The sequence below is a fragment of the Anabrus simplex genome, chromosome 7, assembly GCF_040414725.1.
Source record: "Anabrus simplex isolate iqAnaSimp1 chromosome 7, ASM4041472v1, whole genome shotgun sequence".
Classification (NCBI taxonomy): domain Eukaryota; kingdom Metazoa; phylum Arthropoda; class Insecta; order Orthoptera; family Tettigoniidae; genus Anabrus; species Anabrus simplex.
The window spans coordinates 122,952,755-123,024,843 of NC_090271.1; the positions used below are offsets into that span (position 1 = coordinate 122,952,755).

Here is a 72,089-nt window from a genome sequence, read left to right on the forward strand (position 1 = left end):
GTGTAATTGTCCGAAGTTCAAGAAATTGCAACATTGTGTTCTGGGCTACAAACAATACCCATTTCTCACAAGAATTTGAGAACAACCCACCACAGTATAATCTGCACTGGCATGACTGCGAACTGTATTTTTGGACAATACTTTTTAACAGACCTTTTAATGGGCAGTCATATGAACAGAAATAACAGATACCATAATACTGCAACAAAACAGAGCTCCTATGCATGTTGTTATCAGTGTTAGAGAATGCTTTAATGAATGGTTTCCAGGCAGGTGGATTGGGCAAGGATCGGAGGCAGCACAGCCCACCTGACCTGGCCACGAAGGAGTGCTGACTTGTCCACTCCACATATCGCTTTGTGGTGTTTCATTACGGTAAAAGCCAGGCAACAGCACTACCAAACATTGGACATACTACAGGTTGCTGTGAGAGAAGAGTTTTGATCAATCATGGAAAATTTTCTCTACAAAACCTCCCATCGAATATGGCACCTTATTCAGCTAGGTTAGGATAATTGTACTGGGTTGTGCTCACACTGATATTTTGGACACAGAAAAACAGCTGGAGGCCTTTGAAACATGGCTTTATAGGCAGATCCTGAGAATATCTTGGACCCAGAGAATGACAAATGTGGAAGTAATGAGAAGGATGAACACAACACCTCAGTTGATCAAGATAGTGAAATGCCAAAAGCAGCAGTATCTGGGACATATAATGCGCAACACAGATAGATACAACCTACTCCAAAAAATACTCCAGGGGAAAATCAACAGCAAAAGAGGTCCTGGAAGACGACGAATATCTTGGCTTGGCAATCTTAGAGGCTGGTGCAATATGTCATCAGTTGAACTGTTCCACGCTGACACAAACAAGACGAAAATAGCCATCATGATCGCCAACATCCGAAACGGATAGGCACCGAGAGAAGATGATGTGAACATTGTGCGTCTATGTCTGCCATCTAGCGGATGAATGTTGTCGCAGCGTAGTCGCAAAAAGACTCGCATAGAGTAGGCAGTATAGGAGGATCGAGACGGCGGTGCCCGGAACCAGCCGATCTCTTTCGTTAGGCGCTAGGAGCGGCCATGCACTACAGTACTCTATTATGTACAGTGTGGCCTACGAACAGGAGAAAGTACGCCAAGTTGAGCTCTCCTTTTGGGGAAGCAATGATAATATAGTCAATTTTAAGTCGCAATTAATGGCGCATTGGAATAATTAAAACTATAGAGACATGTTCACTCAAAGCATAAGGCCATTGGGATCACTGACACGTCATTCCGAGGTCAGTAAATCTCCGGGATAGCAATAAACATGAGTGTATAATAACGGCCGACAAAAATTAACTTAGGTGCTGAATACATGCAATTTTGCATCCGGGAGATAGTAGGTTCGAATCCCACTGTCGGCAGCCCTGAAAATGGTTTTCCGTGGTTTCCCATTTTCACACCAGACAAATGCTGGGGCTGTACCTTAATTAAGGCCACGGCCGCTTCCTTCCAAATCCTAGGCCTTTCCTATCCCATCGTCGCCATAAGACCTATCTGTGTCGGTGCGACGTAAAGCCCCTACCAAAAAAAATACATGCAATTAGCGATCGGTAACAATATACGAGTGACAACCAGTTTCTGGAAACATTGCTGTAAATTGTATACATGTATGCCACGAAATTATGCATTCTTAAAATGATGTACCTATAAACGTAGCTCACTATACAGGCCTAGATTCGACATATCGTAATCGGTGCTTGATACTGAATGTCTGTTTTCTCTTTCCATGAAATAACGCGCATATTATCAAATTAAAATATAATTGAAACAAATGTACACTTTTATAAAACCAGCAAATATTCAAAACTTGTCAATATATCACATTACCTGCAGCTTAATTTACTATTACAGACCTCTTTAATTAAATTCAGCTAGCAAAGCGATATTGATAGTCATCATCAGAAATATGTAACACCAGTTAAAAGAGTCCAAAATACCACGAATAGTATAATGGGATAGCCCCAAACACCCACCTCACTTTCCCTTCTCCCACCATTCCAGTGTCTGAAACCCATAATTATTACTGATGTAAATAAGGTCTAGAATTCCTCCAGACTTCATTTTCTAAGATTGTTATAAGGTCACGTCAATTATTTCATCGAAACCGTCAGTTTAATTATGAGAAATTTAAAAAAATGTAAGTAAATCTTTACTTGCAGTTAATGTTCTGTAAAATTGAAAACAGTTGGCTGTACATCACTTCTAAGATGTACAGTTTGTCCATTTCTATCAAAACAGTCTTCTTCTAAGTGATCCGAGCAGGTAAGGTAAGGGTTATTCTGCCCGAAGGCAGGTCCGAACCTCCGCAGAAGTGTTCCTGAGCCGGAGTTTACGTGCGGTAGGGTGGCCAGTTCCTTTCCGCTCCTCCATTCCCTTACCCCCACCAACAGCGCGTGGCAACCCATCCAACTCCTGACCACGCCCAATGTTGCTTAACTTCGGAGATCTCACGAGATCCATCCGAGCAGAGAACAGCTGTTTTAGAAGGCTCCCAATTCTCCCGCCTGATAATCCATGATCTTAGAAGTTCGGATCTCGAGAAAGGAAACCTACAAAAATTAATTGCCATTTTGCTCCCGGAATATGCGAAAAAAGAAACAATTAATCTAAAACTCAAAACACTACCCTAGGAAGATTCTTATGTACAGTATAAAACTCCCCGATGAAATGATTTCTCCTTCTGCTGATCGGTTCTGTTTGTACATCCATAAGCTGAACACTGCGGTATGTTAATACCCCGTAGAATGTTTTTTCATTCATATTTCAGAAAAACACATACATATTTAAATTGAATATTGTAATCCACAAGTATACTACAAGGCAGCGAACCTAAATTCGTAAAACACACTACTATTTACTTTGCAATAACACAGCACAGAACACTCGTGGAACTACAATAATCAAGAGGCCTGGCGTCACTGAACTAAGCATAAACAAAGCAAGCGCGCTCCTCGTGGTCTATTGCACCATGCGCGCGCTGCCATCTTACTACGCCAGTCATCTTCTATTCGGCTTACTGCTACCCAAGCTACCAGCCATCCAGGTATAGAGATCAGTGCCTACGAGTGCTTCATTTTGATTGGCTCCACCATGTTTTAGTCAAAAGTCCCTCAGGTGATTTAAACATATGCATTCCGCACTCTATGCAATTTCAGCAAAGTACAGGCTACCTGTTTTAATTTTAATACTACCGAAAATATGCTTTTATTAAACACGGGGGATTATTTACTATTATTAGTTTCGAAATGTGTGTGAATTTACGTATTTCTGCGGTCTGAGTTTACGCCAAGCTGTTCTGCTTATAGATTTAAAAAAACAGGTCCGGAAAGGGTTTTAAAATGAAATTGGACAGTTGCTTGCTTTCAGATCTGAAAGTGCACGTCATAAGACGCTCCCAGCAACGAGTAGAGTTGTCTCATGCATTATAATGGTAATAATAATAATAATAATAATAATAATAATAATAATAATAATAATAATAATAATAATAATAATAATAATAATTCAAAATGGGTTAGTAATTTTATGGAGGCCAAGGCAGTAAAGGTCAGATTTCTCCGTTAATATTCGACGTATCGAAAACCTGTACATAACGAAAGTTGTTTAGATTATAATTTCCGATTTTTTACGTTTCGTGCGATTTTACCGTGTAAGGAAAAATAACAACAATTTTCACCATTATATTATTTTTCACAAATTTCCAAATATCCCTGTAAATATGTTTCCTCTAAAACCTGTACATAACAAAAATTACAGAAAAGTTCACTCCCGAACATGTATGTCTCATTTATTTTCACTGTATATCATAATTGATATATTCTCGAATTGAAGCCTTAATGGCTATTCATCTCTTAAAGGGCGTGCTTATAAGTACCGCCTAGCAACAAGTTGAGTTTTCCTATACATTACAATGATAATAATAGTCCGACTGCGTGGCTGAATGGTCAGCGTTCTGCCCTTAGGTTCAAATGGTCCCGGCTTCGATTCCCGGCCAGGTGGGATATTTTAATAACTCTGGATTGGGGACTGGGTGCTTGTGTTTGTCCCAACACTCTCCTCTTCACATTCAGACAACACAGCACACTACAAACCCCCACAGAAACACGCAATAGTGATTACATCCCTCCATATAGAATCGGCGTCACAAAGGGCATCCGACTGTTAAACAGGGCCAAACCCACATGTGTGAAGCAGTTCACTCTCAAAAAACCCACAGTTGTGGGAAGAGCTGTAGAAAGAGAAGGTAATGATAACAGTGAAAACAATGTATTAGGAAAACCGATAGTAGCGTCTGGCTCCATGGCTAAATGGTTAGCGTGCTGGCGTTTGGTCACAGGGGTTCCGGGTTCGATTCCCGGGAGAGTCTGGAATTTTAACCATAATTAGTTAATTCCGCTGGCACGGGGGCTGGTTGTATGTGTCGTCTTCATCATCATTTCATCCTCATCATGACGCGCAGGTCGCCTACGGAAGAGCCGAACTTGTCCTCGGACACTCCCGGCACTAACAGCCATACGCCATTTCATTACCTATAGTAGCAAATAGAATGTTTAAAATACACCGGATATCTACTAGTACTAACCGAACCAGGCCACAGAATTATTCGCACATCACGGGTATCGAATCGCGGGTGGTCGGTAACCGAATCCTAAATTCAAGTACTCCGGGACTAAGATAATTGCTTCTTTTCACTGAGCAATAAGTACCCGGTAGTATTTTCTCAAACTACATTGTATAGTAATTTAATTTAATTGTTATTTGCGGGGATCAAATCGTAGTCGCCATTAGCAGAGCACTATACAAAACTACTCCGGGACCATGGCAGTTACTTGTTTTCTCCAGTAAAGAGTAGTAGGTTATCGTTATTTATATTAGTACCACGAGTAGAATGGTGCAGTATATTATGTTAACTTATACACTGACTGACAGAGCAAATGCAACACCAAGAAGGAGTGGTCAGAACTTTATGCCAATTGCAGGGTAGACTGACGTCACTGAGGTATGCTCATGATGTGAAATGCGCCGCTGTGCTGCGCACGTAGCGAACGATAAATGGGACACGGCGTTGGCGAATGGACCACTTCGTACCGTGATTTCTCAGCCGACAGTCATTGTAGAACGTGTTGTCGTGTGCCACAGGACACGTGTATAGCTAAGAATGCCAGGCCGCCGTCAACGGAGGCATTTCCAGCAGACAGACGACTTTACGAGGGGTATGGTGATCGGGCTGAGAAGGGCAGGTTGGTCGCTTCGTCAAATCGCAGCCGATACCCATAGGGATGTGTCCACGGTGCAGCGCCTGTGGCGAAGATGGTTGGCGCAGGGACATGTGGCACGTGCGAGGGGTCCAGGCGCAGCCCGAGTGACGTCAGCACGCGAGGATCGGCGCATCCGCCGCCAAGCGGTGGCAGCCCCGCACGCCACGTCAACCGCCATTCTTCAGCATGTGCAAGACACCCTGGCTGTTCCAATATCGACCAGAACAATTTCCCGTCGATTGGTTGAAGGAGGCCTGCACTCCCGGCGTCCGCTCAGAAGACTACCATTGACTCCACAGCATAGACGTGCACGCCTGGCATGGTGCCGGGCTAGAGCGACTTGGATGAGGGAATGGCGGAACGTCGTGTTCTCCGATGAGTCACGCTTCTGTTCTGTCAGTGATAGTCACCGCAGACGAGTGTGGCGTCGGCGTGGAGAAAGGTCAAATCCGGCCGTAACTGTGGAGCGCTCTACCGCTAGACAACGCGGCATCATGGTTTGGGGCGCTATTGCGAATGATTCCACGTCACCTCTAGTGCATATTCAAGGCACGTTAAATGCCCACCGCTACGTGCAGCATGTGCTGCGGCCGGTGGCACTCCCGTACCTTCAGGGGCTGCCCAATGCTCTGTTTCAGCAGGATAATGCCCGCCCACACACTGCTCGCATCTCCCAACAGGCTCTACGAGGTGTACAGATGCTTCCGTGGCCAGCGTTCTCTCCGGATCTCTCACCAATCGAACACGTGTGGGATCTCATTGGACGCCGTTTGCAAACTCTGCCCCAGCCTCGTACGGACGACCAACTGTGGCAAATGGTTGACAGAGAATGGAGAACCATCCCTCAGGACACCATCCGCACTCTTATTGACTCTGTACCTCGACGTGTTTCTGCGTGCATCGCCGCTCGCGGTGGTCCTACATCCTACTAAGTCGATGCCGTGCGCATTGTGTAACCTGCATATCGGTTTGAAGTAAACATCAATTATTCCTCCGTGCCGTCTCTGTTTTTTCCCCAACTTTCATCCCTTTCGAACCACTCCTTCTTGGTGTTGCATTTGCTCTGTCAGTCAGTGTATTATATTAGCATAAATATGGAGGTAGTTAATGCAATTTTTTTTACCCATCGGTTAACTAATAATAATATTTTCTATCTTCTAGGCGTGTTAAGATTATATACGTACCGATAAGTCATACATAAAGAGTACACTTTTATATATAGTTTGGTGATACTGCGTTGTATATTCTGATATGTAAAACCATATAATCTGAAATGCGGTAATGTTATTTTTTAAATTTAAATGTAGGATAACTTTACAATCATTATATACATTATGCAAGACAATGACTATAATATTTTACGCCATATGCATTATAATATAATTTGTTATTATATGCCTAGCTACCAACACAGATTTTCTGAACTCTTAAATAATAGAGACTTGTATCACACATATGAATATAAATGTTGAAGTCTTACGTCAAGTATACAAACTATGCATATGACAAATACAGTATAATCAAAGTAAATGACATCTTAAAACATTGAACTAGTCTATTCTTTATTGAAACAATACTAATATCACACTCCTTCATCTATCAGCTGATTGAGTTTCTGGCTAAAACATGGCGACTCGACTGGACCTGTCCACACTGTACATATAGAGTCACTGCACCGTGCACGCTCCCTAGAGGAACGTATTTGACTTCAGTATATCCTACGTCGTGTTAATGGAATATTTGTTGAAACGTGTGTTTTACTCTATATGCTGTTTCAGATGACGAAACTGTGTAACAGCAGCTGTAAATAAAGCTATTCAACACTGACAGACTGAAAATAATATATTTGACCATATCAAATACAGTAGAGACCATATTCAATGCCCACGTAGGCAACTTTACAATATAAATTTCTCTTACAACAAATATAAAATAATACACTTTTGTCTGTGAGAGAAAATGTATTTTTAATATTAAGGCATACGTATCTGAAATGAAATTAAATGTAGTGTTTTCCTCCCTCTTAGTTTTCGTTTTGGATATAGCAAGGAGTAAATAATATCACGGAGAATGCAACAAATGACAAATGACACTCGTTTGGTGCATAGACTGAGTGAAATATTTTCTGAGCGCCCCCTCGAGCGCCCTCGAGATGGCTTAATGTCGGAAATGGATACTTAAGAAATCCAGTGGTGAAGTTTGAAATTGGTTACTGTTGTGATAATGGTTTCTAAAGCGGCTATAGGGCTTGCCGCTGGCATTTGCGGAACTTTGTTTATTGGTTATTGCATTTATTTCGACAGAAAACGAAGGAGTGATCCGAATTTTAGAAGAAAGTTAAAAGAGAGTGAGTTTCGTCTGGATTTGTGATCATTTATATTGAACTGTGTGACGATTGTGATTTTAAACCAAAGGTTTAAGGGCATATGTAGTCAAATTTTAATGTTCTTATTGTGTTGCTAGGAAGAAAAGCCCGTAAAGCAGCGAATAAAGCGCCAACAACCAAACTACCTGACCTGAAGGATCATGAGGCAGTTCAGAGGTTCTTTCTTCAAGAGGTGGGTATTTGTGACAAGTGTTTGTTACTAATAGTTACAGTTTTATAATTTCATCCAGATTTTTCTAATACCTAATAGGTTATAATTTAACCCACCATCAATTTTATCTTTTCTAACCTGTATCTTGTTATACAGTTGCATCTGGAGCTCTCTTATACTTTTTGACCATGTATCATTAGTTCGAATTACTATATACTAGACTTACCTGAAGTTGGCGTATGTCAGGTAAGGTTGGAGGGAGGAGCGTTGCATGTAGCATTTCACGATGTTGGCACATTCCAGCATTTCTTTCTACATTCTCTTACCCCTCGCTTCCGGCTCACTTGTTCCCTCCTTCATTCTGATCGCTGTGACTTTAACTGGTCTTTCTTCACATTTTTGTTTTCCGCTGTAATGGGAGTGATTGCAAATGGGACAAATTTTGCTGTGACACTTGGTCTCATGTTGCATTATTTTTAACAGGGACTGGCCTGGTAAGCTCAGACAGTAGAGCACTGGCCTTCTGATCCTAACTTAGCAGGTTCGATCCTGGCTCAGTCCGGTGGTATTTGAAGGTTCTATAGACCGTAAAATCAATAACATTATTATTCTTTTAACAGGGGTGGTACCTAAAGCCTGACAAATCTTTCACCATGCCCTTTGTCCTATAATTTGTCTCTGAACACCTTATTGACATAAGTATAGGATGTAAAACAAATAAGAAGTGAGTTCAAGGGGAAAAGGGTGCGCGGGGAGGACGGAGGGGTCATAAATCATGTGTACTCTTTTCCACACCACCCAGCGGTAGAGTACCTGGCGTGTTTCATCATACTCAAAATATAAATTAAAATACAATTATTGTACGTATGTATGTAAATAGTATTCAAAATACAATTAGAAACTTACTTTTTTTTTTTTTTTTTGCTAGGGGCTTTACGTCGCACCGACACAGATAGGTCTTATGGCGATGATGGGATAGGCCTAGGAGTTGGAAGGAAGCGGCCATGGCTTTAATTAAGATACAGCCCCAGGGCTGCCGATAGTGGGATTCGAACCTACTATCTCCCAGATGCAAGCTCACAGCCGCGCGCCTCTACGCGCACGGCCAACTCGCCCGGTTAGAAACTTACTAACGGCCACAAAACAGAAATAGAATGCCACTCACACTGAACTGCTTGTGACAAGATCTAACTCACAAGTGAAGTGAGAGGTTTGGCAACTCCCAGCAAGACGAGCTGCCCAGAAGGTTTATCTCCATGGCATCCGCAGTCGCCCCACCCTCGTTTCCATGGCAGCCATACCGCCACTCCCTTATCCCGTCCCGGCAGGCAATAAACGACCCTCCCTCTAAGAAATGTCATTCACCAACTTATTACTAATATAATTAATTGAGGTAGTGTCAGCTTAATTTTGGACCATTCGTCTGGGTCCGCAATGGGGTGTGTCATTGCTCATTACGTACTATTTTAAGGTAACCTGAAATGAGAGAAATTAACAAGTGCAAGATCTGGGCAGTATTTGAGTCATCATTGATAGGAAGCAGGGATTTCTAATTTGTAAATTAAAAGAACTGCTTTACCTTGAAATGAAATAAGTGGAGAAGAGAGTTATTTCAACCATAGTAGTAGATCTTGTAAAAATAAGGGAATTACCAGCCTACCCTATTCTAATACATATTTTGTAAATGGAAGGTTTTTCTCAGTATGTATGATGATAAGTAGTCAGTTGTCTCAGTAATCTTCAGAAGAGGAACTATTTCTGGAAAGAATTCTCAAGGAACAGCCTTCTCGGTTATGAAAAGTTTGTGGATTCAAGATATGCCAATAGGGGAACATGTATGGTGAGATGGTGCTGTTGTAATATTTCAAACTTTAATAACGGACAAGGCATAACTATAGAGTCTGCCCCGCAATGTTAGTAACACGAGGCACAATTATGTGGTGCTTGCGAAGTGACTGTCCTACGTTTACTTTGTTTAATACTTGGGTTGGTAAATGTTCCGTACCTGGTTCGTGAGCGAGCCAGCATGGCAGGGCTCCGCACGAACTTAGTGCGACTCGGAAGATATCACGGCTGTTACACAAACAATATGGCACGGCTCGCTTGACGTCAGAGTGAGCTATACAAGGCTACCAACCTATGAGTCGCCGCGTGGCAGGAGTGGTGGTGGTGATTTATTCTTTTTTTTTGCTAGTTGCTTTACGTCGCACCGACACAGATAGGTCTTATTTGCCTGGTGTGAAAATGGGAAACCACGGAAAACCATTTTCAGGGCTGCCGACAGTGGGGTTCGAACCTACTATTTCCAAAATACTGGCTGCACTTAAGCGACTGCAGCTATCAAGCTCAGTGATTATTGTTTTAAGAGCGCAATTGGTCTAGATATGTTAGGTAAAGGAGGAAACACAATTGGCCTGGACTGGTTCTTGCCGTGCGGACGGTTAGGATAGTATCCCGCGTGACAAGACCATTGGACTGGATAGGTTAGACCATTGGTCTGGACGGTTGGAAGCCGCGAAGCGCCCCTTAGGCCTCTAGTATACCGCGTGACTAGACCATTGGTCTGGACAGTTAGAATCCGGCTAGTGACAAGACCATTAGTCTGGATAGGTTAGACCATTGGTCTGGACGGTTAGAAGCCGCGAAGCGTCCCTTAGGTCTCTAGTATCTCGCGTGACAAGACCATTGGACTGGATGGTTTAGACCATTCATCTGGATGGTTAGAATCCGGGTAGTGACAAGACCCTGGAACAAAATACAAAATGACAAAAAGTAACGTTATGCAGCATCTCGCATACCTTCATTGGCGCGGAGGATACAACGTGCTGACAGCGAGTAGAAACTGGTGGATCCGTTCCTCCCTGGGGTAGCAGTACGTAAACAGATGTTCTGCCAAGTAGCCATTGAAATGTTGTTTCTTGTGACCTGATATGGATAGGGATTCGCGTATTGTGCGCCACTTCCTTTCAATTGTGTTAGTGTGCACTGCAATATCCTGTCCCGCGAGTCGTCGTTGATTCAGTGCATGGACCTGTTCACTCCTGGGAGTGTCCACGAATTGGATCGAATGGTTCACTTGCAAATGAAGAAAACCCTCATTCTGGAGGCAGTTATATGCTTTCCAGCAGTCCGACACTATCGTTCTGCCGGGAATAATATACTGTCACGGGAATCTACGGGCACGAGGAAGAACTTCTTATTGTTGGCTCTTTCTACGCCCCCAAAGACCAACTATCCTTCAACTCTACGGCCGCGGTTGTATTTTCTCTTGCCGAATTTGGCCTCATCTATTTCCACAATAGAACAGACTCCAGTCTGATATAGTCTCGGAACTAAGTTTCAGTTCGTGTTTTATGTAAGAGTACTGTGGCCTCTTACCTAATAACCAGTATGCCACAAAACGGATTATTTTTACAGCCGAAAGGTGAGCCTCTAAGAAAGTTCCCACCTTCACAGATCTCTTAAAATTACACGTGCTTTTGCGGCAAGTAAAAAGGAGCTTGGTGCCGGAAACTTTCACTTCTAGCTCCTTAGCACACGATCCACAAGGAATAGAAGCCTTAATTACTCCGTGGGTTATTAAATAATCCTTTAATTTAACCTGATCGGTACACAAAACACAAATGTCGTTTATACTGAAATCACATCCAGCACATGCCATTTCTACTTTCAAACAACCGCTGTTGCCTTCTTTTGCTGAATGTGGTAACCCTGTTGCTACAATTCATGCGAACCCTATCGGAGAGAATAATAACATTGTTTTTGTCAAAGCCCTTCACAACTGATTGATGCCAGCCAATAGGGACAAAGAAAATAGTGGCAATCTGCAGTTTTAGGCGGCCCCGGTTTTAATTCCACTGTTTAAGTAAAAGTAGCTTTTGGGATGGGTGGGATGGTCACAAGCAAGCGTCCAGGAAGGATCTCTTCTCTCTGCTACTTCAGGTACTCTAAAACATAATTTAAATATTTTTTACAGTCCTGAACCAGGTATGGAAGTACCACCCGTAGGTTTCCACTAGTAGCGCTTAGGTAAGTAGAATAGCACTGCTGCCAACTATTGGTTGTTGGTTTGATAAGGCTGTTTTTCTTTTCTTGCTGTGCGGACAGTATGCGCCGTGGCAATATTTAAAAAGGAAGACTCTCAGAGGGAGTGTACGGCCACTGTTATGACAGAGATCGGCCTGGATGTGCAAAAATACATTACAGGTACTAAATGACCTTTCTTTCTGGCGTAAGCCTCGCGATTAAAGGATTAGAGGAGGAATTAAGGCATCACACTTGCAAACTTCGCCAGCCTCTTTACTCTTCTTTCTGCAGTGGTTGGTAACAAGATTCTCTCTTCATTGGTGGGAATGCCATCTTAATCTTCAATATGCCGGTCAGTACCCAGAAGCAGTGGACCTTTACTTTGTGTTATAAAAGTAAATATACTTTTAGGGGAATGTGGGTTGGTCCCTGGCAAACGTAATGAATACATCTCTCGTCTGGAAACATTTCTAGGTAAGAATAGCGGCATTGAAACTAACATATGTTATAACTCTTGTGGAGCAAATTCTTTATTTCGACACCACATAAAGTCTTCCCACATTTGTTGCTAGAAAAAGTGCATGCACCGACTTTTATATTTAAATTATGATTTATTTAGTGTTGGCAAGGAAATGTAATACATACAGATTTAATTTATTAGAACATGAGAAATTGGTAACAGTACAAGAAATTAAGAAGTACGATCTTATACATTTTACCTCATATTACATGTAGGGAAGGGGGGGGGGGGGGGAGGGAGAGAGAGAGAAATGTTCAATGTGGGCTGAAGACCTAGAAGTTAGGCCCCTTAACACTACAGGATGGGCGAGAAGTCCCTGTGACTATTTAGTATCAAATGTTCTTTTATGTTAAGTCCCTATAAAGTGTCCAATAGATTTGTATGTTCTCCGCCATGCTGTAAACACATATCTATATGCCTCCATGTTCTCGTGGCATATTTCTGAGCATGTCCGCTGTTATAGTGCAAAGTGCCTCCTCAACAGCATTGCGCAGTTCTTCGTTTGTAGATAACGACATGCAGATACATGTGCCTTAATGACTCCCCATAACGAGTAGTCTTGCTGCAACCATATGCATTCTGTGAGGTCCCTTTCCTCAAGCTGGTATATTAACCATGTTTGTAATATGTGTAAATAATTTGCGCCATTCACCGTCCCTTCAAAAAAGTACGTTCCAAGCAGATGTTGTGATGTCATCGCTGCCCATATTATTATGTGAGGCGGGTTCCTTTCCACCTCAACTCTGTCATGAGGATTCTCTTTGGCCCACACAACATTTCTAGCACGCGAGCTGCAATAAGTAGTACATTCATCTAAAAATACAACCTTGGCACGGCTCACTGCATTTGGGAATTTAGTTAACAAAGCACGACATGCTAAACCATGCTCATTCCGGTCTCTATCCGATAACTCGTTTACGAACGTCGGTCGAAAAGGTCTGAATGTAAGGTCTTTTGTAATATAATCTCGCATTGTTATCCTCGGTATACCGAGTTCCGAAACACGTTTAAGCGTCGACTTAATAGAAGATTGTTCAATTGAAGCACAGGCTTCAGCACGTTTCTTCTCATATCTTCTTCCTTCCACTCCGCGAATGCTGCCCTAGACAAAAGCACGTCTGTTCCAATTGATAAGTGTCGCTTTTCACGGTGGAACCTTATTAAATCTTTCCTGGAATGTTCCCATAATTTGTCACATTATCTGCCCTGTGTTGTGTTGTCATTCGTGAACCCACACTCTTGCCTCTAACTGCTCAATAGTGTAAATCTTACCGCTCACATCTGCCATGGCTTCACACTAACACTTAACTGCGACAATATGTATTTCAGAACATGATTCCAACAATTAATAAGAAGTAATATAGCTACCAACCTGCATAAGTAACATTTGATACAAAACAGTTAGAGGGGTACGGGGATTTCTCGCCCATTCTCTCATGAGGTCTCTCTTTGGTCCACACAACATTTCTAGCACGTGAGCTGCGATAAGTAGCACATACGTCTGAAAACATAACCTTGGCACGGCTCACTGCATTTCGGAATTTAATTAACAAAGCACGACATGCTAAGCCACGCTCATTCCAGTCTCTATCCTATAACTCTGTGTTCATGGCCACTGCCGGGGACCAACCAATGCTCTCTGTATGATATCCTTACTTAATAAAACATTATGAAAACCGGGCAAGTTGGCCGTGCGGTTAGGGGCGCGCAGCTGTGAGCTTGCATCCGGGAGATAGTGGGTTCGAGCCCCACTGTCGGCAGCCTTGAAGATGGTTTTCCATGCTTTCCCATTTTCCCACCAGCTTAATTAAGGCCACGGTCGCTTCCTTCCCACTCCTAGGCCTTTCCTATTCCATCATCGCCATAAGGCCTATCTGTGTTGGTGCGACATAAAACAAAACTGTAAAATAAAATAAACATTATGAAATGGAGGACATTTTCCAAAGTTGCTGGGTGAAGGAAAGCTTCTATTGGTTGAAATTATTCAGTAAGCAATCACTCCTATAATTCAGTGCATATACTTGCCTAGGTAGATGTCTTAAACCAGTGGTGATTGGATGGCGCACACACACACACACACACTATGCTGAGAATAAACCTATGGTTTTAAGTTTCCTAACCTTGTTAGGTCTTTTTTCATTCAGTATATATTCTGTAGAGAATCCAATGGTGGTAAATACACTGACTGACAGAGCAAATGCAGCACCAAGAAGGAGTGGTTCGAAAGGGATGAAAGTTGGGGAAAAAACAGAGACGGCACGGACGAATAATTGATGTTTATTTCAAACCGATATGCAGGTTACACAATGCGCACGGCATCGACTCAGTAGGATGTAGGACCACCGCGAGCGGCGATGCACGCAGAAACACGTCGAGGTACAGAGTCAATAAGAGTGCGGATGGTGTCCTGAGGGATGGTTCTCCATTCTCTGTCAACCATTTGCCACAGATGGTTGTCCGTACGAGGCTGGGGCAGAGTTTGCAAACGGCGTCCAATGAGATCCCACACGTGTTCGATTGGTGAGAGATCCGGAGAGTACGCTAGCCACGGAAGCATCTGTACACCTCGTAGAGCCTGTTGGGAGATGCGAGCAGTGTGTGGGCGGGCATTATCCTGCTGAAACAGAGCATTGGGCAGCCCCTGAAGGTACGGGAGTGCCACCGGCCGCAGCACATGCTGCACGTAGTGGTGGGCATTTAACGTGCCTTGAATACGCACTAGAGGTGACGTGGAATCATACGCAATAGCGCCCCAAACCATGATGCCGCGTTGTCTAGCGGTAGGGCGCTCCACAGTTACTGCCGGATTTGACCTTTCTCCACGCCGACGCCACACTCGTCTGCGGTGACTATCACTGACAGAACAGAAGCGTGACTCATCGGAGAACACGACGTTCCGCCATTCCCTCATCCAAGTCGCTCTAGCCCGGCACCATGCCAGGCGTGCACGTCTATGCTGTGGAGTCAATGGTAGTCTTCTGAGCGGACGCCGGGAGTGCAGGCCTCCTTCAACCAATCGACGGGAAATTGTTCTGGTCGATATTGGAACAGCCAGGGTGTCTTGCACATGCTGAAGAATGGCGGTTGACGTGGCGTGCGGGGCTGCCACCGCTTGGCGGCGGATGCGCCGATCCTCGCGTGCTGACGTCACTCGGGCTGCGCCTGGACCCCTCGCACGTGCCACATGTCCCTGCGCCAACCATCTTCGCCACAGGCGCTGCACCGTGGACACATCCCTATGGGTATCGGCTGCGATTTGACGAAGCGACCAACCTGCCCTTCTCAGCCCGATCACCATACCCCTCGTAAAGTTGTCTGTCTGCTGGAAATGCCTCCGTTGACGGCGGCCTGGCATTCTTAGCTATACACGTGTCCTGTGGCACACGACAACACGTTCTACAATGACTGTCGGCTGAGAAATCACGGTACGAAGTGGTCCATTCGCCAACACCGTGTCCCATTTATCGTTCGCTACGTGCGCAGCACAGCGGCGCATTTCACATCATGAGCATACCTCAGTGACGTCAGTCTACCCTGCAATTGGCATAAAGTTCTGACCACTCCTTCTTGGTGTTGCATTTGCTCTGTCAGTCAGTGTACATAAAGTCTAACCCTCTTATGCCTCGCTTCACTCAGCATTATTATTATTATTTATTTAGTGTATGGCTAAAACATCACATTACATATAAATACAATACAGTTTAAAGTATTTACAGGTTCAAATTATTTACATAATCAACACACAAGGGTGAGAGCAGAAAAAAGTCTCTTGGGTTTCCCTGGTAGGCAGTTAGAGGACACTGCTCCACAATGTGCCGAACTGTTTGCTTCACAGCAACACAACTGCACCCTGCTAAATTAAGTATTCCCCATTTATGGAGGGAGTCGGCACAGCTGCCATAATTATATTCTAGCTATAAAGAAACCAACAGTGAAAAATTATTCTCACCTCTCAACCTGTGTTTACGTCAGCATTTGGTAGTATTGTCTGTGAACTCAGTCAGCCGCAAACAACAAAGCATCGTTCTTCGGTCCAAGTTAGCCCACTTTGTAACAGCTTTTAAAATATTTTCCAGCCGGTGCCAACCTATCCTCTCTCTGGCTGTTCTGTGCTTTGTAATCCTACTTATCTGGCAGTAGTCCTGACATGGTGGGCTACTCTTTCGCAGACTACAGCCTGCCACCAACATTTAGAATTGTTAGTAGTGGCGACTAGGTGAGGGGAGGTCAATCGCCCCACATTTTGTAGAGAAAAGAGTACATTTTTATTCCATTTTAGCTGCCTGAAACTATGAGTTAGAAAAGAATATACAAACCCTGCCATCTTATCACCTAATTCTTTCCTTCAATTTCAATTTCTGTCACCGGGCTGAGTGGCTTAGACGGTTAAGGCGCTGGCCTTCTAACCTCAACTTGGCAGGTTCGATCCTGGCTCAGTCCGGTGGTATTTGAAGGTGCTCAAATACGACAGCCCCGTGTCGGTAGATTTACTGGCACGTGAAAGAACTCCTGCAGGACTAAATTCCGGCACCTCGGCGTCTCCGAAGACCGTAAAAAGTAGTTAGTGGGACGTAAAACAAATAACATTATTATTATTACAATTTCTGTCATTATTTAAAAATTACTTAGCTTAAATATACACAAAATATCATTTGCCGTGGCTAACCAATCACAGCAAGCAGTAGAGACTCGCGCAGCAACGTGTATATCTTGCTATTAGGAAGGTTAACAATGGTATATTTTTTGTCAAGATCATGGACACTGAAATATGATTCACTCGCTTGCCGCACGGATTTGTCAGTCAGTGTATCTGCAGTTATATCTAATGTTTTATTACTTTGTTAGTGTTTCCAAAGTGCAAATAGATTTCCACATGGCAATTCGCATGACTTAGCATATATTTCTTCTGAAAGATGAGGGAGAGCTGGGGAAATATTTCTAAAAAATCTATCAGGAAATGGGCAGTAAGAATAAATCTGAAAGATGCAAAAAAAAATCAATATTCCATTTGCTGTTGCAATTTCCTTTCTTGGTTCCTACATCTTTTAGGTGAAAAATGAAACACTTCCATTCTTTTACTAGTACAGTAATAGCTTGCACTTGGCTCCCAACCCAGCAAACGGCATACAAACACTGAGGTTTGAGTAGTTCACATTCCAGGACATCAAGTACATTATATAGCCGTCTCATCCTCTTGGGAGACTTCCTGTAGAATTTTTACAAGAAAACTATGATACTGTCAATCTGATCTCAATTTTTTATATGCTTTACAGAATTCAGACGTGGCTCAGGCGGCAGCACGCCGGCCTCCCACTGGTGGGTTCTGTGGTTCAAATCTCTGTCACTCTATGTGAGATTTTTGCTGGCCAAAGTGGAGGCGGGACATGTTTTTGTCCAGGTACCCCAGTTTTCCCTGTCATCTTTCATTCCAGCAACACTCTGCAATACCATTTCATTTCATCTGTCATTCATTAATCATAATAATGTTATTTGCTTTACGTCTCACTAACTACTCTTACAGTTTTCGGAAATGCAGAGGTGCCGGAATTTAGTCCCGCAGGTGTTCTTTTACGTGCCAGTAAATCTACCGACACGAGGCTGACGTATTTGAGCACCTTCAAATACCACCGGGCTGAGCCAGGATCGAACCCGCCAAGTTGGGGTCAGAAGGCCAGCGTCTCAACCGTCTGAGTCACTCAGACTTACTTATGACTTATTTCCTGTTGCTCCTCCTGGAGCATAGGGCTTCCGTGAAACACTTCCATCTGTTCCTATTGTTGGCTAACCTCTTCACATCATTCCAAGTTTATCCCACTGTTAGACATTCCTCTTCGATCGTCCTTTTCCCGGTCGTCTTCGGATGTCCACGCTTTCTAGCACCTTGGGGGTTCAAGTCAAGCGCTGTCTTCAATGGCTCCAGCGGGCTTCCTTAAAGTATGTCCTATCCAATGTCATTTTCTCTCTCTTATCTGCATTTCAATTGGCTGCTGGTTAGTTTCTTCCCATAGATCTTCATTTGAAATAACATCCGGCCATCTTCTGTTGATGATACGTCTTAGACAGCGATTCATGAAGACTTGCAGCTGTTTAGTCGTCTTCTGGGTAACTTTCCACGTTTCACAAGCAGAACAAACTTAACATTTGTGTTAAAAACTCGTATTTGTGTTAAAAACTCGTAGCTTAGTTTTTCTAGAAATGCTCTTGTTTTTCTATATAGGATACAATTGAACAAAAGCACCATTTGCCTTCTTAATACGACTCTTAATGTCATCTTCTGCTCCTCCAGTCGTAGTAACCATACTCCCAAGGTATATGAAAGAGTCTACTTGTTTTACCTCTTTATCATCTATAGACAATTTATCATCAATCTTGGAATTGACCCTCATCTCCTCGGTCTTATTAATATTTATTTTAAGTCCAGCATCCTCTGCCTCCTCCTTCAACAGCTTAATCTTCTCTTCCATATCTCTGAACCGTTGAGCCAGTAGACAGATGTCATCTGCAAAAACAATGTCTTCTAACCTATCTTGTAAGCCCCACTGAATCCCCCTTTTCTGACCTCGATACACTCTCCTGAGCACACTATCCAACACAAGTAAGAAAAGCGTCGGAGAAAGAATTACAGCCCTGTCGAACTCCCGAGGTCATATCTATTGGTTCAGTAAGATCTCCCATATGGACAACCTGACATTTATAACCCTCGTACATATCCTTTATAATATTCAGAATCTTTTGTGGTATACCATATTCTTCAAGTATTTGCCACATAACTCTTCTATTTACAGAGTCGAAGCCCTTCTCAAAATCAATGGAAGTCAAGTAAAGGGTGTTCTGCCATTCTGTACTTTGTTCCAGGATGATTCTTAAAGTGTTTATGAGATCGAAACAGCTACAGTGTTTACGAAAACTAACCTGTTCCCTTCTAAGGCGCAATTCCACAACATCCTTCACCCGCTCTAAAATGATCCTTGAAAGCAGTTTACTTGGTTCCGACAACAATGTAATTCCTCTCCAGTTATCACAGTAATATCCCCTTTCTTTGGTATCTTAACAATCAGGCCTTTCTTCCATTCAGCTGGTAGCTTTTCTTCATTCCAGATCCTTTCCAACAGGGGGTGCAATAATTTTGCCGAGGTCTCAATATCTGCTTTAAGTATTTCTAGCACGATATTATCCATACCGGGTGCTTTTCCAGTTCTTATCTGTTTCAAGGCCTTCTCTATTTCTGAACAGGTTGGAGGATGTAAATTTATTCTTGGGTCACTATCTACTGGTTCCATTTGTTGGTTATCATTCTGTTCTGTATATCTCTTGAGCAACTCTGAGAAATGTTCCTTCCATCTCAGTAGGTGTTCTTCCCGGGTGGTCAGTAGTTCACCTCTCTTGTTTTTAATGGGTTTATTCCTGATAAATCCTCTCCTTGACAGCTTCTTTGTGATACTATACAATTCCTTAGCATCTCCCCTTGCTGATGCCTCTTCTGCCATTCGTGCTTGTTCATCTACCCGCTGTATATGATCTTTTCTTACACTTTTCTTCACACTCTTATCAGCTTCCACATATTCCTTTTGTGCTGCGGCTTTCTGTTGTCTTGTTTTACACATATTAATCTTTGCCTTAACTAGCTTTCTAGCCTCTATTTTTTTCTAAGTATCATCAGACATCCATTCCTTCTTGAGATAATTGTGAAATCCAAGCACCTTCTCACTAACATCTAAATATGTGTCCTTGACTTTCTTCCATGATAATTCAACATCCGTCATAAGTTCTGGTTCAACAGCAAGAGCTTCAAAGCGGTTTCTTAATTCTATCTGGAATTCTTTCCTTTTACTTTCATCTTGCAATTTACCTGAATCATATTTCTGGTTTCGCTTTACAAATTTCCTTCCACTTGCCACAATTTTCATTTTAAACTCTGCAACTACCAGGTGATGATCACTTCCAATATCTGCCCCTCTTTTATTTCTAACATCAGTCAATGATCTTCTAAACTTTCTTCTTACGGAGATGTGGCCTATCTGGTTTTCTGTAACCTGATCTGGCGACACCCATGTAATCTTATGGCATCATTTAAGAGGGAATAAAGTGCCACCCACTACCAAATCATGGCTAGCACAGAAATCAATGAACTTCCCATTTTCGTTACAGTCACCAACTCCATGCACTCCCGTAATTTGTTCCAGAGCCTCATTGTTAGAACCAACCTTTGCATTTAAATCCCCCATCACAATAATAATATCTCTCTTTCCAACTTTCTTAATAGTCTCATTTAGCTGGCAGTAGAATTCTTCCTTTTTTTCAATCTCTGACATTTCTGTGGGAGCATAACACTGGATCACAGTCACATTGCGAACCCAGGTCTTGAATCGAGCTGTCATCACTCTTTCTGAGATGGGTTTCCAATCAAGGAGGCTCCTCTTTGCAGTTTCATTCAATAGCAATCCTACACCTTCTCTATGTTCTGCATCCTCCCCCATTTGCCCAGAATACAGGAATGTGCACCTATTAAGAGTCGGTATTTCTCCAAAGTCTGGCCACCGTACTTCACTTAATCTGAAGATATCCAGCCTGTATTCCTCCATCGCTTTAGCCACTTGCTTCAATTTACTGTGCTCTCTCAGGGTTCTTACATTCCAAAAACCTATTCTCGTTTTCCGTTTCATGCCAAAAGTCGTCAACTTATTATCCATCCGGTTGTGTTTCACTTCGGTTTCTTTAATATTTTATATTTAAGGCTGTGCGAGTTATTAGCCCACAGCAACCCGAGCTTGGTGGTGGGACTGCCATCTAAGCCTCCAAGCCTGCCGTTTTCTGTAAGGGTTGTCTCCCTTAGCCTTTGAAGATCCCTCTTCACCACAAGGCAGTGGTTCCCCGTGTTTCTCTAAACCCCATGGGAAGAGGGTTGCCTCGGCTGCCAGATTTGCTATTCCAAAAGTATCTTTTTCCGCCGCATCTGCCATTGAGGACTTCCAGGAAGTGCCGAAAGGCGCTTACCTCAGGGCTGGCACATAACGATACCGATCAAGTGGCCTACTCTATTAAACTGTGTCGATTTTTCCACTAATCCATTTTGTTCTCCAATTATGGAACTTGCACCGTTGGTTCCTACACCAACCAGTTTTTATCTTCTGTCAACAATTCATACAGATTCAGAGCACTTAGATACCCCTGTGATGAGGCACTTTCCAATGAAAGCAAAGGTAAAAATGACTCCTGTACTTCACTTACTTTCAAATAAATCACATACACAATATCTTCTTCTTCTTATTCTTATTCTCCTTCTGATATATCAGTGCTTCCATCAAATAGTATACTCATAAAGGGTAATATCTTAATCTTCATTACAAGAGCTCTCTCAACAACACTTGCATTATGGTGCACAAAATCCCTGCATACCGGGTGAGTTGGCTGTGCGGTTAGGGACGCGCAGCTGTGAGCTCGCATCTGGGAGATAGTGGGTTTGAATCCCACTGTTGGCAGCCCTGAAAATGGTTTTCCATGGTTTCCCATTTTCATACCAGGCAAATGCTGGGGCTGCACCTTAATTAAGGCCTCGGCCGCTTCCTTCCCATTCCTAGGCGTTTCTTCTCCCATCGTCACCATAAGACCTATCTCTGTCGATGCGACGTAAATCAAATAGCCAAAAAAAAATCCCTGCCTGCTTTTGTATTTCTGTACTCTGGTAGCTGGTAGGACATGAACGCACTCATTAGTTAAAATTAGTTATTCAAGATCTGAAAATTACTTATATTTTTGCGATGTAATAAGCACAATTGAAAACTGTTTTCAGATGATTGATCATTGTTTCATCTGCCTTGATAATAGATCATTCTAACAAGATTGCAACAGGGTTTAACTTTACATCTCATCTTTAAATGGCCAAGAGAATCCTTTTAACAACTTTTGAAGTATTTTCACCCAACTCCAGAAAGTCGCCACAAACGGTACATTTTGCTGCATTCATTGTTTCACCATAATAAAGTCAAGGCATGAGGGACAGCCAGTTGCTTTGAAATTTTACTTCCCTTACAAAATTACTAATTTTTCTAGTGTTAAATTCCACTTCATTTGTTCAAGTTGATGGGACAAGTGCTTCTGCCATCGTCCTATCAGTTTCTGTGGATAATGTTGGTCCCTGCGGTCATTTGGTTTTAAAAAAACATGACAATTTCATTTTGACAAATGCGAAGCACCCCAGTAATTCTTAGGGGCAAAGGCAGACTGATGTAGAGCTACCCACTCTATTCCACCAAATGCTGAGGTTATGGATAGTGGAAGCCTTTACCTTCCACCCCCCAAGCGACTTCATAGACTGTACAAGATGTCTTTTCTTTGTTTTTATGTATGCGTGCATTACATGAAATGTAATAATAATTATTGAGAATGAATCAGAGTAAAAAGAACGTTAGCCTATATATGTTTCCACATATTGTTTTATAATATTGCTATTGCATTCAACCATTTAGTGGTCATGACTATGTCAGAATAAATTTAACTTCTGTAGAGATCTAAAATGCAGTGACCAAACGAGTTGGCCATGCAGTTAGGGCCACGCCGCTTTGAGCTTGCATTCGGGAGATAGTGGATTCAAACCCCACTGTTGGCAGCCCCAAAGATGGTTTGTCATTTTTTTCCCATTTTCACATCAGGCAAATGCTGCAGCTCTACCTTAATTAAGGCCACAGCCACTTCCTTCCCAATATTAGCCCTTTCCTATCCCTTTGTCATCATAAGACCTATCTCTGTCAGTGCACGTACAACAAAATGCAATGGTTCGAAGAAAGAAAATTAATATACTCTCAGAGCCAGTACAAGAATACGTATTATCAAGTGAGAAATTGATAATTAGTATTAATAACAAACTAGAAAAATTAATAATTATTTTATTTTACATCCCACAAACTACTCATAGTTTTCGGAGATGTCGAGGTGCCAGAATTTAGTACCGCAGGAGTTCTTTTACGTGCTAGTAAATCTACCGACACAAGGCTGACATATTTGAGCACCTTCAAATACCACCAGTCTGAGCCAGGATCGAACCTGCCAAGTTGGGGTCAGAAGGCTAGCACCTTAACCGTCTGAGCCACTCAGCCCAGCTGTAGAAGAATTACAAACACCTAATTACTTCAGTACTTGTAAATATCTTGGTGATTCTTGTTGTCTGGAATCTCATTCTATGAAAACATAAGTCAGAACCTCAGACAGAAGCATTAGCAGATGTTCAAGCTTTTGTCTGCTTATGACCTCTTGCATAAACACTTGCTACCAGTGAATTAGGAGCAAGATAGCAACTTCTCTTTATGAGAATTATGAAGTTTTTGTGGGAGCTCACTACATTGCTGACAGGGGGAGTACAAGTATAGTAGTAAACTTCATGCAATCGAAAAAATGAACAAGTCGGGTTTTGTAATGAATCCAACCATGTGATTTGAAATAGACCCTGAACAACCACAAGAAGTTGACCGTAGAATGAATCGGCAGCAGAATATTTCAGAAAGAGGTACACTTTGAAGAAAGTCTCTGTCTTTACCTTAATGATTGGCAGCCATGAAACTTTCCAAAGACATTCCAAAATTTTTGTGAGTCAGTTTCAATCCCTAAGCAATTAAGCCCTTCTCGATTGATGAGTTCCATACAGTTTCTGCGAAAGCATTTATATGTTTATAAAGAATAACTGGATATGGATACAGAAAACTTCAATTTATTGAACAGTTTAACATTTTCCTTATGTCAGTTACATTATAATTTCCTTTATATTGTAAGAAGCGTTCTTTTTCTTATGACAGAAAGAAATTTAAATAAATGAGTGAATGGCACAAATAATAATGCCCGATCTGGGGTGTGGGGGTACCATGCCTGCTTCTTACCTGGAGGCCCCGGCTTCAATTTCCGGCCAGGTCTGGGATTATCTGGATCTGAGGGCTGGTTCGAGGTCAACTTGGCCTACACGATTACAATTGAGGAACCATCTGACGGTGATATGGCGGTCCCGGTCTAGAAAGCCGAGATCACAACACCTAATGATCTGCAGACTTTCGGCTGCGTGGTAGGCCATGGCCCTTCAGGGCTGTTGTGCTATGGGGGAAAAAACAAATAATAAATACTTACAATAGAAATCTTCAGCTATTGTCAAATAATCCTCTAGTTAGTAGAAACTTATTTGTGAAGAAATTATATCTTGTCCAGGAAAATTGATTATGTAAGTTACAAATATTTTTACAGGAATGTACACTATGTGGTAAATATTTTCCTAAAGCAATATTTAAGTGAATATATCATCAGTAAGTTGAATATCTTAGAATCCTGCCAACGTCTAATATGGATATGTGGAAGGGAATATACTCTGATACTCTTTTACTGCCTATCAAAGTATCAAATTTGAATAAAATGCTGTTGTACTTCACTGTCTTCTTAGATTCAATGTACCAAAGCTAAATGTTCATGCTGTATGTTTAGGTTCAACTTGGAGAAGAACTGCTAGCTCAGAGCGATCTTGAGGGTGGTGTTGAACATTTGGGCAATGCAGTAGCTGTGTGTGGTCAGCCCAACCAACTGTTGCAAGTCTTGCAACAGACATTGCCTCCACAAGTGTTCCATCTGCTGTTACAACGCCTACCGGCGCTAGGACAGGTAAAGTAAGTGCATGCTGGGTGTGGTATAACCTGGGTTCCTATACTAACACATTTTATGGAGCTCAGATATTGATGGAGTTTGTTGGTAAGGAGAAAAATAAATCTAATCCAATTAAGTGTTCTTTTCTTATTATGAAGGTTTTATTAAAATGGTATGTGCTTGCTCAGAAAGACTAGTCTTTACCCCAATAAAACCTCATTAAAATGTTCCCACAAAGGTCAAGAAAAGAGAATGTGTTTAATGAGAAAATGTTCTATTGGATACACAGATGTGGAAACAATTGGTGCAGTTTTTCAACGTGTGTGCATTTTATGTTGTGCATGTACAGTACCATTTCTGAAGATGAGAGGAGAGTATTAAAAGGTGTGTAAAGCACAAGTGAACAAATATGGAAACCTTTTCCACTGGAACCTATAAAATAACATTTTTGTATTAAAGGGTATGAAAACCACAAAACATGGCTCATTCTGAGAATAACATATTCAAAGTTTGATTTTTTAAGCACGCTTCCAGCTCTAACCACGACTGTTCCTGTGCTCTGCTAATACCCTCCTTATATAAACAAGGGGAAGTCTGCATGTAAAATGAAAGCACAGACATCAGCCGCGGAGCAGACAAGTTTGTCACCTCCAAGATAGATCTCTCCCAATGCTTATTTTATAATATATATATGTACACACACCTATTTGCTCCCATATAAGACCCCTTTTTTCCCACTTTTGCAGCCAAAAAAAATTAAAGGGGGGTCCAATATGCTATAACCTCAAATTTTGTTCAGTGAACACATGACTTCTAGGCTATAAAGAGCTATAAATTGTACATTCTACACAGTTATTTAATAAACTTATGAATGTATTTGAGTTATACTGGCTATTTTCGTTGGAAGGCAGTATCTATAAATGTAAAAAGTCAATACATGGTGAACACTACTTTTAGGCCTACATATAAAGTAAATGTAATCCGTTTTAGTTACTTATAATATCACGTCATTCATTTTATCTCATTAATTCCTCTGATGAGGTCAACGTCAGGAAGGGCATACAGTTGTAAAAACTCGCTGCGAAAATTCGTCTCGCCTCATACTAGACTCCATAGAGAAATGGGATAAGGGTATCGTATTATATTATGATACAAAATAACTCAATGGCCAGTCATTTGTCTCTTGTCAGTTGAGCAGTGGGCCTATCGCACAGTAAACCTGATCACTGCTTTCATTTTAATTGTCTTGCGCAGCTAACTTTCCTCCTACCGGTGCGTCTTCATTCCAAGTGACGTCATCTTCACTGCCATCTTGTCAGCCATGCACTGCAATCGAGACCGAGAGCATTCAAGGTCCCGTCTTTTTTAATTTTTAAAAATATTTTCGATCCCAACTATAGAGTCCAAACTGTCTGAAGCTATTCCCAAATGGTTTCTGGAGATGGTCTCTGATATTCCCAGCTGGTGTATGTGTAGCAGAAGCCACTCTTTCTGAATAAAGCCATGTTGTTGAAAGCGTGCCAAATCACCAGCTGATAAGTAGCGTATGTTACGAGTTGTATTTCCAAATGTAATACATAGTGACTGGAAGCATTATTTTGATAACCGCAGCTGTAGAAAGCCAGACCTTTATTAAGTATATTTCATGCTTGTTCTCTACATTTATCACATCAGGATTTTCCTAAACAGCTGTAAATGAGAAAAGAGAGACCGCATTTTTTATGTTAGGTGTGCAATCAAGTGCCTGGATAGTGCAAAAGGTTCCACTACGGAAAGAATAAAAATAAATAACAAGAAAGTTTGCTGCATTTATGGATATCTACAGGTGTGGTGGTAATGCGTTTTATTATCATAATGTTTAATTTCGTGCGTTCGCTATCTCTTTTTCTTATTAATGCATACCCTAGTATGTTTTGTTTGGCATCTCCGAAAATCATTGAAAGTAAGTGGGGACATAAAAAAATCAATATTCTTATTTGTTAGGTACGTTGGCAAGTAAAACAGTTGTGATTGGATTGTTTTTATCACGTTTTTAACCTACTTCTTTCCCCAAAAAACCTTATATTGGCCTGAGTTATGAGATATTAAACGATTACATTGTTAGTGATCTCGCCTGCCTATGTTAACCGTGAATATTTCTTAACTAAACTTGTTTCCTCATCCCGAGGTGGTGCAGCTCTATTTTAGACAGGCCCCCAGTGGAATGGAGTTGAATGTAGCCTACCATTTTTAGCGCAAATCAACCTTCCTGCCATTCGTAAATCTCTGGCAATATACTGGGAATCAAACTCAGGAACGCAGGCTGCAAAGAATGGCAGCTAATTGTGCTAACCATTACGCTGGTTAGTGGACATTCTTAACTACAAAACACAGACATATAAGAGTATACATGACTGATGCATGCTTGCAATGCACGGGTCGGACACAAAACTGTTAACATGTTTGTGTGACCTCATCAGAGCTGCAGTAGGCCTACGCAACGGGGGCGGACATTTCTTAACTACGAAACACAGATGTACCGCATGATTTTGATGCGTGTTTTCATTGCGTGGGTTGTACGGATGAACTATTCACAAATTTGTGATATCATCAGAGCTGCATTAGGCTTATACCCGCTTTGAAGCGGAATCATTGTTCGTGTCTGACTAATTATGTTGGGGTGGTCTTGCATGCAAGATTTTTCATTTTCTTCATCTCAAAAAGCCAAGTGGGGTCTAATACACAAGTAAATACTGTATATATACAGGCGGGCATGTGACCCTTAGGTCAGTACATACATAAAAACACAAAAAGGTAAAACCAACAAAAAATGAAACTTGCTGGTTAGCAGTGAGATTGCTTAATAACACAGTGAGCCTATTGTGCTTGTATTTCGCATTCCATTCAGATTTACATAAAATCAGTTTCATGGTCCGTATCGACTAGGTGGAAAATAAATAAATACTTAATTGTGAATTCCATTCAGAAGTTAGAAATTTATTTTGCATTGAGCGGTACAATAAAATCTAGCAAATATTTTTTGCATGATACGGTAGCCTATATCTGGATTAGCAACTTAATCATGTGAAATTAACTAGTGTGGTGTATATTTGCCTTGTGATAGCCTAGTTATGGATATGGGAAAAGCAGTGAAATTCCTTATTCTTTTTTTAGAAGACAAAATTTGTCAGAAAGTGGACTGGCATCCGCAGTTGAAGCACACATAGATTGCAAATGTTGAACTTGCACCTTTCAACTCAACCATTCGAGTTGGTCAAAGTTTTGTCAGAAAGTGGACTGGCGTCCGCACGTTGAACTCGCACCTTTGAGATTCAATTCAATCACTGAGTTGGTCGAAGTTTATTCAGAATGGCAGCCAGAGTCATTTCTGCCTGTCGCACGTGGTCGAGTGTAACCTCCAATTCATTGTCAAAGAATGTGACCAGAAAATAATGTTTAATAACCCACGGCTCCAAAATAAAAGGTGTCTACTAACATTTGTTTAGAAAGAGTGTGATTTGCAATAATACTTAAGTATTTTTATTGGCTCCCATGCACATGTTTTCATATTTGTTGTTTTCACAACTTTCAGTGCACGTTATTTTATAAACCGCAGTGGAAAAGGTTTCCATATTCGTTCTCTCATGTTTTTCACACGTTTTAATACTTTCCTCTCATCTCTAGAAATGGTAGATTTAGTTTACACTGTACGCATGGATACACAACATGAAATGCCCTCATGTCGGAAAAAATTTTATTTAGTGTTTCCATACCCTTGTTGGATAGTTTTTATTTGTGTATTCAGTTGTACGTTTCCTCGCTTAACACATTCTATTTGTTGTCCCCTGCAGAAGCATCTTAACAATGTATTATTGTAATATCTTTCGATGTAAATCTCTGATTTAAATCATAGAAATCTTAGTAAAATGTAAGAATTGTTAAAATAGAATTTATACCAAAGTTTGCGACATACTAATGAGATTTTGTTTTATGTTAAAACATTTCAATATAGATAGCAATGTTTCGAGTATTCTCCTTTTTAAATATACTTTTTGTGTTATCCCTTGTGAGGTTCCTTAACTTCAAGCCTATTAATTGCGAATGATAAAGTAGATTCGAGATTATACTCTATCAATATTTGTGCTCCTAAAACTTTCCCACTCCTCGCTGCTTCTCGCTGATTTTTTCTCTTATTGTAGAATCAAAATCTTCTGTCTCCTTTTTTGTAGCCACTCATGAACCAGGTGATAATTAGACCTCATGTTTTTAGGTGTTTATTTCAGGTTCCTATAATAGGCTCTCGAATATGAAAAGATAGTTGATGGTTATGAATTTCATGTTTTTGGTCCGTATTGAACTGAGAATAATATATAAGTAATAATAATAATAACGTAAACGTTTCCACCTTTTCAATACTACAATATATTCACAAAATTACAAAATTATACGGTACTAGTTTCGACCCATCTAGGGGTCATCATCAGCCGTATTGGAGCAAAGATCCTTTGTGGCGAAATCCTAAGACAATGTTATTTTAAAGAATAACAAGTGAAATGAGATGTTATGGTAATAGTTAATAATACAAGGAATATACATACTAAGAGGTTTTTAACAAAGAATAAAGTATAAATGGGGTATTGTAAAAATTATAATCATGGAAATCAGTAAGTTCTTGTATTGAAATGAAATATGGCTTAGGAAGAGGGCTTAAGGTGGGGCTGAAGGGTGCGGGAGAAAGTGTAATTGTCTTGGAAAAGTACCTTTGATTAAATTTAAGATTGAGTTTAGGTTGGCTGCATTATTGTTTCTGAGGAAAGTGATAAATAGATCGAAGAGTATGTTGGGTTTCTCTGAGATTTCATTGAGATTGTGACTGGCATTAAAGTATTGGTCTAGGTGTATGTAGTAATTTTCCATTATGTTCAGTAAAGGGCCCTTGTTTGCTAATACGAGGATGTCCATGTCTTGTTCAATATTGGTGAAATTATGGTTATAATCTTGCATGTGTTGGCCGATGGCTGAAAACTTGTTGTATTTTATTGCGTTAGTGTGCTCGTGGTATCTGATAATGAAGTTTCTCCCGGTTTGCCCGATGTAGGTTTTTTTACAGGTGGTACATTTGATCCTATAAACTCCTGATTTTAAAAAACTGCTGGTCTTGTTGATGTGTGAAGTATTGTGTAAAACATTCATGTTCTTATTGTTGGTTTTGAAGGCTATTTTAACGCCTTGTTTCTTAAAGATGTTGGTTAACTTGTAGATATCATTGTTGAACGTGAAGGTGGAAAATGTTAGAGGTTTGGTTATTTCTTTTTTGAGGGTAGTTTTTGGGCGATGTTTGTGTTTATTGATTATCCTTTCTATAAAATGATTGCTGAAGCCGTTGAATTTTGCGATTCCGCGGATTGTGTTGAGTTCGTTTTTTAGATCTTTATTGGACATAGGTATGCTGAAGGCTCACGTACAACAGCCTAGTTCACCGAGCCTTCAGCATACCTATGTCCAATAAAGATCTAAAAAACGAACTCAACACAATCCGCGGAATCGCAAAATTCAACGGCTTCAGCAATCATTTTATAGAAAGGATAATCAATAAACACAAACATCGCCCAAAAACTACCCTCAAAAAAGAAATAACCAAACCTCTAACATTTTCCACCTTCACGTTCAACAATGATATCTACGAGTTAACCAACATCTTTAAGAAACAAGGCGTTAAAATAGCCTTCAAAACCAACAATAAGAACATGAATGTTTTATACAATACTTCACACATCAACAAGACCAGCAGTTTTTTAAAATCAGGAGTTTATAGGATCAAATGTACCACCTGTAAAAAAACCTACATCGGGCAAACCGGGAGAAACTTCATTATCAGATACCACGAGCACACTAACGCAATAAAATACAACAAGTTTTCAGCCATCGGCCAACACATGCAAGATTATAACCATAATTTCACCAATATTGAACAAGACATGGACATCCTCGTATTAGCAAACAAGGGCCCTTTACTGAACATAATGGAAAATTACTACATACACCTAGACCAATACTTTAATGCCAGTCACAATCTCAATGAAATCTCAGAGAAACCCAACATACTCTTCGATCTATTTATCACTTTCCTCAGAAACAATAATGCAGCCAACCTAAACTCAATCTTAAATTTAATCAAAGGTACTTTTCCAAGACAATTACACTTTCTCCCGCACCCTTCAGCCCCACCTTAAGCCCTCTTCCTAAGCCATATTTCATTTCAATACAAGAACTTACTGATTTCCATGATTATAATTTTTACAATACCCCATTTATACTTTATTCTTTGTTAAAAACCTCTTAGTATGTATATTCCTTGTATTATTAACTATTACCATAACATCTCATTTCACTTGTTATTCTTTAAAATAACATTGTCTTAGGATTTCGCCACAAATGATCTTTGCTCCAATACGGTTGATGATGACCCCTAGATGGGTCGAAACTAGTACCGTATAATTTTGTAATTTTGTGAATATATTGTAGTATTGAAAAGGTGGAAACGTTTACGTTATTATTATTATTACTTATATATTATGAAAAGATAGATTCTAAAAAAGGCATTTCCAATTTTACATATTTTGATTGGAATTTATCAATGAAAATGCCATCTTTAGTTTGCTAACTTGATAATAACTCTTTAGGGGAGAATATAAAACATGTTTCACTCACCTCTTTGCTACAAACATTACATGATATAATTTTACCATCCAATGTGAAGTGGGGAAACTCCTGTAACCTTTTAGTTAAAGACAACTTGGAAGCTGACACTTTGTTTTCAGCGGGTCCATGGATACTCGTTCCTGACTGTGAACGGTTCTTAAGGATTTCTGGGAAGTATGGGATTTGGCTTGAAAAGTATTTGTTCAAGATACTGAAAATGTTTTGTCAATATTGTAGTTTCTCGGGCTAAATTAAATGCATTTTTGATCGATTTAGGGATTTAAAATAGGAATACATGCAAATATAGGTCCAAAAGTTAATTTAGGGACTTAGGGCATTATGGGACTACCGTTTTTATCCTTATAAATAGATGAAAGTTCTAAATACAACTTCAGTTTAAGTTACTTTTTGAGGATCAAAATAGGTTTTTGCCTAAAATGTGAGGTCTAGTTATAATACAGGAGACTACAGGCTTAAAAATTAAATTGACAATTGCAGCTCCCTTTTCTCTTAACTGGGCTCTGCCGGATGACCTCAAAGTTTGTCCGCCTAAAATCAACAGTGATCATTTGTATTTAAATTGGAAACTACTTGCAAGTTCCATGATCTTTCCAAAATGCTTGTGATTAAAAAGCATGGAAAATTTTGTTTCTGCAGTGAAGTTAAATTTAGCAGATTTTGTGACATTCTAACTATGCGCTTGTTGTTTGCATGTTTGGTCTGTTTTTCTCCTTTTGCTTGTTTTTAAACTGATGTAAACATGTGTTTAATGTTGATGGTGTTTACATTTTGAAATCCACAGGTAAAAGCAATATGTAATCACTGGTACACGCTTGGAACCCAACTGTGTATATTTACATTGCTTGGGGAGGGAGAACTTCTTTCGGCTTATACCAGATATTTTGAGGGTTACTAGAGCCACCTAGGCTTATTTTGGATATGGCTGGGGGCTTAAGACAAGAATCCCTTTCTGATGTGTGAATATTTTAGGTGAAAATGTCTGTCCAGGTTCGACCAGGATTTGAACCTCGGCCAGCCGGGGGGGAAAGCCAACAGCTATGCCACAGCACTAATCATGCTCACCCCCTTCCTCCTCCAAGAGAGAAAATACTGTGAATTTTTAAATTGTGCTTGCTTTCATACATTCTTATAATTTCACGAGTCTGCCATACAAATTAAGTGTTTGGTGATTTCACATGAACAACTCTTAAATTAATGCGACACAACTGGGCGCTTTTCTGTGAGACTGTTCTTTCTGGTCCCACATAGGGACCTGATGTGAAGTATAGGTCTCTTTGTATGATGTTTCTTGTTTCTTAACCAGAATGCGCAGAATGAGGGGGGGAAATTAATCAGAAGATCAATGTTGTGTTTGGTTACCTAATCAAATCTGGTGTTGTATAGTGAGGATAGCTCACATTGTGTAGTAGTATTGAGAATACAGTGGTTGTGATGCCTTTGCCATACATCATGACTGTTTTGACGGTTGAAGTTATGCTCTATAGGCCCTAGATTCCTTGTTGACTATAGAATTATTTTTATTCCAGACAGGTCAGCTATTTATTATGAATAATGTGGATAGCTTATAAAATGAGGCATTCGTTGAAAAGTGATCGGTAGACTGAGGATTTGTATACAGTGAAAATGTGCGAAATTTACATACAACTATGCATTAACAACCTTAACCCCTTAACTGAGTGCTAAATTCTCCACATGAGTAACCTGCCCTGGATACATTTTTCCCCACTTTGATATTTAAATCTCTCCTGCAAAAATATGTACACAATTAGTTTAATGTAATATGATAGTGATGATTATACTTTAATAATGGGTTACTAACATTATTTATGTTATGTATCCAGATGATTGTAGGTTTTTTTGCTATATGTATAATATAGGCGGAAACAAGGTCATCTACGAACGCGCTGAAGTATTCTTCGACACTATGTACATCACAAAAACTATATTTATCATATTTACACCTGTAGAGCAATTCTTGGTCTTGGGGCGCCATTCACAATTAACTGAGGCAGGTGTCGCAGTTTGAACATCTTCCTTGTTATTTGGTTCAACTGGAACCACTATACTTTTATTTTCAGGATCACTTTCACTGTCCTCTTTTTCAATATATATATCCACGCATCATCACTTGCTAAAAAAAAAGTACCTCATCTTCACCCTCTGCTTCTATAACTGTCAAAATACCAGTACACTCAAGCTGATTTACTTTACGTTTGGAAGCCATGCTGCTCGACATAAACAGTTGTGCGGGAGCATCGTGCAAGGCACCAAAACAGATTCATTTTAGGAGGCTGCATTAGCTGTACAATTCAATGCGCAGCGTGATATTGTGGAAAATATATCAATTAATCGGTAAACTTCAACGGCGATATCATATGCCGCCACCCTCAAGAGAAATGAGTGAAAAGTTTTACGATCGACTTATGCCATCATGCTCACCATGAGGATTTGAAGATGGTGTGTGCACAACGGGTGCCCCATGCCCCATTCCCTTACCATTGCACAGAAACAGAAGCATGTGGAGATATGCCACCAGTTGGTGCAACAGTACGGTGCAGATCCAGTGGAGTTCTTTGAGAGTCTGTTCACCATCGACGAGTCTAGGTTCTTCCGCGAGACTCCGGAAAAGAAACCTCGGCTGTATGGAGTGGAAGCATAGTGGGAGCCCATGTACCAAGAAGACACGGCCGGGACTATTTGTGCACTATTCACCACCAATGAAGTACTGTAGTTCATGCAGTTGTCCACCAGTGGCGCCGGGATACTCCCAAAGAATAGTTTGCTGCGCAGATATGGAAGCTGCTAGAATAATGGCAAAAGTACATAGACATTAGCGGGAATAACTGTAATATAATCTGTAATAATTTGTTCAGTAAATGGTTCCTGTAAACACAAAAAATTGTAGTGCCAATCATTTCTGAACACTCCAAGTATTGCTTTCTGAATGCAAAGATTATAAGTATTGCTTAAATATAACACTTTGATAAAAACCTGCATTTATATGAAAATCTTCGGAGTGTCGTCACTTACCTCGTACTGTAATTGTGACACAGATTTTTATGGTTTCATCACTTCTAATCCAGGAGAATGCTGGGATGATACCTGTCGTATAGACCAAGTGTGCGCTTGCTTCCCATTTAGTCTCAGTTATGCAATGCATATACCTGCACAGAAGCCATAATCATATAGGCTATAAGATATACAATAAAATATCAGATATACAATAAATACAATGGGTTGACTATGATATTGCACGTTCCTTATATGAAACAATTGAATTTCTCATTAATTGAAGGATCTTTATCTCTGGGCATTTTAGAGACAGTATAGTGTTCTTTCTTTTAATTTTATAATATTGTATGTGTATATTGTTTAACTTCTGCCTACTTTAAAGCATGTTCTATTCTGGTGTTGTGTTGTTTGTTGGCTTCCTAATAAATTTAGAACTCTTCAGGTATATATCTGTGATACTAAGGCAGAACCTGATTTATCAAAACAATCAGATGTTCTGTTTTTATGCCAGTATGGTAGATTTTGTAACTAGGAGTATGATGGCAAAGCCCGGTATGACTCTGATGCCCCTTAGAATATGCTGTTCCCAAGATAAATATATAATAATTTTATTGTTTTTACGTCCCACTAACACCTTTCTGACTGTTTTCGGAGATGCAGAGGGGCTGGAATTGTGTCCCGCATGAGTTCTTTTATGCGCCAGTAAATCTACCGACACAAGGCTGACATTTGAACACCTTCAAGTACCCCCAGCCCAAGATAAAGATTCTGATATATTCAGTACATAGATATTGAGGCAGCTAAGTAATTTGTTCTCTGAGCTTGCTGAATAAATAAGAATAAAACTTGTTCGTTCTTTTTTTAATTAAATTCATAAATGGATGCCACTTCAGTTTAGTGGTTATTGAAATACAATATGAATTTCAGCGAGCTCGCCAACTTCTGTAAGCGCCTCCTGAAAAATCAAGATCTTTGTCATATCGGGTTCTGCCTTAGTACCACAGATATATCACATAAAGGTGCATGTTCTTTGTCAAAAGAGTGCCAATATTTGTGTGTAGACAGTTGCTGTAGTGTAATTTGGATGATCACTTTGCCGTTAGCAGATACTGTATTGACATTTTGGCTATTCTTTCATGGGGGGGGATATAATCTAATCCACATTAAAGAAAACTCTTGTTTTCTATCATTGCTTGCTTGCTACCCTTATAATCTGCTAGTTAGGTTAGGATTTTTTAATTTCTCTTCCAAATTTTGTAAATGTTCTATACACTGCATACCCTCAGGTTTTCTTTCAAGCAGGGCTGAATGACTCGACGGTTGAGGCGTTGGCCTTCTGACCCCAACTTGGCAGATTTGATCCTGGCTCAGTCTGGTAGTATTTGAAGGTGCTGCTAATTAGGCTCTTTTTTTAATTTCTCTTCCAAATTGTGTAAATTTTCAGTATACTGCATCCCCTCAGGTTTTCTTTCAAGCCGGGCTGAGTAGATTGATGGTTGAGGCCCTGGCCTTCTGACCCCAACTTGGCAGGTTTGATCCTGGCTCAGTCTGGTAGTATTTGAAGGTGCTGCTAATTAGGTTCTTTTTTTTAATTTCTCTTCCAAATTGTGTACATTTTCTATATACTGCATCCCCTCAGGTCTTCTTTCAAGCCAGGCTGAGTGGCTCAGACTGTTGAGGCGCTGGCCTTCTGACTCCAGTTTGGAGGTTTCATCCAGGCTCGGTCCGGTGGTACTTGAAGATGCTCAAGTACGGCAGCCTCGTGTCAGTAGATTACTGGCATGTAAAAGAACTCTTGCAGGAAAAATTTCTAGCATCTTGGCATCTCTGAAAATTGTCACAAGTATTAGAGGGATGTAAAAACAATAACATTATTGTTATCTTCTTTCATGATGTCTAAACCATCTCAGTTAATTTTCTTAATATTTGAAATAATCACCTAGAGATTGGGAATTTGACTTCATTTCTTATTTTATCCAGTCTGCTCGCTTTAATCTCAACATCCTCTATTCAGCCCCATGTAGTCATCCTTTTTCTTAGTAACCTATTATTCAGGTGCCTTCTTATTACACCCAAATATAGTTGATGCCCAGCATACAGTCCAGTCGCTGTTTATTCTGTTGGTCTTAATCATCATGAGTTGTGAATATGGGATAGGCCTACTCGTAAAATTCAGTCTGAATCCTCTCTACCATTCTTCTAGATAGATATGATAACACTTTTATCAGAAAAGTTGATTTTTCAGGAGAGTCATTTGAAACCTTTGTCACCAGAAGCTGCTTCACATTGTTATATCACTATAACATAGTTCAGTAATGACACAACATTGACTTGTACTCCTATGATTATAAAAGCCGAAAAGATTAACTCAAAGCTACCATAATCAAGAAAAGGGTAAATTTTGACTTATACTCTTAGTACTTTTCATGGAGGATTTATATTTTCATGCAGATATTTCCTCACAAGATTTGAAAGTGAAACTCTCTTATCCATTTGCCATCCTAGCAAAACCATTACCTTGTCATTTGTGTACTTCCTTAATGACTAATTCTTTAATTCCTATTTTCAGCGCCTAGTAGCCCAGACTGCTGCAGCATCCATGGTTGAGGAGGAGTTAGAGTGAACGAAACTTCTTGTCGTAGAGTCAGGTAGACATATATTGGAGAATTGGACTTTCTGCTGAACGGCACCACTTGTTCTACAAATTCTTTTTCTGTGCAATCATTGTTAGACAAAAATAACACTATATTTTGAAATATTCTCAGTGTCAATAAAAGTATTCATTTCATAGGATCCATTTTATTGTGAATTGACTGGAAAATCGAATGTTTTGTGTTGTTATTGAAAGCAGTGATGTGTCTCGAAAGTTATTTGATCCAAGAGAAACACAATGATAGTTTTGAAATATCCCAAAGGTTAGTGATTTCGCTGAACATCATTTACTGGGCATGGTAAATTGTGTTCACGTGTTCATCTCTTAAAGAAAATATCCTGTGGTCATGTATATCAGCATTACAGATGTTCTCAGAATTTCCCCCTACTTTATTTGGTAATTATTATATAGAATCTTCATTTCCATTAAGTTTATTAAAATAAATTCTTTGATGGACTGAGTTGGCTGTACTAAGATGAATGAGAAGGGGATTGAATATCTACAGTATGAACAAAGAAGTGTACACAACATTTGTTCATACATTTATTCTTATATAGTTTTCATGTTTTATTTACTGTCTGAAGTAGCGTTCATAAGCATTGTGTATTGTTATTTATTAGCATTTTGTTTCCTACATTTTTGTTTTTATATTAAAGTTATATCTGAACCAAGAATACCAATATTGTCCTGTGGTCTTATGTCTGCTGTGGGGACTAGTCTATTAGAGGGAACGGGAGGTAAAAATTTTACCTGTCAATATTTGGTTGCAATTATTGTTATCATATACAATGAACTGAAACTCGCTTGGTGCTGGGTGCGTTTTCTGTTTAATAATGTAAATCCACCTGAACTACATGACCAGATATTACTGAAAAATTTTCCTATTCCTATTCAGTAATGCTGTAATCTTCTCGGGCTGGATGAGAAATATTGATATACTTTTAAACACTTGGACCCTGCTGGATAATGACCCTGTGTTACACATCACTATTTTTTTAAAGGAGATGTAATTTTGAGATTAACATCCTGTAAAACTTGCATGTTTCTCCGAAATTAGAACATGTATTTCATTGCTCATTGTACTGCAGTGCTAGTGATACCCCTTTTTCTTACAAACTAGTCCATCTTTGTGAATATCCATTATTTTAACATGTTGGTATACATGATGTTCTGTAGGGGTCATTCAGTACAAAAGAAAAAAGTTGGTATGAATAAATGTTGTATTGCCATTAATGAATGTGAACAAAAAATAAAAAAGTTCTCAGTTCCTTTGTTATGGGAACTTGATGTGTTCCAAGTATTTTGTTGTAATGCCTCTCTTTAATGATATGAAGTGCATCCTCTCTAGTAGGTCCTTCTAAATGCTTGATCTAAGAAATGTTAAATAGCTTTGTACAAACATTCCAGACAAAAGTACGGTATGACAGGGAAGTTTCTCCACAGCAGCCTGTGCAGAGAGAGTACAAGTAAGAGCTGTTATGTTGGTAGCATGAACTCAGCGCTTGTAACAAAAGGAAATGATGATTGCAAATTCGCCACAATGATAAACCTATACTGGAAATGTCCCCGTTGTTACAGACATAGTTCAATCTGTTTAGGCATATTGTCAAAGACTTCCATTAAAACTTGCACAATCGACAGCACATTAGTAGAAATACTCAGTGTAAGTTTATCAATTGTTTCTGGATTATTTTCGTATTTCACAGATTTTGCCACACCTGAAAATAAATAATCCAGTGCAGGGATCATGGTGGCCAGAATCCTTTAGTAATCATTTTCTACCCAAAAAATTCCACTTAAAAGTCTTAAGTGATTGGTGTGACATGTGGTTTAACATTGTCCTGCTGAAAAAAACAGTGCTCGCTCTCATTTTCATTCAGTCGAACAATAAAAGGATAAATTATCTTCGAAAAGTAGACATCCAGATTAAACTGCCAAAGAATATTGCACTCACTGATTTTTTGTGCTTGTAATGTTTTTTTATTACATTGGGATTGTCTGAAGACCAGATCTGTGAATTGTGAGGGTTTACATAGGCAGATAAAGAAAACTATACCTCGGTTTGCAACAAATTATAAACAGTATTAAAATGTCGCATTTTTGTGATTTTTCTTTGCGAATGATGTTGCTGTTCAAAAATGTAAATGACTTTTACATTGCCTTATTACATATTTTAACTGCCTTTTTCTAACCTTTTTAAATGCCTGAACATCCAGTCTCTATCATCAGCATATCAGAAGTCTTTGTTGGAGGCAAATAAGATATACAGGGTGGCCCACTTAAACGTTTCACCACAGATATATCTGGAACAACAAAACATATTGAAAAATGACTTTCACAGGTATGAAGGCAGGGAAGGGGCTAATTAAAGTAAATACCATGAGCCAGTCTAAAACGTAGGAAAATAGTATTTTCAACATCAACTTACGTTTTTTAAATGGAAACCCTGTATTATTTCGTGCGCAATCGTTAAAATGAAAATTCACATAAGTAATGGCGTTTGTTTCATCACAATAGGTCAATTACATCCCGAGATATTGCAACGTGAAGTTGACGCTTGAGATAAACGAAACGCGCAGCAGTTGCACATCCCCAGAGTCAAGCGCGAAGCTCACGGTCCTCTTACGATATGATTGCTGAACTACGATGCGACAGGCGCTATACTTAATGCTATTTGCACTGTTATCAAGAGGGATTAAAATAAAAGAAGGGTTTCCTGCCACAGCAAAAGGATATGTAAATAACGGTTTCTCTCTTGCGTGTTTTATTTACCTACGCAGTACATTGCAGTACTCTGTACTGTACTACTTCAGAATGTACATAATTCGTACAGCAAAGTTACTGTAACGATATTCTCTTATTTTCATCCCTCTTGATAGCAGTGCAAATAGCATTAAGTACAGTGCCTGTCGCATTGTAGTACGGCAATCATATCGCGAGTAAGAGGACCGTGAGATTCGTGCTTGACTCTCGGGATGAGCAACTGCTACGCGTTTCGTTTATCTCAAGCGTCAACTTCACGTTGCAATATCTCGGAATGTAATTGACCTATTGTGATGAAACAAACGCCATTACTTATGTGATTTTTCATATAAACGATTGCTTACAAAATAATACAGAGTTTCCATTAAAAAAACGTAAGTTGATGTTGAAAGTACTATTTTCCTACGTTTTAGACTGGCTCATAGTATTTACTTTAATTAGCCCCTTCCCTGCCTTTATGCCTGTGAGAGTCATTTTTCAATATCTCTTGCTGTTCCAGATATATCTGCGGTGAAACGTTGTAAGTGGACCACCCTGTATACACCGAGCTCGATAGCTGCAGTCGCTTAAGTGCGGCCAGTATCCAGTAATCGGGAGATAGTGGGTTCGAATCCCACTGTCGGCAGCCCTGAAGATGGTTTTCCGTGGTTTCCCATTTTCACACCTTAATTAAGGCCACAGGCACTTCCTTTACACTCCTAGCCCCTTCCTATCCCATCGTCGCCATAAAACCTATCTGTGTCGGTGCAGCGTAAAGCAACTTGCAAAAGAAAAAATGTGTACAAATATAAGAAATAAATAATCTGCCATATGCCGATGATACTGTTCTGCTTGCAACAAGTGCTGAAGATCTGCGGACATTACTAAATTGTGTATTCGAACACAGTGCTGCAGCAGATCTGCGTTTATACATGAAAAAGACCAAAATAGTGGTCATAAGCAAACATGTCATTCAAGCTGTTAACTAGACATAGCTGGCACATCACTGGAGTAAGTCCAATGCTTTAAGTATCTCGGCAGTGTACTTGATCACAGCTGGAACAATGCTGTTGAAATTAGGTCCCAGATTGAACAGGCATGGACTGCATTCAAGAGAAGGAGCAAACTTCTCTGGAACAGGGACTTTAAGATCAATCTCCATCTCTATTTACTTTGGTGTTATGTATTTTCTGTCTTACTTTATGGTGCTGAGATCTGGACCCTAACAGAGAACACCACCAAAAAACTTCGATTTTTTGAGATACGGTGCCACTAACGCTGCTCAGAATATCATGAGTTGACAGAATACGTAACACTGAAGTACTCCCAACTCCTGAACAAAGAGCTAGAGGTCGTACACATCATAAAGAAGAAGAAACTTGACCATATCATTCAAAATTATAAATATAGACTCCTTCGGCTTATCTTAAAAGGTAAAATTGAAGGAAAGGGAATATCTTGGCTATGGATTCTACAAGAATCTTTTCAGAATTGCTGAGAATAAAAACATCCTGATGACAGTGGACATCCAATGAGGATATGGTACCAAAAAGAAGTAATACAGCTCATCGTTCACTTTCTTTCATTGTTCATTTTTATTATGACGACTACTTAGGAGAGCCTGGTTCGCTGAGCATGTTATTAATGAACTGTACAGTATTTCTGCTGTGTATCACTAGTATAGGGTGGGCCATAAATAACATTACCTCTTTATTTTATGAGTACAACAAAAAGTAACATGATTTGTGCCATAAGGTGTATTCAATTCTAAACTTATTCTAATGACGACAACGTACAAAACACTATGCAGTATGGTCATATGTTCACTGAAGCTCGTAAATTACATCAGTAATATTAAATATCGGCAATATTACCTTTATGAAATCGCAGTTGGCCTCTTCATGCACAATTTAAAGATTTGCCTGGACGAAGGCTTGTCGTGGTACCGTACTTTTTGTGTTCTTGCCAAATAACAAATATCAAATAACAGAGGTCTTACGAACTTGGTTAGGATAATATCACTAACAGTTTGCTGATGTTCTTTGACTTCACACTGTAACAAAACACATTCTGCAAGTTTTTTTGCTATTTGTTTTACGTCGCACCGACACAGATAGATCTTATGGCGATGATGGGATAGAAAAGGCCTAGGAATTGGAAGGAAGCGGCCGTGGCCTTAATTAAGGTACAGCCCCAGCATTTGCCTGGTGTGAAAATGGGAAACCACGGAAAACCATCTTCAGGGCTGCTGACAGTGGGGTTCGAACGCACTATCTCCCGGATGCAAGCCCACAGCTGCGCGCTCCTAACCGCACGGCCAACTCGCCCGGTATTCTGAAATGGAAGACGTTGCAAGTCCTCGTATTACGCTCGTACGTTTGAAGGACTTCGACAATAGGGCACAGCAGCTTAAATGAACTTCTGCAGATGCTTCACCAGAGCAACAAAATAAGGTTTCGGGTATCGAACTCCTCCTCTGTCCTGATGCATAATCAGTTCCATTCAGCGGTGTCGAAGCTCTAGGCAGTGAGATGTTGCTGACACAAATGTCACATTCCATCCTCTCTTCAACAATACGAACCTAGTACCCGCAAATTAGGATTTGATTTCTTGTTTCTTGTTTGATTGGAATATTATCGTTTGGATATCTGAGGTTGCCCATGAAGACGTTTGTTTTGTGATTGTCCGTCACAATTCTTATCACAAGGAATCCAGTATCCTCCACGGCTTTAATCACTTTCTGAAAAAAATTCGCAGCCTGTTTCCAGTCATTCGACCGGGTCAGGAATGGAATGAATGAAGCCCCCATCTAGCAGCGAGGGTAGGAATTGTGCCGGCTACCGAATCCTGTCGCACTCCTCCGGGGCAATGATTAATGAATGACAGATGAAATGAAACGATATTCGAGAGTGTTCCTGAAATGAAATATGACAGGAAAAACCGGAGTATCCGGAGAAAGAAACTGAAGTTTCAGTTCTGCGAAAAATATACCTTGCACAAACGGAAGGAAACAAGTACCAACACCTTAAAATCACTTTTGAAATGTCTATAACCATAACATGATTAATTCATTTCACAGTTATATAGAAAATATCTCTTGTACGAACGGAAGTGACCAGGCACGTTTACTCATTATACGAAATAACTCAGGTTTTCACACACATTCATGCACCAATAACACAGTGCTACACCCACACGGATAAGGGCCCCATACACGCGCAGACTTAGTCGGAGGTAAGTCTGCGCAAACCAGTCTCTTCATACATGTCTCTGTGTGTATGGCCGATAAATCTGCCGACAAAGAGTCTGCAGACAAGTCTGACATTCTGGCGCTGCTTGAATTCAACCAGAAACTTTGCGACGAAAGCGCTATCTCAGAGTTGCGACAATAAATGTAAACGTGGTAACCTACAAATATGAAAACTGAAATCTTTTCTTAGCGCGTCTTCTTCGTGCAGAGCGCTACATTATGTCCAAATAACAACTCTTCTTATATACCGACTATCAAATTAATTTCAATCCGTATATATTTTTCAACCATTCGAAGCGCAAAATCTTAAATAGAAAACAGAAGAGCAAGTCGTATTCAACTTCCTCGGTAAATAATCATCCAGTCTGAGCGTGTGTGTGCAACTGCATACTTCCGACTTACCTCCCGGAGGCAAGTCTGTGCAGGTAAGTATTCCAGGAGTCTGCGCGTGTATGGGGCCCTATAGCGAAGATTGTGCGTCCACTGCTGCACTCTTACGGCGACTTGGAGAAATATTGGTAGTCGCGCCTACCTGTGTTAAACTAGTGGCATAGAGCAGGCAGTATAAGAGGATCGAGACGGTGGTGGTTCCGGGTGACCTAGTCTTAAAGTCCGACGTCCGGGCGATGTATCTGTCAGAGAGCAATAGATACTATGTCTAAATCAAATATAAACTGTTGCGCAACGAATTGTCACAACACTAAAAAAAAAAAAAAAAAAAAAAAAAACATGGAAATGAAACTACACTTCATTTACAGTTCATTGAAATCCTGGTCGTCCACACTGGGAGATTTACAAAAGATGAAGTGTTACAAACTCAGAGAGCAGCAAGTGAGAGAATTCATGTCGAAAGATGCATAAGGAGGGTAAACGTTTCTCAAAATCTTGAAACATATTCCTAATGATCTGTTACCGTATATCAGCGGCATTGTTAAGGTAGATCGCATACTAATAAATTTCTTGCCACCAGTAATAAAAAACGTAGAAAGTTAACCCTAGTACAAAAACACTCAGATAAATCTAGCTTGTCAGAACTTCACCTAGCAGTAGGATGAGAATAATTTACTTATTCCAACTGACCACTCACTGGATGTTGCCTGTCAAAAGCACACTCAATTCCACCGGGAACCTCACTCGCAAAATTTAAGCTTTCATAAGCGTTGCTACCTTAGATTTGACGTAATTAGAGTGGTGATTAATTTCAACCTGTGACAACAATATCTTATATACATTATATATATATATATATATATATATATATATATATAATAAGAGTTTTGTCTGTACATTGCTCAGAATTTAAAAAGTGATATTTCTGTATCGGTCGTGTCCATACTTACTCCTCGGCGCTACCGCCCTTGTAGTGCCTTGGCCTCTCTGTAGCCCAACCTTCACGATCTTTTGCACGCTTCCTCCATCTTCTTATTCCCATCTTTCCTAATCCTTCTCCACATCATCAAGCTATCTATTCCGAGAAATTCCTTTCCATCTTCTACCACCTGGATTTTCTTTGTAGATCTTCTTGACAGCCCTATTATCTGTCATTCTCTCCACGTGTCCCAACCAACTTTTTATTTCGGTTACGATACTTGGGTGTCAATAGAGTTCTTTCAATTCCTTGTTTTTCCTTATTCTCCACAATTCTCCTTCCTTCACTGGGCCACGAATTTTTCTCAGTATTTTTCTCTCCCATCTGTTCAACAGTTCTTCATTTACTTAGGTCATTGTCCATGTTTCAGAACCATAAGTTACCACTGGTCGTAATACTGTTCGATAAACCGTCAACTTTATTCTTCTACCATGGCTGCGTGATCTAAACACTCTCAGTAAAGCTAAGTAAACCTTATTGCCTGCAGCAATTATCGCTTTTATTTCCTCTTTCATGTCATTATCTTTTGTCACCAGCACTCCTAAATACTTAAACTTTTCATATCGCTCGTAGTTAATCCCATTTAATTTTATGCACTTATCTTCTCTAACTATGGTCCTAGATGCAAACAGATAATGAGTTTTGGCGTTATACACTCTCAGGCCCATTTCTCCTGCTTCCTTTTCTAATCTATCCCGTTCTTCCTCTAGGTCTTTCAATCTTTTAGAAAGCAAGGGTGACAGTACGGGGAAATTGACATATGTTACTGAGAAGGGAGGTAGTGTGATAGATATGGTTTTAAGCTCGGAAGGAGTGATGGAGGATATTTTAAGAATGGAAATAGGAGACTGGATTGAATCACACCATTTCCCAGTGTGGGTTATGTTGAAAAGGGGGGAAGGGAAGTGTATAAGGAAGGAAGCGGAGACGAAAGATAAACAAGGGAGTGGATATAATAAGTATAAATGATCAGAGAAAGTGGGACGGGATTGGGATAGGGTAGCAAAAGAGGAAGTACAACTTCTGAAATATGGGTGGGAAGGTGCGTTAGAGGAGAATAATATTGATAAAGCCTTGGAATTGCTGCTACATCCAATAAAGGTGATAGCGCAGAAGGCAGAATGTAGAAGGAGAAATAAGAAAGAGGGTAAAGAATGGTTTAATAGAGAGTGTGAAGGAATGAGGAGGAGGGTGCTGGGTGCGTTAAGAGAGATAGAAAGAAAGGTGGGAGCATAGAAAGGGAGGTTTTCTGCAAATTGAGGAAGGAGTACAAAAAGAAAATTTGTGAGGTAAAAAAGGCGTGGTTAGAGGAACAAATTGAAGCTATAAATAAAGATTGTAAGACTAACAACATTGAAAAAGTATGGGAAAAGATTAATAGAATAATTAAGGGATGAAGGAATGTAGAGAAAATGAGCATTGAGGAAGTTAAGTGGGTGAGGTACTTTGGCGAATTACTCGGTGATAAGGGGGAATAAAGGTGGAGATGGATGGGGAAAGAAGTAATTTGTAGGAATAGGAGAGTGGAGAATTATGAACTGGACAAGGAAAGTACATAGGAAGAAACCTTGAGAGTGATAAGAAGAGTCAGGGGCAAGTCTGCGGGGGGATGTAATGGGATAAATAACAAGTTTTGGAAATAAATTAGCGAAAGTGAGACAATGATAGAGGGCATAGTTAAACTATTCAATAAGATCTATGAGGGGGTAAGTATCCGAAGGAATGGGAAACAGGAATTGTATGTCCAATATACAAGGGAAAGGGTAGTAGGAACAGTTTGAACAATTATAGAGGAATATCTTTGCCAGACTCCTTAAGTAAAATTTATACGGGGGTGTTGGTGAACAGGTTAAGTGAATGGGCTGAGGAAAATGAAATATTGACAGATTTCTAAGAAGGATTTAGAAAAAAGAAAAGAACAGTGGATAATATAATGATAGTAAAGACCGTTTTAGAAAAGTATAGGAGTCTGTCTAGAAGTGCGGTTTATGTGGCAGCAATAGATCTTGAAAAAGCGTTGATAAGGTTAATAGAGAGGCTCTATTAAAGAAATTAGGTAGGTTGGGGGTTTCGGTAAAGATGTTGAGGGCAGTGGAGGGAATACATAGGGTAGTCAGGTTTTGTGTAAAATTGGGAAACAGTAGACTGAGCAGACCCTTGGAGTCTCAGGTGGGTTTAAAGCAAGAATGTAAATTATCGCCAATTTTGTTTATTTTATTTATTAACGATATTTTGGAGGGGCATGGTGCCAGCAATTGGGCTGTGCCGGTAATTAATAGGTTGGAGGTACCGGGACTGATATTTGCTGATGATGTGATATTGATGACTCTAACTTCAGGAGGGATGCAGAGAGCGTTAAATGAAGTGTCGCTTTTTGCGAAGAAATGGGGCTTGAGAATTAATGAGAATAAATCTAAAATGCCCAGGTAAACAAAGGAAGAGGGGTGGAAGGGAAATGGGTCCTGCAGGGAGAAAGGTTGGAACAAGTAAGGAAGTTGGAATATTTAGGAGTCATTATTAACAGTAAAGGAAACTGGAACGATCAGATCATTAGGGCGAAAAGCAGAGGCTTCGCAGCCCTAGCCTCAGTCAAAAACTTGTTAGTTAAATATCCGGGAATTAGTTATAAAACCTTGAGGTTTGTGTTAAGATCGGTGATTTTCGGGAAGGTTTTGTATGGCGCAGAAGTATGGGGGTTGGATGAGAAAAGAGGTGAATTAAGACGTATTATTAGTAGTTTTGGTAAGGTAATAATGGGTCTGCCGAGATGCACAGCTAATGCAGGGGCGGAATTAATGTGTGGGGAGGATCTGGCATCGGAGTGTGTGAAAAGAATAGTTAGATATTGGATGAAATTAAAAAGACAGGAAGGGGGAAGAGTATTACAGGCCGCGTATGAACAACAACGAAAGAGCATGTGTAAGGGCGGTTGGCTAGAAAAAATTAAGGGATATTTGGAGATGATAGGATTAGGGCATCTGTGGGGGTGGTTTGGACGAAGACAGAAGCCAGAGGGATGAGGGTACTTGAGAGGAGGATTAGGGACATTCATAGGCAGAAATAATTGGGGGAAAGTAGACTGAGAAATTCGCTGAATGTTTTTATTAAAATAGAGGAGGTAACAGGGATAAATATTAGATACGTTGACAGGTTAAATAGGCGTGGGATGGTGTGGTGGATTTTGGGATTGCATAAAAATAAGGGATGGTTACAAGGGAGAGACAAGACAGTGTGTATACTGCGTGGGTCAGTGAATGACAATTTTCACTTATTAAGTGACTGTGAAGGAACAAGTGAGTTAAGAAGTAGATTACTGAGTGCGGAACATCGGAAACTATTGGGAAGAGGGGATGAGCAGGCTATTTTAAGATGGATTATCAAGCAGTGGGAAAACGGGGGCGAGTTGAACAGGTATCTATGTGCGGTAAAAAATGTCCTGTGAGAACAAAATGAATGAGGTAGAGTAAGAGGGTGGACACGGGGATATGTGATTGTAATAGTGAAGTATATCTAGGGAAAGCGTGTGTAATAATTTGGCACTGGATGGAGACTGTATGACAAAATTAATGGTGAGGGGACTACTGATGTTGGGTACATAGTTGAGTGGGTTGAGTTGGGAAAATGAGGTGTTATTTTGCAAAGGTAGTGGAGTTTTTGTTTGTGATATGGTAGGATGGAATGTAATTGCTGACTATCGTTGTTTTGGTATTCCTTCGGGAGTAGGTCAGGGAACAATGAATGTGACGAAAGTTGCTGAGTGCATAAGGACACGTGATGAGTGTACTGAAAAGAGGAGTGGGTGACTTCTACAGCTGAAATGATCTTGTATCGGATATATTTAGTATGTTAGGGTAGTTAAGAAGTATTTCGTTCAGGTAGCCAGTTAGTATATAGAGCTTCAGCTTAGTATTATTAGATTATTATTATTATTATTATTATTATTATTATTATTATTATTATTATTATTATTATTATTATTATTATTATTATTATTACTACTATTACTATTCTTTTAGATGTGGATAGGTGCAGTTTTCTCACGATTTATGTACAGGAAGTGATGGCAAGGAGTAGTTGGTAAGAGAGAGCAGGGCATCCCCGGAAGAGGAAGGGTAGGAACCGGGTCTACCCATTACAAATAAAAGATATATATATGCGGAACAAAGAGGAGAGATGCGGGGTACAGTAGGAGAGCGGTTAAAGCCTCACAAGGTCGGCCGCTATTGGAATGGTGAGAAAGTTGCACTGTCATCTGGTAGGGATGGTTGAGGGCGTCTTACGGGCCCCACGAATAGGGCCGGTCGTGTCATCATGGGAGGGCGGTCTTTTTCTCACCAGGGATGATGACATGGCCGGACAATCAGTCGTTTATTTTTATTTTTTATTTTTTTATCCAGCGGGGTCGATGGGCGTGGCATGTAGGGACTGAGGATGACTACTGTGGTGATCCTCCCTAGGGGGTGTCACGTTTCCGGAGTATCTGATGGACCTCATGGCATGCCCTGAGAGTCTCATGTCGTTGTTTTTTTTGTTCCTTTTTCCTGATTTTGTAAGTTTTAAAAAATTATTATTATCTTTTTTATTGTGAACATGTATTTGGGGCTGAACGCCTGTTATGTTCAAGAATAAATACTAAATACTTTTAGAAAGCATATCAACATCATCAGCATAAGCCAGATTCTGTGTTACACAGTTGAACAGCGTACCGATATTTTCCACTGCCCAGCTTTGTTGTTTAGCCTCCAATTTCTTCTCCATCCTGGATTCATATAGCTGAGCTGATCAGTTTCTTTATCTTTCAATTTTGAGGCCATATATCTCCTTGGAACTTTCCCTTTCTTAGCAGATCTGTAGGTTGCAATACGTTACTTGTATTTTACCCGTATCAAGTAGTGGTCCGAATCACAATCAGCTCCCCTACAGCTGTCAATTTGTAGTATATCAGATGCATGTCTCCTATCGATTGCTACACGGTCTACAGTATTTGATTAAAGGTAACACCATCTGGTGAACACCAAGTGGCTTAACATATGTTCTTTCTCTGAAACCGTGTACTTTTCACCAACATCGAGTTTCCCATGGGAAAATCAATTAGCCTCTGTCCATTATAATTTGACTTATCATGCAAGCTTTCATTCCCAATTGTCTCCCTATAGGCTTTTTCTTTACCCACTTCAGCGTTGAAATATCCAAGTATGATTTTTATATCTTGTCGTGGGATACATTCTATTTCTTGTTCCAATTGTCCATAGAACATATCTTTCTCTTCATCATCAGCCTCTTCTGCAGGTGCATACACACACACACAAAGGTGTTACTGAAAAAATCGGCCTTCATCCTTAGAGTGCATATTCTTTCATTTACAGGTTTAAAATTCAAAACTGCTGACTTATATCTGTCATCCACTAGGAAGCCTGTGCCACCTATTGTGCCTCTGGCACACTACTATGCAGAATTGTATATCTTCCACTTCTAAAAACACTGTTTCCTTTCCATCTGACTTCCTGAATTGCAGCTTGTATTTCTTATTTCTTGTTTCAGGCTTTTTAGGGCTCTGGTTTATTCAGGGTTTGTACCTCCCAGGTTGCTATATACATATCATATTTCTGTTTGCATCTTCCATTTCCTTGCGTGGGTCGTTTACCATTATCATCAGTCCGGCTATTTTTGTCTATGAGTTTCGTAACGAGTTTTTTAATATATAGGTTTGTTAGCCCTATGATCAACCCTCAACCTGGAGGACCGGAGTATCCCTCTTAGTCTGGCCTATCTCCTTTGACCTGTCCGGCTTGGGTGGCCCTACCAGGATCTTATGCTCCCGCCGGCGTAGCTCTCAGGATCACTTAGTCACGCAAGCTCCCATGTCGCGACAAGATGTATATACCAGCGTGGGAGCGGTCTTGTCCATAGTAACAAGGAAATGCACTTTTTAATTCTCCGTATATTCTGTGTGTCTGTCTGTACGTAGGTGCATCACGAGAAAACGGGTGAAGAGAATTTAATGAAAATCGGTATGTAAAGTTGGGAAATAAGTCGCTATAATATAGCTATAATCTAGCCCATAATTTTTTCACACTGAGTAAAATGGTAGTTTAGGGGAAGTCCTACAATTTTATTCTCAAATATTTATGTTATTAGTGATTCTATCGATGAATAATACATAACTAAAGTTTTCTGATCATTTATGTCTTTACATTTTTATCGTATCGGCTGTGATAACAGAGATATTAATGAATTTGGATTTTTGTTGCTAAGCCCATATCAGCACCGAGTCACGAAAAAATGGGTAAACAGAATTTAATGAAAATTGGTGTGTCAAGTCGGGGAATAAGGAACTACAGCTTTGAGACTTCTATTTGAACTATCTATAAATAGGCGCCATGGATCCGGTCTATGTAGCTATCAATGCTCTAGTGAAACTACTGTGAGTTGTTTCCCTTGATACAATGTTAAACATATGAAAATACGGCATATATCAAGAACAGTGGGTGATAGAGCCAAATGGTTTGCATATTTTTAATCAACATGCTTCAATTGTCTTAGAATGCGCGTTGGATGCCAAGATATCCATCGAAAGACATTTTTTGTTGATCACTGTTATTATTATTATTATTATTATTATTATTATTATTATTATTATTATTATTATTATTATTATTATCTAAAGTGAGAGTATAAATGCCTATGAAAATTCAGACACATGATGACCGCTGCCAAGTAGCCTACAAACTTGGTAAATAAGCAAGGCCCATTTGACATTAATTCAATGTATACCTGACTAGCTGTAGTACCCGGCGTTGCCCGGACAGTTTCTGAATATTTACCTTTTAAGATTTGCATTACCAGTTAGTTATGTGTGAAGTGAATTTTCATAGAATTCCTTTTTGACTTGCAGATTGATATGTTACAGTCTGTTATGTAGTTTTAGAATTATTTAGATGTGTTTGATTTCAAGTTTTATATTATTTAATTTTCGTGTAAAACTTCGTCCTTATGGAAGCTCGAATCGACTGGGAAGCATTTGATCCTGTCAAAAATTAATAAGTGATAACTATATGTATTTAGCCGTAGCGCTATAGATACGATGTACAGGATTTCAACTGTCAATGAGACTGTCCCCCCACCCCACCCCTAAGAGATGAAAAGTCTGGATTGTCACCATTAATCTCAGTGACCCAGACAATTGTAGAATCAACACTGTTTACGATTATTTTTATATCTCACTCCCCCCTCACTCTCACCCCAGAGGGGGCTGAACATGAACTTTAAAAAATTTGGAATGTCACTATTCATTTCAGCGACCACGAAAACTATGGATTCGATACTATTCTAGATTATTTTTATACCAACCCCCTCGCCCCCTGCCCATAAGGGTGCTAGGGGTGTCTTACCCCCACGCGGTTTGTCTCCTGATACTAACTGGTAAGTGTACCAAGTTTGGTGATATTGCTCCAGTGGGTTAGGAGGAGATGTGTCATTTACACACACACATACATCCATTTTTATATATACAGTAGTAAGATTTTTATACTTCACCCCCTTCCCATCCCCGCCAAAAGGAGTCTTATGAGTGCCTTACACAACAGTATATTTTTTCCAGAGTGTAAGTCTTATGTGTACTAATTTTGGTTGGCGGCTATGCCCAAACGTACATGCATAATCTCGCTGCTACCGAGCTCGATAGCTGCAGTCTCTTAAGTGCGGCCAGTATCCAGTATTCGGGAGATTGTGGGTTCGAGTTCCACTGTCGGCAAACCTGAAGATGGTTTTCCGTGGTTTCCCATTTTCATACCAGGCAAATGCTGGGACTGTACCTTAATTAAGGCCACGGCCGCCTCCTTCCCATTTCTAGCCCCTTCCTATCCCACCGTCGCCATCAGACCTACTGTGTCGGGGCGACGTAAAGCAGCTTGTAATCTCGCTGCTCTAGAATCCTGGAGCTGACGTTGCCATGGTTACGGCAGTTCATTTCTTTTATCCGATTCCTAGGGCAGGGGTAGTGTGGTGCTAATATCTCCGTAACGGTTGGTTTTAGGGCCTTTAAAACATGGTTTTCGGGCCCGTAGGGCTTAAGTTTTGTTTTTTTCGTCAAGAGGATTAAATTGAGCTTTGTCTCGTCCTAATACGACAAATTCTATATTTTGCCTATATTAGCCTATTAGTTTTATATCTCCCCCACCCGTCCCCCCCCCCACGAATTGTTTTGAAAATAAAATACAGCCCATGTTACTCACTGGCAATGTAGCTTTCTATAGGTGAAGAAATTTTTAAAATCAGTTCAGTAGTTTTTGAGTCTATTCGTTACAAACAAAAATACAAATATTTCCTCTTTATAATATTAGTATAGAAAAGACTGTATATCTACAGTTCACAGAAGTTTTACGAGTTCTACAAGAAATAATTTCAGTCTTACTGCAGCATGCCATATTTATGTGTAACATTTATTAGACACTTTCAGTATAAGTTTTAAAATCATACTCACTTTTATGAATGTAAATAACAGGACATTGAGGACATTTTCCAGGACCGTCGACGGTCTGATATTACACATGATGTTTTATTTATAACTTTTTAATCTGTATAATGGTTTTTGATTTTAGAGGATGACTCCATGATGAATTGAAACTGGTCCCCTAGTGTAATAAAACTAGTTTAGTAAATACTAAGTGTTGATTTGGTGGAACATCTATTTAAGGTAGTTTTGGAGTAAGTAACCTACAGTCAAAGAAGCTTCTCACTCAATGAAGACCCTTGGAGGAGTGGAAGGTAAAGGCTTTCACTTTCCGTAACCTCGGTACCAATGAGCTTCTTTCTAGCTCGTTGCTCAGTACTGAGTGTGACAAAGTGGTTAGCTCTATGCCCGGTCTCCTTTGTCACTAGGATTTACCCTCGTACTCATTTTTGATGCGAGCTGAGTGAACCTTAGGGCTATGCGCCTCTCCTGAAGTAGGAATTTCGTTTCTTAAATTTTTTCTACTTCTTGGTTGGAAATTGCATCTACGGCGTTTCGAGTGAACCGAGAGCGCCTTTACCACCTCGGCTAGGCAGCATCATTTTAACATGAGCAAAAGTAATTCGTTCCTTATTTTATTCATAATGACAGGCGAGTTGGCCGTGCGGTTAGGAGCACGCAGCTGTGAGCTTGCATCTAGGAGATAGTGGGTTCTAACCCCACTGTCGGCAGCCCTGAAGATGGTTTTCCGTGGTTTCCCATTTTCACACCAGGCACATGCTGGGGCTGGACCTTAATTAAGGCCACGGCCGCTTCCTCCTTCCCACTCCTAGGCCTTTACTAGCTCATCGTCGTCATAAGAGCTATCTGTGTCGGGGCGACGTAGAACAAATTGTATTGTTATTCCTAATGTTGTGTTAAATTTGTGAAAAATATTTTATCAACCGTTTATGTTGGCACTATAAACATAATGGAGTATGCACCTGATGGTAATTGTATAAACAATAACAAATCTTGTAGATAACTTTGTAAATATATCATATAAGTTATTGTACACAAGTGAAACAATGGCATTTTATCAAAGTATGAATTCACCTGCATGCTTCTTAAATAAATAAACGGAGTTCTGTGAAGAGGGTATGAAGCCAAACTGACAGTTTAAACTAGGTTAGAGGCAAATCTTGGTTACCAGAGCCAAGTGGGAAGTTTTGAATTAATTTTCAATTCTCATGCGACATTTTGGTTTCAATTATCTATATGTATCATTGAGACAATACTTCTTTCTCTGTCTATCATGCAAACAGGATTATAACCATAACATGCTTTGAGAAGGATACAAGAAGAAAAAGTTTAATACTTTTTCAAATATTGTTTAATATATACAGTTCTCCAGAAACATAGTCCATAACAGACCGGATTCATTTTATGCAGGCATCTACACAGCTGCAATAAATATCGTTTGTTGGATCGTCCTCAGAGACGACTTCGAGTGTTCCGGAGCATCGTACAACTACACCGATATATAAATATTACATCGTTTGAAACTGTAGACACCGAGCTCGATAGCTGCAGTCGCTTAAGTGCGGCCAGTATTCGGGAGATAGTAGATTCGAACCCCACTGTCGGCAGCCCTGAAAATGGTTGTCCGTGGTTTCCCATTTTCACACCAGGCAAATGCTTACCTTAATTAAGGCCACGGCCGCTTCCTTCCCACTCCTAGCCCTTTCCTGTCCCATCGACGCCACAAGACCTATCTGTGTCGGTGCGACGTAAAGAAAAAAATCTTAGACAACCAGCAGTAAGGACTAGGTTTGAGAGCATAGTGTGAACTCTATGGAATTTATGCAAAACACAATAATAGCACAGCCACTGCATCACGCTCTCCTATATCGATTGATTTGTGCTAGCATATATTTTGACGTTTCAAGGCCAAGGCAAAATCTTTATTCCATTAATGATAATTTTTCCCTTGACCTTGTCACACCCTCCTGCCATGTTACATCACGGTCATTGACTACGCAGGTCCTTTCCCCATAAAGGATAATAAAGTTCGTGGAAGGAAAACTTAATGTTGATTTTTTTAAAGCCATCTCTTTTCAGGTTCAACTCAGTTAATTCATAAGTGTTAGGTTTTTCAGTCTGCCAAAACTAATTTTGTATAAATAAATTTAAAAATTAAATGAAAAAGAAAATGTATGATAACAGAATGATACCTGATATACAGAATGTAACAATAAGGCAGGCCAAACTTTCAGAACACATTTCTCACACGTAGAAGAATAAAATATAAGGTCAAGGACAAAAAAATAGTCATCCCTTGAGAAATCATTACAAGCATCATTGAACGCTGTGTAACTCCACCTCTGGACTTGATAACCACTTAGATTAAATTAGGAAGTGAGTCCACAAGGTTGTACAGGTACATCGTATCCAGGTTAAGCCACCCGCTTAGAATTTGATCGCGCAATTCCACCAAATTGCGGGGATGCTGATGTCGGCATTTAAAAGATCTTTGGTGACATATTTGGTGATTACCCGACAAGATTAATTAAAATTCAGCAGTAGACGCTCAAGAGAGATACGGGTTACCGTGTCATCTAGTAGGCTTTGAGTAAAACGGAACGTCGACATTGACGAGCAAGTAGCCAGAAGGTGTCACATTAAAATGCCCGCTGAGACCATACGATTATTAATAATTTTTAATGTTCTTTGCTTCACGTCTTACTAACTACTTTTACGGTTTTTGGGACGCCAAGGTGCCGGAATTGTGTCCCTCAGGAGTATTTTTTTTAAAAGTAAATCTACCGACACGAGGCTGACGTATTTGAGCACCTTCAAATAACACCGGTCTTAGCCGGGATCGAACCTGCCAAGTTAGGGTCAGAAGGCGAGCGCCTCAACCGTCTACGTCGATTATTATAGTTACGGGGTTACCCGTGGACCAGCAGAGGTGAAAGAAGGTGCCGGGATGAGTGGGTCTAACTACAAAGTCAAAGTTAATTTAAAATTTTAACAAAGGTTATATTTTCGAAAACCAACAAAACTTTAACAACTTTTCACTTAGTGAGATAACAATGACATATTGGGTACAATGGCAAGGTATAGACAAAGCAAGAAAATCCAAACTTTAGTGACTGTTTAGTAACCAGGGCTTCCAGCCTCTCGCTTTACATTACCTGAGCTCTCAGCTCAACTTTATAAAATATTACAATTTTACACAAGGGAAGAAATCCCCTAATACATGGAGCACTTGCTCCCAATTTAAAATATCAAGCCTCCCAGAGGCATTCGTAAAATACTTGAAAAGAGCTGACGTGCTCTTAGTATTCCCAGCCTACTCAGGGTAACACCATGTGTTAATCACTGGCCTTACAAGGCACTACTTACAAATAGCAATCTTATTACACAGGGGTATTTAGTACCCAACCTACGGGGCCTTAGTAAAAAAGAACAGGTTCAATAAACGGCCCGAGTACAACAGGAATGGAGTCGGAGATTGAGCACCAGAAAAAATTTACAGACCTATAGGGCACTTGGCCAACGAAACAGGGGCTAATCCCAATCTACTGAGGTAGTGCGGATGGAAATCACTCTAATACATTGCAGAAACAAATGCGGTACCTCAAACCAAGATGAAGGGGAGCTCGAGAGGGTATATCACTCTCTATCTCCGGATTACAGTTAAAGATTTATGAAATTTTACATGAGCCGAACGGAGAATTACATTTTAAGGAAGTTGGTTACATAGTTAAAGTTTCGAACCTTTCCCTCGGCTTAAACTGCGGAGCAAGCAACAGTGAAGAAGTTAAGTGGCCATACCTTGTCGGAGTACTGCTGCTGCTGCCGCCCCCTGCTCGACACACACACTTAGTTAGATGACGATGAAAAATGGCCAAGAGACGAGAAAATCTGCAGTTTATAAACCCTCGGGGAAAGTTCGAGACCTTTCGCGAATAAAAAAGCCACACCCTCACAATTTTATTGGTGGATGAAAAGTCTACACTCAATATCGAAGAAGAAATACGGGATTGGTTGAAAATTAATTATATAAATTCTTGATTGGCTAAATTCAAATCTGGCGGAAAGAAAAGATAAATATTGCCAACCCAAAGATGAATGAACAAAATTTAGTAAGAAATAACTTATGAATACAAAATTTCTTCAAAAAGGTTCTTTCACTTCGCACCAGGGTGCATGATCATAGTTTTCTAGCAGTGACATCTATGAGAGAATGTCCAAACTTCTTGATGAACGGAAAACAAAAACAAGTTGAAATTCACACAGTACTGGAAATTTCACAATAACAAAATTACGCCAAATTTTAGTGGTGTCATCTTCAGAGAAAATTTATAAGTTGGTCCAGTTTCAAGTTCACTGTTTTTCCTGTAGAGGAGTTTTTTAAGGCGCAAGATTTAAATGCGCGGCGTAGAGGTGTACCACCCGGTACTATTATTATTATTATTATTATTATTATTATTATTATTATTATTATTATTATTGATGCTTGTTATTTGTTTAAAGTGGCCTAACATCTAGGTCATCAGTCCATTATTATTATTATTATTATTATTATTATTATTATTATTATTATTATTATTATTATTATTATTCCTGTTTTGTTCCTCGAATACCATTCGTTGCTTACTGTATGTAAGTGTATCGACATGTTAACAGAAAAGATTTATCAAGCTAATCATATTACTAGATAACATGTCATGTTTTTCAGGTATTGTTTTATATACAGTCCTCCAGAAACAAACAAATAATAATCGTTGTTAATATTAAATAATAATGATAATAATTAATATTAGCTACGTGGCTGTGAGATATTCCGGAGATGGTGGATTCGAACCTCACCGTCGACAACCCTGAAGATGGTTTTCCGTGGTTTGCCACTATTATGCAAGGCAAATGTTGGGTCGATGTGACGTAAAAACACTAGACAATACTACTACCACCACTACTACTACTACTACTACTACTACTACTACTACTACTATTAATAAAACAGTAATTTGATTTACGTCGCACCGACAGAGGTAGGTCTTATGACGACGATGAGATAAGAAAGGGCTAGGAGTAGGAAGGAAGAGACCGTGGCATTGATTAAGGTACAGCTCCGGCATTTGCCTGGTGTGAAAATGGGTAACCACGGAAAACCATCTTCAAGGCTGCCGACAGTGGGGTTCGAACCCGCTATCTCCCAAATGCAAGCTGATAACCATATGACCCAAACCACGCGGCCACTTGCTCGGTATAATAATAATAATAATAATAATAATAATAATAATAATAATAATAATAATAATAATAATAATAACACCAGCCTGGAAAAACTTTTTTGTGCGGTACAGACTAAAATAGGTCGATTTTATTAATTTCGTAACGCTGAATTAAAAATGATTTTGTTTTTCCGTATCACGTCTGGTTAAATGGCAATTGTACAAAATGTAATTTTATCGTTATGTAAAATTTTCGACACTTAGTTTTGATTGAATTACGCATGCAGAGTAGAGAGATAGAACATACAAACTAAACAAGTTAACAAGCAAAGTAAATGATACATAAATTAAAAACTTACTCACATTTACTCGGTCGAATTTTTCTGTTTCCTGTAGAATTTGCGTGTTTTTGAAGTTCACGAGTATTCTCTGGAACGATCGTCATGTGCAATCGACCAACAGTAATCGGGGAACATATTTACATCCGAACGTCCCTGGTAGCGCCGTTCTGCATCTTTGGGATCCTGGTGGAACCGTTCACCTTGCTCTTCATTTACGGCTCCTAAAGTTGAAGAGAAATAGTCCAGATGTGACGCTAAGAAATGAAGCTTCTCATATAACAACCGAGTTGGTTCAACTTGTCCAATATGTTGCTTACAATTTCTTTGTATAGAGTGTCCTTGAAAAAAATGAAATGGCGTATGGCTTTTAGTGCCGGGAGTGTCCAAGGACATGTTCGGCTCGCCAGGTGCAAGGTGATTTGACTCCCATAGGCGACCTGCGCGTCGTGATGAGAATGTGTCATACACCCAGCCTCTGTGCCAGCGAAATTAACCAATTATGGTTAAAATTCCCGACCCTGCCAGGAATCGAACCCGGAACCCCTGTGACCAAAGGCCAACACGTTAACCATTTAGCCATGGAGCCGGACATAGAGGGTCCTTGATGTTGCAAGAAAGTTTGTCATTATATTTTTGAATGCCTTCTATGCATCTTCCTCAATTTTGGTCATCGTTTCTGTGAACATTTTGTCATCATCAGTTTACGAATCTGTGGTCCATCAAATACTCCTTTGATTTTTGCACCTGGTAATGTGTAAAATTTCGTGCATAATTATTTGAAGCATGGACTATGTTTGTCTAATGCCTTAATATACAGTTTCATGATTCCCAATTTGACGTGCAAGGGTGGAAGTACACGCACTTTTTCCGGGAGATAGTAGGTTCGAATGGCACTATCGGCAGCCCTGAAGATGGTTTTCCGTGGTTTCCCATTTTCACACCAGGCAAATGCTGGGGCTGTACCTTAATTAAGGCCACGGCCGCTTCCTTCCAACTCCTAGGCCTTTCCTATCCCATCGTCGCCACAAGACCTATCTGTGTCGGTGCGACGTAAAGCCCCTAACAAAAAAAAAAGTACACTTTTTTACGGTTAACAAGATTTACATTCAAGGCATTTTTGGATCCTGGTTGAAGTTGCTCCCTTTCAGGCCAATGCACAGTATCCCAATATTTATTCCTTGCCCTGCTATCACATTCGCATAGGAAACAGGAAATTTTGTGTAGCCTTTTTGTTGTCCGAACAGTAATCCAATGACCTCCAAGTCACCGCAAATTTGCCACTCATGCTCGAGATATTTAATTCTTTCAAGAACAAACTTTAATGTCTCGTATGTTTTGAACAGTTTTGTGGAGTGTGCAAGTGAAATGGAAGCCAGAATGTTGCTGTTATGAAGCAAAACAGCCTTAAGACTTCTTTTGTAAGAATCAATAAAAAGGCGCCAGTTGCCAGGATCATATTCTTCCTCTCCCAATTGTTGCAGAAGATTTCAAACATACGAACAAAATGCAAGTTGATCTTCTTGTGCATAATATTTTTGAAATTCTTTCTCACGATTTCTGTACTAGGAAAATGTAATCCCGGATGCCAGCATATTATTTTCGCGTAGTCTTGAGCCATACATATTTGAAGTATGGACTATATTTGTCTAATGCCTTAACATACAGTTTCATGATTCCCAATTTGACGTGATACTTTCTTTGGTTAACCTTAATCCCTTGTCAAATTATTCAGTTCGGATTGTGTAAATTTGTTTGTTGATGTGTCATATTGATGTGGCCCGAAATCCATTTCTTCTGCGCCCGATTGCAAGGAACTGCTTTCAGTTTCATCACTCAAGTTACCAGATGGAGCATGTACTGGTAAGTAAGGTCCATGAGGAACGGGCCGTTGCCGACAAGAGGTGTGGATATTTAAATCCGTTTTTGTTTCTCTTACTGTAACCGACAACTGTAACAGTCGTCATAATGATTGTTCTGCTCTCGCCATTGTATTTGTATGGCAAACAGCATTGCGTTTCGTTTACTCTCATACCAGTAACGAAGTCCTTCGACACAGATATTGCATGCAGTATGAGGTGCGAAAGATTTATCTTGATCTCCAACTGTCAATTGGAAGTAAGAAAAATAAAGTTTCTTCACAAATGAGTCTATTTGACGCACCCTGGAATCGAACATAAATTCCACAAATGTAGCAAAACCTCTGAGGACTTTGTTTACACTGCCTTCTAAGCACCTCTGACACACTAGGTATGTTGGTCTTAAAGCACTAATATAACATTTTCATGAAAAACCACCGACTAAAACACTGTTGTTATATTCACATTAATGTACACAGGCACGGATACAATTTATTGGATATAAAAGACGCACTAAAAGCGTAGTTACTGGCATGCGTCTCAAGCAAAACTGACTATATCAACCACATTCATTTTGAAAAGGAATGACAGCCCAACATAAACATCGGATAAGGACTGGGGTTTAAATTAATTCTATTTATACAAGTGGTCTAAGATAGCTACTCTGGTCTGTCTTATCTGAAATCCAACTTCCCTCGCGCTATTAATATTGCGAATCTATATTTCTAGGAAACAGAACTCAGAACTTTGGGCCTCGCTTAGGCTACGTCTCGATCTTCCATCTTGACACACGGGATTACTCACGTGTTTTCCTCCCTTGATGCATAATATACTATTATTCCGAAGTGAGTTGCGTGAGAACATATCTCATCGTTACATTATTATTATTTATTAGAAGGTTATTTCATTCCTACCTTATGGGTAGGCGGGCCGTCAGCTATACAACATCGTTACATCTTACGAATGCAGATACTACAAAACAGAATTGCGTCAAAACTAGACGTGATACGAGAAAACTGATGTCATTTTCGGACTCTGGGCATCGATTTCCATTAACAAATATATTTTCTATTTTACCGCAAAATCATGTTGGCTAGTGAAATAGTAATAATACTACTAATAATAAAATAATAATAATACACCATCATTCCACAACAAGAATACGTAGTAGTTTATTACCCTCGGATTTTTCTCTCTATAGTACACTTACTCTAAATGAGATAGAAACCCCATTAGAAACTCTCTGGCCAGGGAAAGTGCGTTACCTTCCATGTGCTACGCTCGAATTCTTCAGGGTGAGAAATGAAAATATTTATAGAGTTCCTCGAGTTGAGTCTGAAGTTTTAAGAGACAATATGTGGCATATCGGTGATACATAACGATGGGGAAGCAAGCTAGTTTACTATTCAACTTAGGCATATGAACGGAACTGAATTCAAAGGAAGCACAAAGTGCCATTATTTATGGGTGTTAGAGTTTAGCTCTCATGCTGTCTACTCACCAATGCTCAATAAGTGCCTCGGTAATTAATTTCGTGTGGCTATTTCTAGCCGAGTGCAGCCCTTGTAAGGCAGACCCTCCGGTGAGGGTGGGCGGCATCTGCCATTTGTAGGTAACTGCGTGTTATTGTGGTGGAGGATAGTGTTATGTGCGGTGTGTGAGTTGCAGGGATGTTGGGGACAGCACAAACACCCAGCCCCCAGGCCATTGGAATTAACCAATTAAGGTTAAAACCACCGACCCGGCCGGGAATCGAACCCGGGACCCTCTGAACGGAAGGCCAGTACGCTGACCATTCAGCCAACGAGTCGGACAGTGCCTCGGTGCATCAGTGGCAGTGCCCGACTCATGAAACATAGTTTGTCGATTTTTGAAGGGTGGTCATGTCGTAGTTGTTGGCATGTTAAAGATATCTGGTGGCGCACTAAGTTCATCCGACAATCTTAAATTACCTCAGGTATATGAACTGTCCAGTAGAATTTCGCTTTCGTTGCTAGACAGTAGCACAAACAGTAGACCTTTGTCGAAATTTGTAGGCATACTGCCTCTATAGCACCCTACAAGAACGTCTACAACTCTTTAGCTGAAGATATTATTATTATTATTATTATTATTATTATTATTATTATTATTATTATTATTATTATTATTATTATTATTATTAACCAGAAGTCATTCCCGGTAATGAAGAGTACTGAAAATCTACTCAACAGTTACTCCATTCCTAAACAAACTGTGAACGGTAGTAAATTATATTCTGACGCGTTATTTCATAGCGAGTTATGTCCGTCTCTTTGGCTCAATGGTTAGCGTCGAGGGATTCGGTACAGAGGGTCCCAGGTTCGATGACTGGCCAAGTTGAGGATTTTAGCCGCAACTAGTAAATTCCTCTTCCCCTGGAACTGAGGTTTGTGTTTGTCTCAATACAGACCTCTTCACCGACATACCACACGGCACTACCAATCACCACGAAATAATAATAATAAAAAAAAGCATTCCTCCACATGTGTTTGGAGTAAGGAAGGGCATAAAGGTCGTAAAACATTGCCAAGTCTAAATGTGGGACAAAAAACCCAACAAACTAAAACTCCATGGCTTAACAGCCCCGAACGGCCATGGCCTGCCAAGCGACCGCTGCTCAGCCCGAAGGCCTGCAGATTATAAGGTGTCGTGCGGTCAGCATGACGAATCTTCTCAGCCGTTATTTTTGGCTTCCTAGACTGGGATCGCCATCTCACTGTCAGACAGTTCCTCAGCTGAGTGGACCTCCAACCAGCCCTCAAGTCCAGGTAATCATCCCTGTCCTGACCGGGAACTGAACCCGGGGCTGACCTAAATGTCGGAAACAAAGTTCAAAAGATGAAACCCCCTCCTTCCTTCCCCCACCATGGAGTAGGTAAAGCGGTATAATAATAATAATAATAATAATAATAATAATAATAATAATAATAATAATAATAATAATAATAATAATAATAATAATAATAATAATAATAATAATAAAATAGGACTTCATAGCTAATATTACCATTAATTTTCCTTGATCTGAAGAAGATCTTGACGGTCAAAACAATTTCACATTTTTTCTCCCTTTAGCGTAAGATTACATTGTATGTCTTCTATATTATAATGTGTCTCTTTTCCAGTCGAATGCCATTTTGTGGTATTGATTTTATCCATCACAGAGTGAGTGGATCATATGTCCATCCAAGCCCAAATAGCGCGTTCAACCCCGGCTCAGTCCGATGATATTTGAACGTACTGAAATGGGTGAGCATCGCGTCAGTAGACTTACTGGCACGTGGAAGAACTCTTGTATGAGATAATTTCGTCCCTCTGAAAACCGTAAGAAAAGTAGTTACTGGAATGTACAACCAATAACATTACAGTATTACTATTATTAACATAATTATTATTATTGGCAGCCAGTTCCTGTTATGAATGGTGTGAAAATATCGCTCATAGGGTCAGTTGGTGCTTGCATGTCAGTGGACTTGGCAGACTGATATGTAATAGCAACTTCTGGCTCGGTGAGAGAAACAACGGGAAACTATCTCACTCCTCACTTTCCTAGTATGCCTCTTCAGTGATGCCTACGCTGTCTATGACGGCTGTTGATGGAGCTGTGGAGGATCAAACCAGCCTTCGGGCTGAATACCTAACATTATTATTATTATTATTATTATTATTATTATTATTATTATTAGTCCGCTTCTGTGGTGTAGTGGTTAATGTGGTTAGCTGCCACCCCCGGAGGCCCAGGTTCGATTATTATTATTATTATTGTCATTATTATTATTATTATTATTATTATTATTATTATTATTATTATTATTATTATTATTATTATTATTATTATTATTATTATTATTATTATTATTGTTATTAGTCCGCTTCTGTGGTGTAGTGGTTAATGTGGTTAGCTGCCACCCCCGGAGGCCCAGGTTCGATTTCCGACTCTTCCACGAAATTTGAAAAGTGGCAGAGGGCTGGAACGGGGTCCACCTTCAGCTTCAGGTCAACTGAGTAGACGGTTTTCGATTCCCACCTCAGCCATCCTCGAAGTGGTTTTCCGTAGTTTCCCACTTCTCCTCTAGGCAAATGCCGGGATGGTACCTAACTTAAGACCACGCCCGTTTCCTTCCTCATCTTGTCTATCCCCTCCGATCTTTCAATACACCCCCCGCCCCCTACAAAGCCCCTTTTCAGCACAGCAGGTGAGGCAAACCGGACGAGGTACTGGTCCTCATTCCCCGTTGTACCCCCGACCCAAAGTCTCACGCTCCAGGACACTGCCCTTGAGGCGCTAGAGGTGGGATCCCTCGCTGTGCCCGAGGAAAAAAACAACAACCCTGGAGTGTAAACAGATTAAGAAAGAAAGAATTATTATTATTATTATTATTATTATTATTATTATTCGTATAGCGGACCCCACCACTAGCAGGGACAAACGTTGAAGAGAAAGATGAGAAGATTATTATTCGTACATTCTTATAATTTATAGGCAACACTTTATTTCATTTTGACATCAATTATCTAAACAATCAATGTGATGAATTTTGTTTTATAATATTTATTTTGAAATTCATTTTGTGCTAACAGACTGAAATGTTCAATGTACTAAATTATACCAACTCTAACTAGACAACACTGAAAGATATGGCTCCTACAGTCTCCTGAAGTAAGTTTATAGTTCTTTGACGGGTGACAAATTTAAGTTCGTAGAGTAAGTAAATCCGTATGAGCTGCGGAATATATCGCTAAATACTTGAATTTGATTCATGAACGCCAATGCAAAAGTAAATGATTAATCTTTCGTAGTGTTTCGTTGACGATCTGATAGGTAGCAGCACTTACGTAATCTCGGTTTGAAGGTTATAAAAGTTATCCGTATGAGAGCAGCACTTGCACTTTCAAACTGCATGAACTGCGGTACGAAGGTCACATTGCTGCGGTTAGATAGCAGCACCTGCTCTGCGCAATACCACGGCTGCTGTCGATACATTTCCGATGACAGATATTCCATTTCCGAGAGGCTACGCCCTTAGGTGTAACTTGATATGAATGTGACTGGTATTGATTCCGTTAATATGATCATTGTGATTTATACTTTCCTCGAATGAACAATTCCAAGTAATTAACGACCCGATTTTCAGTATGATGACCGATAGTGGGAGCATGATAGCCGAGGAGCATGGTCACTGGCTTCTCACCAAAGCGGTTGTCGGTAGATGCAGAGTTAGTCTCGGCCCTTAAGTGGCACGGCTGGTCCGTGGTCCAACAGCTCTGCACTCTGCCCGGCCAACCGAGCACAGGGGTGGCAACGGCTCCACCTTGGCTCTACGCCTCTGCATTCGGGAGACGGGACAAGGCTGGACCTCACGGCTGGCCTCAGCCGTCAGCTGTTCTGAGAATGGTTTTCCATTCTCCTGTACTAAGGCGAACGCCGGGACAGTTTCTAGTATACGCCACGGCCGCCAACCCCCTCACCTTCTCCTAGCATCTCCTTCACCGCAACAAATCTCCCGGCCTGAGAGACGGCGTCACCGTCTGTGAGGCCCCCCTCCTCCTTCAGGGGAGGAATGAAAACATTTTAGTAGTAGTACCAAAGCGGTTGTGGTTCGAATCCCGGATAATGCATGCAGAATTTTTAACATTGATAAGCCAAGGCTCCTGTGGTTCAGATTCCCCATAAGACTGGATATCTCGCGGCTATGGCACGATACCAACAGTCACGTACAGCTACAATTGGACTATTCTTAATTCGAACTCCAAAGGGAAACAGAAAAATCGAATTAACCAAGAATGACTATTTCAACGGAAGTATAGTATAGTACTGTACAATACATAAATTCTAAAAAAAAAAAAAAACAAGAAAAAAAAACAAAGGCAGTGAGATACAGAGACAAATAATGGACACAGAAGCGATGAAAACAGAAACCTGGAAGAGACCGAACTTCGAGCTCCGCCATCTCTACACAAGATTCGCCGCCCACGGTTCCTACGGAAAAGTATGCCAGAATGAATCATACCACGAACCCAAGGAGGACTACGTCCATGGGCGCCCGCAAGGGGGGGCAAGTGGGGGCGCTTGCCCCCCCCCCTGGAATTCTAAAATGTTCATGTTCAATTGTTTAATATCATACCAGATTATTTCATAAACTGAACTTACTGACAGTCATCTAGCATTTGTTATATTCGCAAATTTCTGTAAACAATTTAATGTTGCTGACGTTATATTGGTATTTATATTCAAGAAAATTGTTAATGTGCCCCCCCCCTTGGAAAAGATTCTGCGGGCGCCCATGACTACGTCTGCAAACTATGCAACCAACCATGGTCCAAGAACCATGTGGCGAAAGGTGGAAACAGAACTCAATCTTTAAACCGTACGTTATAATACAAGGCCTGGAAATAGAGCCCGTAAAACGCTATCGAAGTGGTCACACTGAAGTTCAATGCCGGACCGCTAGGATCGCTTTCTTGCCCCCTGTCTACCAGGTTCGCGCCTTGAAACGTGTTTATTAACCGAGTTGGTAGTGAATGTATTATGTATTCGTCTGATGTTAAGCATTTGCAGTTCCAGTCATAGTTTATTCACGAGAAATTAAAGGTAGTGGAATTTCGTTTCACAAGTTTCCAGTGAATGTTCAATGTTCGAAACATTATACAGGGGAAGTATTACGCATGAGATACGACTTCAAGGTGATGAAATTAGGCCTCTGTTTCTAAGTTTTGATCGCAGTTACCGGCATGTCATAAGAACCGGGCAATCCCAAAATTTGTCACTGGACTTTTTTGTAAACAATGCTACCATGACCGGCGATCATTTGAGAGGCCTCTTCAAACTCAGAAATCTTAAATTAGGAAACCAACCAGAAAATTAATTTGGCCAACAAATTTGGAGAAAATGAATGTAGCAAGAGCCAAAAATATTGTATTTTCCCCTGGAACAATCTCTGGTTTGAAAAGTACGGAGGTGGGTTGTCCCGAGAGCATTAAATACAGTTTAATAAACCATTTGTTTTATGGAGCATTTTGTGAAATTGTTCCATGCGCAAGACATCTGCAACACCTCACATGGGACATATTCCAGAAATAAGAACAAAAGAGCATCTTTTAGTACTGAATATGAACGCCTCAGTTGGTTAATTAATGATTTCCTGTCATATATTAAGAAAATTCACTGTGGCCTGCGTAAAATACCTGATAAGTATACATTTGCATTATGCATTGACGAGGAATCTAACAAGCGATGACATCGAACCCTTCTTTAGCTATCTAAGACGCCAAGCGGAATAAAATGACATTATGGTTCGTGTGGCAAAAGAACAAACAGACTGTAAAGGCTGTTTAGAACATATCTCTTCTCCAGCTACTCAACGTCCAACATTATGTCTTATTCGTTTTCAAGATCGATGAGCCCTTAGATATCGAAAATCATCGTCTGTGGCACTTCTGCAGTGAACGACGGAATTTGTCACCTCCGCTACGCACGCGTAGGCAACGCTTTAAACACACTGACAAAAGCGTACTAGTATTGCAGTTTTATGCATTCTACGGTATCTTAATAGCTGCCCTGTTGTCCTGTACTGTAGGTGAAATTTATCATACGAAAACATGCAGTATAAACAGTAGTAAAACAACATTATTTACGCACAGTTTAGCACATGTAACCATACACTAATTCCATTGTTCACTTAAAAACGTCAGTGAAATTTTTTTGTTCGAGTTTGTTTGGTTTTGCCGGCCCCGTGGTGTAGATTTAGCGTGCCTGCCTCTTACCCATAGGCCCCGGGTTCGATTCCCGGCCAGGTCAGGGATTTTTACCTGGACCTGAGGGCTGGTTCGAGGACCACTCAGCCTACGTGATTAGAATTGAGGAGCTATCTGACGGTGAGATAACGGCCCCGGTCTAGAAAGCCAAGAATGACGGCCGAGAGGATTCGTCGTGCTGACCACACGACACCTCGTAATCTGCGCGGCCTTCGGGCTGAGCAGCGGTCGCTTGGTAGGCCAAGGCCCTTCAAGGGCTGTAGTGCCATGGGGTTTGGTTTGGGTTTTTTGTTTAGTTTTACGTGATAGGCAAAACTTTCTAGTTCATTTAAAGCTTGAAAAGCTTGAAACTGAGCTTCAACAAATCTTCACAAACTTCACACCAGTTTGAAAACTTTAGACTTGGTCGGTATACGCTCTTCTATGACGCCATGACTGCTCTCCTCTTCATCATTGGATAGACTGGAATTTTGCAACACTTCTTGCAGAATCTCGCCTCCTGTCTGGTCTCAACATAGCCCTACTGCAACTTCGGTATCAACAGCTAAAACACGTCATAACGGACATCAGTCACTACTTCTTGCCATCTTTCAGATTCCACGTGCATTTCTAGTTCTTCTGGAAGAATCTCTGCATTGGTTTGTTTATTTTTGAAACCTGCTTTACGGAAACAGTTTGCAATTGTTAGCTCACTTCGGGATGTGGGTAGGGAGAGGACTTCCGGTGGCCAAGTGAGGATTCCCGAAGACAAGCGATGGTAAAGGTCACGCCGATCCAATTGATAGTTGCAGAGATAATGGTTAAGCCTGGTAACAGTAGCGACTACCCAGTGGCGTATCCTGGATTCCCCACGGAGGCATGCAACTAGTAACCAAGCAGTAGCACAATGTATTTAGTAAATTCCAATTCTACTCACCCTAATTATATGTAAGTGAAGTCGACCGTGCGATTATTTTTTCAGAATTCCTTGGTGACGTCACTGTTGAATTCCTCACGCGCATTCAACTCAACAAGATTATCCTTCACTCCAGACATTATTAATGCAGAGAGATGACTCTGACTTTGAGAATTGTCGACGAAGTGTTGTATTAGCTTTAGGGCAGAAAAAGAGCGTTCTACAGATGATGTAGCGGGAATAGTTGTAACCAATGTGTACAATTTATAAAGCTCACGAAGACCACTATGGGGACCAGTAGTCAATAGGAACTTTTGGATTTAAGCCACAGTCTTATCTTTGAAGTACTCAGAAGTGAACATTGCCCTCAATTCGGATTTAAGTCGCACTATATCAAAATATTTTCCCTAGACTTCGATCAATTTACCGAATTGCTCTTTAGAAAAATCGCCAGAAGAAAATGAAAATTCTTACAATCATTGTGTGGTGCCCAAAAAAATCGTGTGAATTATTTCAGCTTAGAACTCTGGCCTGTAAAGTTCGGTTATCTAATGTTCAATATTGTGCGAATTTCTACCAAAGAATTATCGTTCTTAATGGTATATCTGCTGCGTGTCAGTAGGCCTACTTCTTCGACAACATTGTCAGGAATATTTTCAGACGCAACGGTGATATAGCCTGGTACTTGCATATATTTTCAGATTGATTTTATTTTTATTTGGCGTGATTTAAGTAATATGAAAAATGCCCTTTTTATTTGATGAAATGACATCCTGCGTTATAAACATTTTTATTCCATCTTATATGCCCAACTTCTCTGTTAGATTAGCCTATACATTGTGTTCAGTCAAATGGAATTTTTTTTCCTCCATATTAACAAAGAGTAGAAATATTAATATTTATGTTATATTCTTATTTGTTTATGCAAGAACGCCAATAATACTGTAAATTGAACAGATCTATTTGCTCAGTTTACTTGTATGTTGGGTAGTCTTTATTGAACTTGGGCAGCTGCTAGATTAAGTGTTGCCAACTATCATGAAGTCACTAATTGGGTTAAAATGACACTATATGGAATTTTGTGAACTAGGTCTACATGGGGGAATATTGAATCATTAAATGGATGATTAACTACAACATACCTACTTAAAATGAGAATAAGCAGCTGAGGTTCCTGTATTACACAAGTCATTTTCAGAGAATTCATACTTATGTATAACAGGTCTTCCCAACACTTTTAAGTGCGTTTTTGGCATCTGTTACGCATCTCTATTTTTACCAAGTTCAGGTGACTGAAAGGACCTTCTACTTTCGAATAGATTAATAGCAAACAGCATCTAAACCGAGCTCGATAGCTGCAGTCACTTAAGTGCGGCCAGTATCCAGTATTCGGGAGATAGTAGGTTCGAACCTCACTGTCGGCAGCCCTGAAGATGGTTTTCAGTGGTTTCCCATTTTCACACCAGGCAAATGCTGGGGATGTACCTTAATTAAGGCCACGGCCGCTTCCTTCCCACTCCTAGCCCTTCCCTTTCCCATCGTCGCCATAAAACCTATTTGTGTCGGTGCGACGTAAAGCAAGAAAAAAAAGAGACAAAAACAGCATCTAAATCCAAGAAACCTTCACACAGCTTTGGGCTGGCTAGGCTGGCCAGTCCCGGAAAATGGAGCAGTTGTTTGGGATCTGTCCCGAAGAGGGCTTATCTCGCCAGGTGTAATCCGTGCTTCCCGCTCGACGTCACCTTGGACATTCCGGCTTTCTCCAAAGCTGTTAACAGTTGGCTGAGGTAGCACGTGAATAGTGACAAAGATTCTTTTTTTTGCTGGTTGCCTTACGTCGCATCGACACAGATAGGTCTTATGGCGACGATTGGACGGGAAAGGGCTAGGGGTGGGAAGGAAGCGGCCGTGGCCTTAATTAAGGTACAGCCCCAGCATTTTCCTGGTGTGAAACCACGGAAAACCATTTTCAGGGCTGCCGACAGTGGGGTTCGAACCTACTATCTCCCGAATACTGGATACTGGCCGCACTTAAGCGAATGCAGCTATCGAGCTGGGTGACAAAGATTCAAGTGCAGTGACATCATACGGATGGCTTCAGAACTACGACTGCCACCGAATGCAATTTTAAGACTGAATGCGTTACGTCAACACCACCTAGATATATATATATATATATATATATATATATATATATATATATTTCTTTCTACAGTGGATTAGATGGCGAGACTACACCACCGCCACACGTAGTCAAGCAACGGAACTAGTACAGATGAGCGGAAATTTTGAACTTCTGAGAGATGAAATTAATAATACTTGACTTGAAACAACCTAAAATCGTACTTCAGACAGTTCTTCACGCTATCATAACGCATGCAATGAATGCTTTGCATGCAAGGAAAATACGACCCAGCGAAGCTACAATAAAAATAGAGAATTCTTGAGAATTATTTGAATGCTTCAATTCGTGGAACCGAACTTGCGATAAAATCCTGACTTCGAATTATCCAAATTTAAGCTTCGAAAATTCGAATTAAATACGCTTTTTTTTTACATTGATTAGAATAGGAATTTCAAGGGGAATAAACGTTTGCTCGAATTATCCAATTTTAGAATTATTCAGTGTTGAATTAACCAGAGTCCACTGTACAAGTTTGCTTGTAAACGATAGTTAGGCCTAATCTCTCTCTATAAAAACGAAGTGACGTCTGTCTATCAGCTTCCCTTCCGAAATGACATCACATCTAAACCTGGCCGGGCTGAGTGGCTCAGACGGTTGAGGCGATGGCCTTCTGACCTCAACTTGGCAGGT

The 72,089-nt window shown here is 40.2% G+C and overlaps 1 protein-coding gene across 1 annotated transcript; it reads left to right on the forward strand.

The window, feature by feature from the left end:
• The first annotated feature begins 7,449 nt into the window (after positions 1-7,449).
• LOC136877348 (mitochondrial import receptor subunit TOM20 homolog) lies at positions 7,450-38,671 on the forward strand. The gene is made up of 4 exons (XM_067151311.2): positions 7,450-7,656; positions 7,773-7,867; positions 24,849-25,022; positions 37,288-38,671. Exons 1-4 carry the CDS (start codon positions 7,533-7,535, stop codon positions 37,339-37,341), a joined length of 447 nt encoding a protein of 148 aa, XP_067007412.2. The 5' UTR covers positions 7,450-7,532; the 3' UTR covers positions 37,342-38,671.
• The last annotated feature ends 33,418 nt before the right edge of the window (positions 38,672-72,089 follow it).

Excerpts from the sequence above, each read along its gene's own strand:
- LOC136877348 (XM_067151311.2), top strand. The coding sequence starts at position 7,533 with ATGGTTTCTAAAGCGGCTATAGGGCTTGCCGCTGGCATTTGCGGAACT. Across the intron at positions 7,657-7,772 it reads TAGAAGAAAGTTAAAAGAGA|GAAGAAAAGCCCGTAAAGCA; the intron begins GTGAGTTTCGTC and ends TTGTGTTGCTAG. Across the intron at positions 25,023-37,287 it reads GCCTACCGGCGCTAGGACAG|CGCCTAGTAGCCCAGACTGC; the intron begins GTAAAGTAAGTG and ends TCCTATTTTCAG.